The sequence below is a fragment of the Schistocerca americana genome, chromosome 1, assembly GCF_021461395.2.
Source record: "Schistocerca americana isolate TAMUIC-IGC-003095 chromosome 1, iqSchAmer2.1, whole genome shotgun sequence".
Taxonomy (NCBI): domain Eukaryota; kingdom Metazoa; phylum Arthropoda; class Insecta; order Orthoptera; family Acrididae; genus Schistocerca; species Schistocerca americana.
The window spans coordinates 621,236,415-621,308,503 of NC_060119.1; positions in this window are offsets into that span (position 1 = coordinate 621,236,415).

The following is a 72,089-nucleotide window of genomic DNA, read 5'->3' on the forward strand; positions in this document are numbered from 1 at the left end:
ATAAACGGGTATTCATTGGACAAACATATTATACTAGGACTGACATGTGATTATATTTTCACGCAATTTGGGTGCATACATCCTGTGAAATCGGTACCCAGAACAACCACCTCTCGCCATAATAACAGCCTTGAAATCCTTGGGCATTGAGTCAAACAGAGCTTGGATGTAATGTACAGCTACAGCTGCCTATGCAGCTTCAACACGGTACCACAGTTCATCAAGAGTGGTGACTGGCATACTGTGACGAGCCAGTTGCTCGGCCACCATTGACCAGACGTTCTCAATTGGTGAGAGATCTGGAGAACGTGCTGGTCAGGGCAGCAGTTTAACATTCTCTGAATCCAGAAAGGCCCGTACAAGACCTGGAACATACGGTCGTGCCCAAATGTAGGGTTTCGTAGAGATCGAATGAGGGTTAGAGCCACGGGTCGTAACACATCTGAAATGTAACGTCCACTGTTCAAAGTGCCGTCAGTGCGAACAAGAGGTGACCGAGACGTGTAACCAATGGCACCCCATACCATCACGGGTGATACGACAGTATGGCGATGATGAATACACGCTTCCAATGTGCGTACACCGCGATGTCGCCAAACTTGGATGCGACCACCACGATGCTGAAAATAGAACCTGGATTCATCCGAAGAAATGACGTTTTGCCATTCGTGCACCCAGGTTCGTCGTTGAGTATACCATAGAAGGCGCTCCTGTCTGTGATGCAGCGTCAAGGGTAACCACAGCCATGGTCTCCGAGCTGATAGTCCATGCTGCTGCAAACGTCGTCGAACTGTTGATGCAGATGGTTGTTGTCTTGCAAACGTCCCCATCTGTTGACTCAGGAATCGAGACGAGGCTCCACGATCCATTACAGCCATGCGGATAAGATGCCTGTCATCTGAACTGCAAGCGATACGAGGCCATTGGGACCCAGCATGGCGTTCCGAATTACCCTCCTGAACCCACCGATTCCATATTCTGCTAACAGTCATTGGATTTCGACCAACGCGGGTAGCAATAAATAATAAACCGCAATCGCGATTTGCTACAATCCGACCTTTATCAAAGTCGGAAACGTGGTAGTACGCATTTCTCCTCCTTACACGAGGCATCACAACAACGTTTCACCAGGCAACGCCGGTCTACTGTTGTTTGTGTATGAGAAATCGGTTGGAAACTTTCTTCATGTCAGCACGTTGTAGGTGTCGCCACCGGCGCCAACCTTGTGTGAATGCTCTTAAAAGCTAATCATTTGCATATCACAGCACCTTCTTCCTGTCGGTTAAATTTCGCGTCTGTAGGACATCATCTTCGTGGTGTAGCCATTTTAATGGCCAGTAGCGTAAGTAACGACCAGTTACTACGTAGGTTACCGTTAATTCTCGAAAGCCGTCAATGTGCACATTACCCAGTTAATCTGCAGGTTAGATAATTAGCTCCATTAACGTGCGGAATCAAAAGTTTTCTGTATTTTACTCAGGTGATGTGCGCTGTATTGGCTTCTGTATCGTTCAAGTCCAAAAGTTTGTTTCTCTAATTTCCTTTTCATATTCCTTTCCCCTCTCCCTCCATCTTTAGTTTGGTTTTCTCAGCGTCTTGTCGGTCGTTGCTTTTATTTCTGATAAAATGTGTCGGCTGTCAGTACGTCACTACGTCATGATTTTTTTAAAGCAGATAAATTTACCTCCCAGTATGCAGGCAAACAATGAACTGGTGAGTAAAATGAGGAAACGATTCTTCGCAAACCTCTTTAGCGAAGACTGCAAACATTATGATCTTTTAATCATAAATCTAATGTATGAGTCACTAATTAGGGATGTAAAATGAAAATAAGATTTCAAAAAGAAAGAATCATTGCGAGGTTAACGAATAATTCAGAACTATGATGTTTTTCTGTACAAGGCTGTAAAACACTCAATGAGCCGTGTGAAAATGTTTGTTGGTACTGATGAATTGCATACTGTATTCTACTCTTTTCTTAATTGTCCATGGTTGAAGAGACATAATGCCCAAGCAATGCAATGCACTTTATAAAAGCTTAACCCAGGACCAAATAAAAATCTTTCTGGTTCTATGTGAATTTTGTCAACAAAAATAAGACAGTGCGAAAAAAATGTACTGTCGTAAAATTGATTATTTCATCGCTTTTCATTAGCAGATGTCAGGTGAATTTTATCTATTACCAGTGTGAACCAGACGGAAAGTTTAATGCTCATCTCCCATGCTTACACATTAAAAAAATTGTTATTCTGAAGCTGGTGCAATTAGAACAGTCAGAAATTATACATTAACTTGATTGATATTTTTCACCTTTTTGGTGCTCCCTGTATATTATATTCTGATAACGGTCGTGAATTTTGTAATAAAATATTAGAATGCCTAATGCATTTGTGGTCAGAAATCATAATGATTAATGGCGAACCTAGACACAGCCGAAGTCAAGGAAAGCAGAACGAGCGACGTTTTTGTTTGGTAACACGGAAGAACCATATGCTCTACCACTTTTTATTTTCATCTTTATTGTATTTTATTTATCTTAAGAGATGTACAGGGTGCCCATAGAGTAAGTATCTATTTTGAGGATATATGGATTATTTCTGTTACAGGTACCGTGAAGAGACATCACAATATTAACAGTTGCCGAAAAAATCACAATTCTGGAACATCGTTTACGGGGCGAAACCTGTACTGAGGTCCAGAGGCTGTTTGAGAGAAAGTATCGGAAGGGTACCCCTACAAGACTTGCCATTCGGAAGCTCGTCAACAAATTCCGGCGGACAGGATCTGCAGCTGATGAGAGACGCGCTGGACGACCACCGGTCAGTCCACAATCTGTAGAGCGTGTGAGGGAAGCTATCGAAAGAAGTCCAACGGCATCTACTTGTCGGCTGAGTCGTGAACTATCCACGTCGAAGTCCACACTGTAAAAAGTGCTTCACTACACCCTTAAAAAGAAGTCATATCATATCCATATGCTTCACCAGCTATAGGATAAACACCATGTGTCACGAGCAGCCATGTGTCATTATCTGCTGGAGGCTGTAGTCGAGGAGGCCCTGATAAATCGTGTTATGTTCAGCGACGGGGCGACCTTCCATGTCTGCGGCGTCGTCAACAAACATAATTGCCTTATCTGGGCAGAGGAGCAACGCCATCAATGCACTGAGTGGCAAAGGGACTCTCCCAAGTCAATCTGTGGCTTGGCCTCATGAATGACAGGATCTGTGGGCCGTTTAGGTTTGCTGAAAAGATAATTACCGGAGCAACTTACATGGACATGCTGCAGTTGTTTCTGGAGCCACAGTTGCAACAGCATGGTATCTTGCCTCTGTCATGTATCAACAAGATAGGGCACCACCAGACTATGCTAATATTGTCCGGGATTACCTGAACGAGACGTTTCCTAACAGGTGGATAGGAAGAGCTGAGATCGCATGTGGGCTACTCGCTCCCCCGACCTCACTCCCCCAAATTTTTTTCGTGGGGTTTCATCAAGAGCCGACGTTATGCTAGCAGGTGCCAAATCTGAATGAACTGAAACGGGGAACACGAGAGGCATGCTTGCTTATAGCCCCTCAAATGTTACAGCGCGTGTTCCACGCAACCAAAAGGCGATGGGAACAGTGTGTTGCCAATGAAGGTGGACATGTTGAACAGTACTGGCTACTCTCTCTAAATATAATGTTTATTTTGTTGTAGCACATCTGTAAAATGATATTGGATACTTACTTACTGTATTTTATCAACTCTTCATAAATGCTATGTAAATAAGTTTTTTTATTCTGTCCCCTTGCACCTTATGTTCCCTCGAAAATTTTATGCTGTCAACAGAAGTAAAAAGATGGTACGAAATGAAGCTTACAGCTGTTATCACTGAGATGTACTATCTCTGATTAGTGCACAGACAATCTGACTTGCGACTGTATTTTCGTGCCAACGGCTTTAATTCACATGTAAACAATATGTTAGACCATGCATTTGTAGTGATTTAAATGAAGGATGTTTTCAATAGTAACACTACAAGTAATTTATATCACTTTAGGATGTACATAGCTTCACACTAGTCTGAGGTTACTGTGTTTCTTATTTTTGACGATGACATGTATGCACGTCGGAAGATTTCAAAGACAGGCATGTGCTGAAGAAATGTGTAGGTGGTGTATTTTTCTCACCATTTTTGTAATGTACTACTGTCTACATGAAGTTTCTTGCAGTGCTGTATATGCATTCTGTGCGTCATTTTTGTATTACTTTAGCTTTTGCAGTAACATATGAAAATGGCTCAAAGCTGAACTGCAATTGTGTAAGAAATAAGTTCAACAGTCAAAGGCGAGTGTGGCGTGTTTTAAGAAATTCTATATGACAGTGAACTCTGACAATGAGAAGTTCATCATGTGAAGAAAAAGGACCAGATAATGCTTCTTGATGAAGCCTAGAAGGGTATGGAAAAGCAAGCAAAGGAAATGTGAGCAGTTTCTAAAGCAAAGCATCCAATGTTAATGACTGTGTCACTGTGATAATTGAACTACCCGAAACAGACAGAGAAAAATCTGATATCCGTACGATTTTAGCTGTGTTTCTTAGAAAAAAAAGCGGTTGGCCTTAATAAACTTGGCACTAAATAGGTTATTTTAAAACAATAGTATGCAAAAGCTGAATTAAGTGCTTGCAAAAAAAAAAGTTTTTAGCGAACGAAAATTTTCCTATTGTAGAAACATCTTTACGTCAAACAGCTATGAAACAATCCCTTCGTACCGGGCAGGGTTTCAGAAAATGTCTAAATGTAAGACAAGTAGGTGTGATTGTCGCAAAAACCAATAAAGTGCCACCTATCGTTAGATTTCACTAATAGGTAAGGGTAATTGTATCATATATTTGCAAATTCATTTCCTTAATTGTAATAATATTGAAACATTTGACTGTTTGTATTTCAGGTTCTAATTTATAGATGATTGACTCCATAAACTGATTTTCTGACTGTTTCATTCTATTAATTTGGTTCTTAGATATCGAAAAGAATAAATAACATAATGTTAATAATACAAGTGTACAGAAACGTTGCTGTTGTTTCAGAAAAGATCTTTTTTTCACATTTACGATTGCCTACTAGAGAATGTGTAGAATGTTTAGGTAATTTGCAAATTATTTTGGTAATTAGAGATATGAAACAATTTTCTGCACTTCTACTGGTCACCATGGATTATCTGCACGTTACCTAGATAGCTTGCAGAATGTCTGATTTCGGCATTAGTAACATATACACGTACGCTGGAGATGTCAGATTAAACAGTAATGTACGATAAATTTAACAACTCCATATTCAGTAAATGTTAGCACTGGCTTGCCCCACTAACTCATAAAACAATGCATTCAGTAATTGTGTGGGATCGATGCAAAGGACGAGGAGTCCCCTTGTTTGTTAACAACTCCACACACGCAACCACGCATTCATTATTAGGAGCTTGCACAGTGGAAAGCATGCAAGGTAACAGTACAGCGGGTAATGACGGGTAATGATGCGCCTGCTGCGGAACAGCTGAAAGCCACCTCATCTTGCACGAGCGATTTGCATTGCTCCAACGGAGCAAACCGTCATGAATCTTCAGATGAAACAACGACTGTTGTTCTGTAAATGTTTACTCTTAGTCTGTCGCCCTACTTGTTTAATAACAGCCATGCGAAATGTGGAATATGAGAGATCGTTTGTGGTTAGTTTCTTGTAATTGGAATGATCTGCTCAGTAAACATAGAAGTTACTTACGTTTTGTATAATACATAATAATCCAACCTACTAGTATTACAATAACAAGAGGTTTGTCTCCCTCACGTGATAAACTGATCTTTTTCTACAGTGAGATTAAATTTAAACGTTTCATTGAGTCACTTTATGAACATTAAATGTTTTCATTGATGTTATTTTACGTTGATAATGGGAGGAACGTGACTACTTTCACTTACGAAGTCAAGAGGAAAACTTTATTGATAACTCAAGTAACATGACTACTTCCAGGTACAAAATCAAGCGGAAAATTCTATTGATAATTCGGAAAACATTACTTCCACAACTACTTTCTGATAACTACAGCTACTGATACACAGCTACTTCCTGATATAAAATTGAGAGGGTAATTCTAAGGAAAAATTTTAGTCCAGCCTTTCGTAAAAACGAATTCTCAGAAAAACAAACATTATACAGACGAAACCTGCGACCCTTTCAGGAACGGTAATATTAAATTTAACAGTCTCACTCTCAAAATGAAGAATGGCAGGTTCACGAAAGTAATTGTCCTTCTATTACTTTTTTGAAAGCTAAGAATAACACGTTATACTGACGAAATGTTCACGATACTGACCCCTTAGGTTACATAGTACTGGATACATCTGCACCCAGTAAACTTATCAAGAGTCAGTAGTTTCCACACTAATCGCGAAGGAGAGCTCAAAGAAAACATCGACAGATGAAAAACTTCTACAAGAATATGAATAGATTTTGGAAGAAAAAAGGAAACTCACCAGATAAATAAGTTCAGTGGGGCGTAGCGATATAAAACGTAATTATTTAAACATCAATAACTTTAATAGCTTCTAGAAGTTGGGCTAAACTCTTAATTCTACAGAATAGGTACACTAGCTGCGCATATTTCTACAAAACATAAATTTCACAGCATTCTGCGTAAAAATAGGGAAAAGTGGTGTAAAGTATCCATTCTAAAGGAAACTGAATTTTCACCAAACCAATGTCTCTGATAGAAGCTAGCGACTCAATACTTTGAACCTACTTACTCAACGAGTAGAACATAACACAAAACACTTTCAAGGGCAACATCTGAAATCAGTCGGATCTATATGCATTTTTCCGAAGCCATAAATAGGGAACACTTTCCCAAGTTGACGCAGTAAAGTCGTCATTGCGGACACGCGTACTTCAAGAGTGGACAGCAATCCTATTAGCAGAAGTAAAGCCACCAGCTTGGCGTCTTCCTTTAAGCGCCAACACTTTGCCGTTCTTGCAGTGAACTTTCAGTCTTGTTATACAGGTACATTATAATAGTGGTGCACAAAATGAAGTTATTTTGCATGCACTGTTTTAAGGCTATCAGAAGAAACTTGTGTACGTGACCTTGTCGAAAGTTTGTCCTCTATCCACCGAGGTATACTTGAAACAGTAATATCAGGGTGCTCCCTTTGCCTGCCGCCTCCGACTCACTGTTAAAATGATGCGATATAGTGTTCCTCTCTGTCAGCTGGAACGCTAACATCCATAGATCATTCTCTGAAAATCTATAAAATCGCTTTTCCTTTTCCAAAACATTATGACGCATTTCTAGTTCTTCAATGAAGACAATCCATAAGCTTCCCATAATCTTTCTACCACCTACTGAATCCCTGTTTTCTCCTATAACATTTTTTCATCGTATTATGTGGAACATGAAATATTTGCTGAAATAGAAGAAGGCATTTTGTTATTCGGTATTCAGTCGCTACAGCATTGCAGGATCACATATTAATGTAAGCGAGAGAAAAGCCATTGCCAATGTGAGATTCTTATACATCATTCTTATACACCTAAATGTTGACCGCAAGCATTCAACCCGTCCATGCCTTGAGTTCTACAGTTGCCGGATGTCAGTTTGTCGGATAGAGTGCCATGCCTGCTGCACTCGGTCACTCATTACAGGGACTGTTAATGAAGTTTGTGGATGACGGTGCCGTTGTCGTTCGATGGTGTCCCATATGTGTTCACTTGAAGACAGATCTGGTGATCGAGCAGACCAAGGCAACATGTCGACATTCAGCAGAGCATGTTGGGTTACAACAGAGGTATATGGGCGAGAGTTATCCACTTGGAAAACACCCCTGAAATGCTGATCATTGACGGCAGGACAATATGTCGAATCACCAGACTGACGTCCAAATTTGCAGTAAGGATGCTTGGGATAACGGCGATATTGTTCCTGCTGTCATCCATCGCACGCCATGCCATAACTGCAGAGCACGTAGGCAGAGTGGTTGCAGGCCCTCAACTTGCCTCCTTCTTACCAACACGCGGCCATCACTGACATCGATGCAGAACCAGATTTCATCAGAAAATACAATAGGCCTCAACCCTCCACTCCAGTGGGCTCTCGCGTGACACAACTGAAGCCGCAAATGGCGATGGTTTAGGGTCACTGGAGCGCACGCTACAGGGCGTCTGTCTCGAAGCTGTCCTTGAAGTAATCGATTTGAAACAGTTCATTGTGTCACTGTGGTACCAACTGCTGCTCTAATTGATATTGCGGATATAGTACGAGGCGCCAGAGCCAAACGCCGAACACGATGGCCTTCCCTCTCGGTAATGTCACATGGGCGTCAGGAGCCCGGTTACCTTGCGACCACACATTCTCGTGACCAACACTGCCAGTACTTATGTACAGTGGCTACGTTCCTGACAAGTCTTTCTACAATATCGCATAAGGAACGTCGGACTTCTCGTAGCCCTATCACAAGAGGTCGTTCAAATTCAGTCAGATTTTGATAATTGCGTCTTTGTTGCCTTAAAGTCATTCTTGACTGACATCAACTCATAACGTCCAATCTCAAAAGCAACTAACGCTCAGGACCGTTACAGCATATATTTAAGGCAAACCTGATTTGCATCCTCGACTGGAGCGAAATTTGAACACACATGATCTTTCAGATGTACAAACATGCTTACCAACTTTCCTTCATGCTGCACAACTCCTTCTTGGTGTAACGATTTTTTTCCGTAGGTATATTTCTATAGGCATCTTAATGGCCCATTTCAGTTTTCAACCGGCTTTTTTTTTACATATAACGGAACAGAGAAAGATTTATAATGCAGTCCATAGTATTATGTGTAATATATGGCTGAAATTAACTGTTGGGGTAAATTGGTCAAAACTCAACTGCTGGGAAAAGTGGTCTCCTTAGCCACTTTTCACTACGTATTGTTTAGACTCTTCTTGCGATCGGACGCTATCTCAGCAGTAGTGGGCCACAGATGGAACTATAAAGTCGAAAGACAAAAGGAGCTACATTTGTAGCACAAAATACGTTGTTTGGAAATTGATGTTATAGAAAAGTCATTATTATTCTACGATTGAGGTAACAAGACTTATGTAAACGTTTCCATGGCCATGCTTCCCCAACTTCCCCTAACAGTCTTAAATTTCTCTTCTGGAATTCTGTATGTACGTTTCGGCTCCATGTGGCTATTTTTCTAACTCTGAATGAATCTTTATTTCTTCCAGAACGGGAAAAAACATCGCCAGATTGCAGAATGGATCTGTGTATCCTCATGCTAGATGACAGTGGGGTAAAATGTATTAATAACTGTTAGTCAAACTTGTCCATACGAACTGCTTCTTCGCGCTAAAGTGCTGTCACAATAATTGCATTAATAATACCTGATTTATTGGGCACATCTATCTAAAGTTGAATATGAGATGAAAATTATACATAAACAGAACTTTCTGACTCTTGTCGTCAGTTCCAAGTTTTATTAAAGAACAGTGTACGACATTTTGCCTTAACATTGAAAAACTCAATCGAATGAATATATCCATGACGGAAAATTACAGTTTCAAGATCAAATTTAAATATGTGCTCACATCGGATACTGTTTTGTACAATAGTCTGTACAAGGTATACAGTTCGACACAGAGAACCATATGACAGCATATAGAAAGGATTTCGATAGAGACAGATAAAATTTAATGCATGAACGAGTTATGTAAAAGAGGATACCTTGGTGCATTTGTAGAAGAAGCTGATCTCTCATTCTTGTAGTGTGAGAACAAAACCGATATAGTCATAATTATTCATGATTATCGTTTGTTTCAGGCAAATAGCAGAAGGAAATCTCGAAGAATGTGACGACTTGTACCTCCTACTAGCACAGTGCGGTCTCCAATAAGTAGTATTGTATCGGCTAGGTGACGCCCTGAATCAAAATGGCAGATTTGTTCACCCAATACTCGCCATCAGCCTGGGCTGAAACTCGCGTAAAAAGCGACGTTCCAAAGAACATCGAGTACCGAAGATCCGATGATATCAGTGCGATGGGGACGAATCCCATGTTTACTCGTGTTCCACGGGCAATTCGTTACGCACGAATCTCGGGGTAACTCGTGTTTTTTTCATGCTTTGTGTTGATCTCATCTACAGATATATCGACATGGTGTAACATCCATTTTTTCTGATATGTAACAAGACTGTCCATTAAATCCACAATATATCCTCTTTGATGCAGGTATTCTACGGATACACTTATACGCTGATACCATCACACATTCGCAAGAAAAGTAGGATCTGTAAAAAATTGTTTAATACTTCTTTCGCCAGGTTACCTACTAATATCAACTAGACAAATTACGATTTTTAAAGGAAAAGAACTGATACGGTTTTATGAATAAAAAGTTAGAGGGAGTTCAATAATGTAACTGTCTAAATTGTGATAAAACACTTGAGTATAATGTAGATGCAAAAAAGAAACCAGCAAAATCCACAAGTATGTGTGAAACAATAAATACGTGCCTAAAGCAACAGTCAGTATTGTAGTTGAAGTTGTCGTAGCTGTTTTGGAAAAGTACTAGAGCTTCAACCGCTGATAGAAAGCACTGAAGCTGAAATCGTCATAGGAACAGAAAGCTGACTAAAGTCGGAGATAAATTCTGCCGCAAATTTTACGGAGGCGCAACCGTGTTCAGAAAGGATAGATTAAATAAAATAGGTGCTGGCGTGTTTGTGTCTTTTGGTGGTAGATTATATTGTAGCGAACTTGAATTAGATAGTTCCTGCGAATTGCTATGAGTAGAGGTTATACTCAACAGCCGTACCAAAATAAAAATTGGCTCCTTCTACCGACCCCCCGACTCAGATGATATAATAGCTGAGCGCTTAGAAGAAAACTTGAATCTCATTACAAATAAGTACCCCACTCATACAGTGGAGACTTCAATCTGCCCTCGATTTGTTGGGGAAAATATATGTCCAAAGCCGGTGGTAGACAGAAAGCATCTTCCAAAATTGTACTAAATGCTTTCTCTGAGAATTACTTTGAACAATTAGTTCATGAGACCACACGAATTGTAAATGGTTGCGAAAACACACTTGACCTCTTAGCCACAAATAATCCTGATCTAATAGAGAGCATCATGACGGATACAGGGATTAGTGAACACAAGGTCATTGCTGCGAGACTCAAAACCATATCAACCAAACCCACTAAAGACAAACGCAAAATATATCTATTTAAAACAGCAGATAAAAATTCTGTTGATACCTTCCTAAGAGAGAGTCTCCATTCCTACAAAGCTAATTATGTAAATGTAGACCAAATATGGCTCAGATTCTAGATTCATACACCATAATTTAATAAGAGACGCGACTGATCCACCATGGTACACAAAACACGTCAGAACACTGTTGCAGAAGCAACGAAAAAAGCATGCCAAATTCAGAAGAACGCAAAATCCCCAAAACTGGCTAAGTTTCACAGAAGCTCGAAATTTAGTGCGGACGTCAATGCGAGATGGTTTTAATAGTTTCCACAATGAAATATTCTCTCAAAATATGGTAGAAAACCCAAAGAGAATCTGGTCGTATGTAAAGTACACCAGTGGCAAAAAACAGCCAATACCGTCACTATTGGCGTGTGACGAGGACCTCCCGTCGGGTAGACCGCTCGCCTGGTGCAAGTCTTTCGCTTTGACGCCACTTCGGCGACCTGCGCGTCAATGGGGATGAAATGATGATGATTAGGACAACACAACACCCAGACCCTGAGCGGAGAAAATCTCCGACCCAGCTGGGAATCGAACCCGGGCCCTTAGGAGTGACAGTCCGTCGCGCTGACCACTCAGCTACCGGGAGCCGACAATATCGTCACTGCGCGATAGCGTTGGATATCTGACTGATGATGGTGACACTAAAGCTGAGTTACTAAATACAGTTTTCCGTAATTCCTTCACGAAAGAAGACGTAGTAAATATTCCAGAATTCGAAACCAGAACAGCTGTTAGCATGAGAGCCAAAAAAGTAGATATCTTAGAAGTTGCGAAACAACTCAGATCACTTAAGAAAGGCAAGTCTTCCGGTCTAGATGGTATACCAATCAGGTTCTTATCAGAGTATGCAGACACAATAGCGCCTTTCTTAGCAATCTTATACAACCGTTCACTTGACGAAAGGTCTGTTCCTAGAGACTGGAAAGTAGCTCAGGTCACACCAATATTCAAGGAAGGAAATAGAAGTAACCCATTGAATTACAGGCCCATATCACTGGCCTCAATTTGCATTAGGATTTTGGAGCATATACTGTAATAGAACATTATGAATCATCTTGAAGAAAATGACTTATTGATACATAACCAGCTTGGATTCAGAAAATATCGTTCTTGTGCAACACAGGTAGCTCTTTACTCCCATGAAGTAATGAGTGATGTCGACAAGGGATCTTAGATCGATTCCACATTCTTAGATTTCCAGAAGGCTTTTGGTACCATTCCTCACAAGCGACTATTAATCAAACTGCGTGCATATGGAGTATTGTCCAGTTGTGTGACTGGATTCTTGATTTCCTCTCAGAGAGGTCACAGTTCGTAGTGATAGACCGTAAATCATCGAGTAGTACAGAAGTGATATCTGGCGTTCCGCAAGGTAGTGTCATAGGCCATCTGCTGTTACTGATTTACATAAATAATCTAGGTGATAATCTGAGCAGCCCCCTTAGATTATTTGCATATGACACGGTAATTTACCGTCAAGCAAAATCATCAGACGATCAATTCTAATTAAATAACCATCTAGAGAGAATTTCTGTATGGTGCGAAAACTGGCAATTGGCATTAAACAAAGAAACGTGCGAGGTCATAAACTTGGGTACTAAAAGAAATACGATAAATTTTGGGTATACGATAAATGGTACAAATCTAAGAGCTGTCAATTCGATTAAATACCTAGGAACTACAATTACGAGCAACTTAAACTGGAAAGACCACATAGATAATATTTTGGGGACGGGGAAACAAGGACTGCGGTTTCTTGGCAGAATACTTAGAAGATGCGACAAACCCACTAAAGAGACAGCATACATTACACTTGTCCGTCCTCTGCTGGAATATTGCTGCACGGTATGTGATCCTTACCTGGTAGGATTGACGAAGGACATCGGAAAAGTCCAAAGAAGGGCAGCTCGTTTCGTGTTATCGTGCAATAGGGGTGAGAGTGTAACTGATATGGTACGCGATTTGGGGTGGCAGTCATTGAAACGAAGGCGGTTTTCTTTGCGGCGAGATCTATTTACGAAATCTCCAACTTTCTCTTCCGAATGCGTAAATACACTCCTGGAAATTGAAATAAGAACACCGTGAATTCATTGTCCCAGGAAGGGGAAACTTTATTGACACATTCCTGGGGTCAGATACATCACATGATCACACTGACAGAACCACAGGCACATAGGCAACAGAGCATGCACAATGTCGGCATTAGTACAGTGTATATCCACCTTTCGCAGCAATGCAGGCTGCTATTCTCCCATGGAGACGATCGTAGAGATGCTGGATGTAGTCCTGTGGAACGGCTTGCCATGCCATTTCCACCTGGTGCCTCAGTTGGACCAGCGTTCGTACTGGACGTGCAGACCGCGTGAGACGACGCTTCATCCAGTCCCAAACATGCTCAATGGGGGACAGATCCGGAGATCTTGCTGGCCAGGGTAGTTGACTTACACCTTCTAGAGCACGTTGGGTGGCACGGGATACATGCGGACGTGCATTGTCCTGTTGGAACAGCAAGTTCCCTTGCCGGTCTAGGAATGGTAGAACGATGGGTTCGATGACGGTTTGGATGTACCGTGCACTATTCAGTGTCCCCTCGACGATCACCAGTGGTGTACGGCCAGTGTAGGAGATCGCTCCCCACACCATGATGCCGGGTGTTGGCCCTGTGTGCCTCGGTCGTATGCAGTCCTGATTGTGGCGCTCACCTGCACGGCGCCAAACACGCATACGACCATCATTGGCACCAAGGCAGAATCGACTCTCATCGCTGAAGACGACACGTCTCCATTCGTCCCTCCATTCACGCCTGTCGCGATACCACTGGAGGCGGGCTGCACGATGTTGGGGCGTGAGCGGAAGACAGCCTAACGGTGTGCGGGACCGTAGCCCAGCTTCATGGAGACGGTTGCGAATGGTCCTCGCCGATACCCCAGGAGCAACAGTGTCCCTAATTTGCTGGGAAATGGCGGTGCGGTCCCCTACGGCACTGCGTAGGATCCTACGGTCTTGGCGTGCATCCGTGCGTCGCTGCGGTCCGGTCCCAGGTCGACGGGCACGTGCACCTTCCTCCGACCACTGGCGACAACATCGATGTACTGTGGAGACCTCACGCCCCACGTGTTGAGCAATTCGGCGGTGCGTCCACCCGGCCTCCCGCATGCCCAGTATACGCCCTCGCTCAAAGTCCGTCAACTGCACATACGGTTCACGTCCACGCTGTCGCGGCATGCTACCAGTGTTAAAGACTGCGATGGAGCTCCGTATGCCACGGCAAACTGGCTGACACTGACGGCGGCGGTGCACAAATGCTGCGCAGCTAGCGCCATTCGACGGCCAACACCGCGGTTCCTGGTGTGTCCGCTGTGCCGTGCGTGTGATCATTGCTTGTACAGCCCTCTCGCAGTGTCCGGAGCAAGTATGGTGGGTCTGACACACCGGTGTCAATGTATTCTTTTTTCCATTTCCAGGAGTGTATTTTGTTGACACCCAGCTACATAGTGAGAAGTGATCATCATAATAAAATAAGAGAAATCAGAGCTCGAACGGAAATATTTAGGTGTTCCTTTTTCCCATACGCCATTCGAGACTGGAATGGTAGAAAACTAGTATGAAAATGGTTCGATGAACCCTCTGCCAGGCACTTAAGTGTGAATTGCAGAGTAACCATCCAGATGTAGATGCAGATGAACGAAACACAGAATGGGGCGTAACTGAAATTTCTAGTTGTTCTTACTGTCATATATATGTGTGCCAAGGGTTAGGATTCACGAAAAAACCGAATGCAGGCAGCAGAATTAACACTTAAAACAATAAAAAAGTAGCAGCAGATTAGAAATTGGTAAAAAATTAAAATCTGCAGGAACGTAAGAAAACAGGACTGATATTAACAGAACGTAGGGGAAGATTGGATTTAAAAGTCACAATACGTAGGGGTCCAGAAAAATGTAGACACTCTTTAATAGGCAATCTTAATGGAACAAAATGACGTACCGTTACAATTCTTGCATGGGTGAGGTTATTTTATGTGGTGAAAGTGACTCCTATTAACAGCCAAACAACGTCGATGCCTCGCAACTGTTGACCGAGCTACGGGTGTCAGTTTTGCCGGTGTGATAGCCGCAAAGGACGCTTCCGTGTTTTCTCATTGCTCGTTCAGCGTAGATGGCTTCTGTTTATAAACTTCATTTTTCATGGTCCCCCATAAGTAGTGAAAAGGTGTAGGGTATGGAGAGCGCGATGGCTACTCAGCAGCTCCTCTTCGACCTATCCAAGTTTCAGGTAGATTTTCATCCAAGTAGGCTCTGACATCTCTGTGGCAGTGAGGCGGAGCTCCATCTTGTTATAGGTAGAATCTTTCACTTCCAGACACCTCTCAGATGACAGGTAAAATAGATGTTTGCAGCACATGTACATACACCTCACGAGTTGCCGTACCTTCAAAGGAGAATGGGTCAATGAAACCGCGCTATGACAGACCACACCACATTAACAACCGGCAGATTATCATGTTTGTCGACGTGAACGCGAGGGCTTTCAGGAGCCCAGTAAACGCACTTGTTGTGGGTTACAGTTCGGAACGCCCCTCGTCAGACCAGATAACCCTCACAGCAATCCGATCGTCCTCGCGGAGCATGCCTTCAAACCACTCGCAGAACTCCATCCTACAGACCTGGATCATCATCGTTCATAGCGTACAGGGTTCTTCGAATGTACATTTCCACTTTCTATCCTTCAGAATTCGTTGTACGCTTGATCGGCTTACCACGCTTTCACATGCAAGCAGCATCAAAAGGGCTTTGAGGTGGCCTAGTAAAATGCTGCAACACAGCAGCGCTGGAACCTGTATTTCTTGTTGTTTTTGGTCGGCCAGAACTTTCCGTAACACACCCTGAACAGTACCGTCGGGTTCAGATTTATCCAGAATACTGTAAACTGTTGTATGTCCTAGTGCCTGAGTTCCGTACACAATACGCCATTGCTCGTTGCACCTTCATAAATTTTTCATAGTTTCAGAACCTCTTCAATACGGCCTTGCGTTGCTCAAATGACAGTCTTACTACGTTCAATGTGTCTACATTTCTTGGACCTATTTGTATATAAGTCTGATTGGAGAAGAAGTCACGGAAGACTCAGGAAAAGATGACTTTCTTTAGTATAAAAATATTTTAAATTTCAATACGTTTACAAAGCTCTAAAATCCACATTAACGAATTGTATATAAAGCTTAGGAACATTTTTATGGCCAATATGAATTATTTTAGTATTGTAAATTAAACTCGTTTGTACGTATGGAAGGCATTCTTTAACGCTACAGGCGTTTAGCCAGTTCAGTCTATATTTAAATTTTAATATAAAGGGAGACAGCATGCAATTATATTTTTAGTATGTGACTATAAGGTGACAGTGCCTCTTCGACAAACCACTGTGTGACTAAAACATGTGATATTATGCGACTTTTGTATTGTAACTAATTTTAAAGAAATTTTAAGCTTTGTTATCACAGAATTGGAACCAAATTGCAACTTACCTCATTGTTTAATAAATATGAAGATCGTGACATTTCCTCACACCGGTAATATGAAAATAAAAAGGAGCGTTCGGATTATTCCAAGTGTCTGAAAAGTAAAATAGCATCAAACTGAAGAAGATAAATATTTACAAGACATTTTAAAATTCTTATTTTCCTATTGTTCCTGAAAACTAAATGAAAGGCGCAAAAAGTGTGGGCTGCATTTTAAGGACCTCTTTCCGGCCCCGGTTGCCGAACGGTTCTAGGTGCTTCACTCCGGAACCGCGCGACTGCTACGGTCGCAGGTTCGCATCCTGCCTCGGGCATGGATGTGTGTGATGTCCGTAGATTAGTTAGGTTTAAGTAGTTCTAAGATGTGGGGGTCTGATGACCTCAGATGTTAAGTCCCTTAGTGCTCAGAATCATTTAAACCGTTTTAAGGACCTCTTCTGAATGGTTCAAAAAATGGTTCAAATGGCTCTGAGCACTATGGGACTTAACTTCTAAGGTCATCAGTCCCCTAGAACTTAGAAGTACTTTAACCTAACTAACCTAAGGACATCACACACACACATGCCCGAGGCAGGAATCGAACCTGCGACCGTAGCGGTCGCGCGGTTCCAGACTGAAGCGCTTAGGACCGCTCGGCCTCTCTGGCCGGCACCTCTTCTGAATCTGAAGCTGTTGTATACCTACTGTCTGCAGCCCACGATGCTGAGAATTACTCCAATTTTTAGGAGCGAATGAGGTCGTTTAAAACGTTAAGCAGCTGCATTAGAAGTGACGTCGTTGAAATTGTTTTCTTTTTCTCATCTCATTTACTTATACTGGCCACCTAATTTGATTTATATCGATTTTTGTGTGTACGGTGTTATTCTTGTTTCTCGAACAATATGTGACAGCAACTGACTTTATTACATTTTGTCAAATGCCGAGAATATCTCATGCCAGAATTTGAGTCCTTTAGTTAACTGTACCTCGATAAAACACAGAGATGTGGTAGCAGATAAGTTCGTGCATTTGATTCATGGTCATTCTGGCTTATGTTGCATGAATGAAAGGAATTTCAGTGAGGCCATAATCGATTACATTTTAAGCGCCAGAGGTGGAGAACAAGTTTAGACTGGGGCAGGGAGGTAACCGACCGTATCATTCTCAAAGGAACTGATGAATAACCGCTCCAGTTGCTAAAAAGTTCTTTATTTTACTTAGACCAGTGTGATCGTTTATATAGAAGTCAATGCCAAATTCCTATAGATAATACGAATCGAACATACTGCACATGCGTGACCGTCACGCTGGAGTATTCATGTCAGCTGTGAGAGAGACTTAGACATATGCGTTTGTCGGTCCCAGTGGATGTGTCATGAATAATTCATTTTTGAAATGGATGCTGAAAGCGAATCATACAGGATTACGCGTAGTGATCAGCGGTCCTACATCACAGTCGAATCCTTACGTGAAAAGAACCCAATGGAAAGTTACAACGCTATGAGAGACGATTGTGAGATGAATGTAGTCTATCGTAAGATAGTATCATGGTGGTCTGCTCGTTTCCGTGAAGGTCGAGTAAGCACTTAAGGCAACCCAACGAGCGAAAGGTCATCAGCTGCAACTGACTACTCAGGTTATTGTTAATGAAGTTTTGAGGGAATTTCGATGAAAATCATGTGAGGAAACTGTATTCGACGCCAGAATGCCTGTGACTTCAGTTTACAGAATCATAAGTGAAAAGTTAAAGACCAGAAACTTCGCTGCCAGTTAGGTTCCGCATGATCTGAGTGAAGAACGTAAAGCAGGTCGCAAAAGTATAGCAGAAGAATCACGTCAATGCTATTGAACAGGAGAACAGTTCTTTTAGGCTGACCCCTCTGTGTCAGGGCAATGTTCTGTAATGTTAGACTTGCTCGGCTGTTGGAAGCATGTGCTCAATACATCGGTGCACCACGACCTTGGTGGGCTGACCTATGAATAACATGCCTCAACTGTCATGGACACTGTAGACGCCCGACTTACATAAAACTAGATCTTCCTTTTTAGAGCATAAGAGGGCCATAATTTCAGCTGGTGGTCCAAAAATTCGTTTCTCCTCATGTTTCCGCAGCATACGATCAGTCCTGGTGGAAATGCTACTACGTATGTAAGGCAAAAATACCTCAAACCGTACAAATAGAGATGGACGTTTTTACTGAAATTCTGATTCGAATCCTTCTCTCCATGATTAAACATCAGAGGGACAGAGTTAATGATACCTCACCCACTGGTAATTAATATTCACTACTGATAACTGATAACTGATACTGATACTGATAACTGCTACAGTGGGCGCTAGTTTTATTAACACACCGTGTAACAGAAACACTCTCCAAACATAGAGAAATTAGTTACTTTTGAAAAGAATCACTGTACACTTTAGGGATTTACTGATTTATGCAACCCATATTACATACAAATCAGAAAGTTCAGTTGGGAGACCAGAGTTTTAACCGCTAGACCACATCACCGGTTATAGGGGGATGTTCATTGTACACTCCGTCTCTCTATCTCTCTCTCTCTCTCTCTCAGTTGCTGTTGTGTGTGTATGTGTTTGCCTCTCAGGATGTAAACAGTATGTTAGGAGACTCTCCTCGCACAACGTTCTTGGTTGACAATAGTAATTCCCGGAGATCACAAAACGCTTGGCAAGAATTGCACCTCTTGCATGTACCTTGCGGTTGGAGTGTCTGTAAGGCGGAGCCTCTAGAGGAGTTGGTAGTGGGAGCACCTGGGGAACCTGATCTGAAGCGAGACTAACTATTCACAAGGGGTATGGCAGGAGTGCCTCAACAGCTCTTGAGGGTAAGTAGGGCTGTGAACTCTGAGGAGGCTGCCGTTCATAAGGCGTGGGTCTACCACTACATTACCACCTGCGATACGAGCAACTGAGCTGTTAAAGTGAAACTTATCCATCCTTTTGGTACTTTCGCGTTACTATATCCACTATGAGCTGCGAGTATTACGCTTACATTGTGGGGAACACTGGATGGCAGCAGCAACTGCATAGTCCTAGCAAGAAAGTTATGAGACATTGGCTAGAGATCACGTAGATCGAACGAATGGCATAGAACTGAGTTCTCCTAACGGGGACTGTAACTGAGTAAAAGTGCGCTAACATTTAATCAGCCAAATACACTACATCTCTGGACTAGCAGTGAGGTTCTTCGAAACTACTTCCGGGGAAATATTCCAGTGAAGTATAACGTATCGTGTCAAATGTTGTGCATTTTATTCCACTGTTCTTGGGCCATGTGTATACCAACACTTCTGTCATTCTGGAAGACACAATACGACATACTGCTCCCCCAATTATCGAGGGATATCCCTCAGGAATTCATATTTTCAAACAGGTTATCGCATCTCCCCCCCATGAACCATGGACCTTGCCGTTGGTGGGGAGGCTTGCGTGCCTCAGCGATACAGATGGCCGTACCGTAGGTGCAACCACAACGGAGGGGTATCTGTTGAGAGGCCAGACAAACATATGGTTCCTGAAGAGGGGCAGCAGCCTTTTCAGTTGTTGCAGGGGCAACAGTCTGGATGATTGACTGATCTGGCCTTGTAACATTAACCAAAACGGCCTTGCTGTGCTGGTACTGCGAACGGCTGAAAGCAAGGGGAAACTACAGCCGTAATTTTTCCCGAGGACATGCGGCTTTACTGTATGATTAAATGATGATGGCGTCCTCTTGGGTAAAATATTCCGGAGGTAAAATAGTCCCTCATTCGGATCTCCGGGAGGGGACTACTCAAGAGGACGTCGTTATCAGGAGAAAGAAAACTGGCGTTCTACGGATCGGAGCGTGGAATGTCAGATCCCTTAATCGGGCAGGTAGGTTAGAAAATTTAAAAAGGGAAATGGATAGGTTAAAGTTAGATATAGTGGGAATTAGTGAAGTTCGGTGGCAGGAGGAACAAGACTTTTGGTCAGGTGATTACAGGGTTATAAATACAAAATCAAATAGAGGTAATGCAGGAGTAGGTTTAATAATGAATAAAAAAATAGGAGTGCGGGTTAGCTACTACAAACAGCATAGTGAACGCATTATTGTGGTCAAGATAGACACGAAGCCCATGCCTACTACAGTAGTACAAGTTTATATGCCAACTAGCTCTGCAGATGATGAAGAAATTGATGAAATGTATGACGAGAAAAAAGAAATTATTCAGGTAGTGAAGGGAGAAGAAAATTTAATAGTCATGGGTGACTGGAATTCGTCAGTAGGAAAAGGGAGAGAAGGTAACATAGTAGGTGAATATGGATTGGGGGGAAGAAATGAAAGAGGAAGCCGGCATCTAGAATTTTGCACAGAGCATAACTTAATCATAGCTAACACTTGGTTCAAGAATCATAAAAGAAGGTTGTATACCTGGAAGAATCCTGGAGATACTAAAAGGTATCAGATAGATTATATAATAGTAAGACAGAGATTTAGGAACCAGGTTCTAAATTGTAAGACATTTCCAGGGGCTGATATGGATTCTGACCACAATCTCTTGGTTACGAACTGCAGATTGAAACTGAAGAAACGGCAAAAATGTGGGAATTTAAGGAGATGGGACCTGGGTAAACTGAAAGAACCAGAGGTTGTAGAGAGTTTCAGGGAGAGCATAAGGGAACAATTGACAGGAATGGGGGAAAGAAATACAGTAGAAGAAGAATGGGTAGCTCTGAGGGATGAAGTAGTGAAAGCAGCTGACGATCAAGTAGGTGAAAAGACGAGGGCTAATAGAAATCCTTAGGTAACAGAAGAAATATTGAATTTAATTGATGAAAGGAGAAAATATAAAAATGCAGTAAATGAAGCAGGCAAAAACGAATGCAAACGTCTCCAAAATGAGATCGACAGGAAGTGCAAAATGGCTAAGCAGGGATGGCTAGAGGACAAATGTAAGGATGTAGAGGCTTGTCTCACTAGGGGTAAGATAGATACTGCCTACAGGAAAATTAAAGAGACCTTTGGAGAGAAGGGAACCACTTGTATGAATATCAAGAGCTCAGATGGCAACCCAGTTCTAAGCAAAGAAGGGAAGGCAGAAAGGTGGAAGGAGTATATAGAGGGTTTATACAAGGGCGATGTACTTGAGGACAATATTATGGAAATGGAAGAGGATGTAGATGAAGATGAAATGGGAGATACGAACTGCGTGAAGAGTTTGACAGAGCACTGAAAGACCTGAGCCGAAACAAGGCCCCGGGAGTAGACAACATTCCATTAGAACTACTGACGGCCTTGGGAGAGCCAGTCCTGACAAAACTCTTCCATCTGGTGAGCAAGATGTATGAGACAAGTGAAATACCCTCAGACTTCAAGAAGAATATAATAATTTCAATCCCAAAGAAAGCAGGTGTTGACAGATGTGAAAATTACCGAACTATCAGTTTAATAAGCACAGCTGCAAAATACTAACGCGAATTCTTTACAGACGAATGGAAAAACTGGTAGAAGCGGACCTCGGGGAAGATCGTTTTGGATTCCGTAGAAATGTTGGAACATGTGAGGCAATACTAACCTTACGACTTATCTTAGATGAAAGATTAAGAAAAGACAAACCTACGTTTCTGGCATTTGTAGACTTAGAGAAAGCTTTTGACAATGTTGACTGGAATACCCTCTTTCACATTCTAAAGGTGGCAGGGGTAAAATACAGGGAGCGAAAGGCTATTTACAATTTGTACAGAAACCAGATGGCAGTTATAAGAGTCGAGGGGCATGAAAGGGAAGCAGTGGTCGGGAAAGGAGTGAGACAGGGTTGTAGCCTCTCCCCGATGTTATTCAATCTGTATATTGGGCAAGCAGTAAAGGAAACAAAAGAAAAATTCGGAGTAGGGATTAAAATTCATGGAGAAGAAGTAAAAACTTTGAGGTTCGCCGATGACATTGTAATTCTGTCAGAGACAGCAAAGGACTTGGAAGAGCAGTTGAACGGAATGGACAGTGTCTTGAAAGGAGGATATCAGATGAACATCAACAAAGGCAAACCGAGGATAATGGAATGTAGTCAAATTAAATCGGGTGATGCTGAGGGAATTAGATTAGGAAATGAGACACTTAAAGTAGTAAAGGAGTTTTGCTATTTGGGGAGCAAAATAACTTATGATGGTCGAAGTAGAGAGGGTATAAAATGTAGACTGGCAATGGCAAGGAAATCGTTTCTGAAGAAGAGAAATTTGTTAACATCAAGTATAGATTTAAGTGTCAGGAAGTCGTTTCTGAAAGTATTTGTATGGAGTGTAGCCATGTATGGAAGTGAAACATGGACGATAACTAGTATGGACAAGAAGAGAATAGAAGCTTTCGAAATGTGGTGCTACAGAAGAATGCTGAAGATAAGGTGGGTAGATCATGTAACTAATGAGGAGGTATATTTGGAAGGAGAGACAGCATTGGTCGTATATTTTTGTTTATTATCGCAAAATTGACACTTAAAGTAGTAAAGGAGTTTTGCTATTTGGGGAGCAAAATAACTGATGATGGTCGAAGTGCACAGGACAGTATCGAGTCGCCAATCAATAATGAGGAGGTATTGAATAGGATTGGAGAGAAGAGAAGTTTGTGGCACAACTTGACTAGAAGAAGGGATCGGTTGGTAGGACATGTTTTGAGGCATCAAGGGATCACAGGGCAGCGAGGAGGGTAAAAATCGTAGAGGAAGAACAAGAGATGAATACACTAAGCAGATTCAGAAGGATGTAGTTTGCAGAAGCTACTGGGAGATGAAGAAGCTTGCACAGGATAGAGTAGCATGTAGAGCTGCATCAAACCAGTCTCAGGACTGAAGACTACAACAACAACCACATCGCACCTCTTTCTTAAACTTCCCTTGGAGGAGTAAGAGATTTTTGCCTAACGCATAATACTTTCGAGTAGAATACTGAGATTGGAGCCTGTTGAATGTAGTACACATATTTTGTTTAGTTCTTTTAGTTTTATTGCGGTAAGATAAATTCAATTCCATGCTAGAATGTGGTTCATCCTTATCAAATTGAAGGAGGACTGCTGAGATACCGATTACAGTGACGCAAGACACGTCGCTGTTGTCGTCTGAAGCTACAGAGAAAGCAATGCTACCATTTCATTTAACTCTCACAGCCCATTTTCTGTTAGACTGCCGTTCATTTTTCTATTGACAATTTGCACAGTCCTATAATGCATTCTTCTCTACATTAATATTTTAAGTAGTCTCTCTGTATTTATCATACCATATGTACTGCATTCACCCACTCATGCATTCGTTTCTTCTATAGCTTTGTCCACTACATATTTCTACTATGTCTTGGCCGTCTCCACACTCGTCTTCGGTTGGAATAACATTTAATGGAGTACAGGTGCCTTTAGTGGTGATCCTGCTTCGAGCTGATCCCAGATGCCAGTGAAGACGTGTCTGTTGACAACCTGCACAGCGATGCAATGTCAACCTGACTGTCGCCTGCCACATGGTCCGGCAACCTGGAGCTACCTTCTGGGGCACTATTTTCTTTTTAGCAGAGCCCGTTTGGTTGTCATCAGTGGCACCCTTACAGCACAGCGGTTCGTTGACAATATTTTAGGCCCCGTTTTGTTGCATTTCATGGCAAGCCATCTTGAGCTTACATTTCAGCAAAATAATGTCCGCTTACACACAGCGAGAGTTTTCTCTGCTTGCCTTAGTGCTTGCCAAACCCTACCTTGGCCAAGAAGATTGCTGTGTCTCTCCCAATTCGAGTACTTTGTAACGTATGTGCAACCAATATGTGACGTTCCTACAGCAAATATGCCTATGTTCGTCAGTGAAAATAGACTCGATAAGCAACCTGAGATGTCAGTTGTTGTCTTGCAAACGTCCCCATCTGTTGACTCAGGGACCGAGACGTGGCTGCACGATCCGTTACAGCCATGCGGATAAGATGTCTGTCATCTCGACTGCAAGTGATACGAGGCCGTTGGGACCCAACACGACGTTCCGTATGACCTTTCTGAACCCACCTATTCCATATTCTGCTAACAGTCATTGGATCTCGACCAACGTGAGCAGCAATGTCGCGGTACGATAAATCGCAATCGCGATAGGCTACAATCCGACCTTTATCAAAGTCGGAAACGTGATGGTACGCATTTCTCCTCCTTAGAGAGGCATCACAACAACGTTTCACCCTGGCAACGCCGGTGAACTGCTGTTTTTGTATGAGAAATCGGCTGGAAACGCTCCTCATGTCACCCCGTTGTAGGTGTTGCCACCGGTGCCAACCTTGTGTGAATGCTCTGAAAATTTGAATATCACAGCATCTTCTTCCTCCCGATTAAATTTTACGTCCGTAGCACGTCATCTTCGTGGCGCAGCAATTTTAATGGCCAGTAGTGTAGTATCAAAATGCAGACAATGTTAAACAAGGGTATACTTTTCCATCTGTGGCCGGAGGTGAAAGCATATTGATCACAGACTCTGCAAGCAAGTAACCAGAACGAATCTTGAAGTTAATGCAACTCAGTAAAAATAACTTGACTGTTCCTACAGTTTGTCTCATGTCGGTGTTAGATATCACCATGTCCGCTGGTGGAGGCTGTTGTGGCTGAGAAATCAGTCATTGGTCGCATCTGCGACTAATTTCAACCCAGCCGAAAAATTTTCTAAACGCCACGCTCATCCGCTTTGAGAGATACCTGGCAGCTCGATGATGGGGTGTGGAGAAGAAGTCTGGCGTTGAAGCGACTTTGTACTCTCTTCTTCGTAGAAGAATACCTCGTTTTTCCGTTTTTTAGTTCCTCTCGTCGTTTAGATTGGCTAAACTAAAGATGTACCGAGTGATGATCAGTAAAAAGTCGCCTTAAAAATAGTGCAGTTCTTTGCGGGTTGTTAACTAGCAATAGACTCCATAACACTTGAAGCTGAAAAGTTCTTTCGTGCTCTCTTTCTATCTCCGCTTGTGGTCAATGGGGTGGGCCCTCAGCAGCACAGTTATCTCTCTCTCACTTCTAAACTATTTATGTTAGCCTCTTCTGGCTCTTCTTACATTGCCTTAAAAATTTGGATTTTGTGGCGCCTATATTTGGTGGCGTCTTAATCCATCAGAGGTATCGTATCTCGTGTGTTTTCCCACCGCTTTCTGATTTATCTCTTGGGGGTGACGCATTTTAAAGATGTGCTGCTTACTATGTTCAGCTCATAACAGCGATCTTCTGAGCATCGTTTGAAACGGCATTTCTGCTGTTTTCACATTCAAGTTGTCCTACACTACGGGAGATCATATCTGTATTGCGACTTATGGTGAGTAGTGCCCCCACGGGAGTTTCTTCAGTGCATGATTGGCTGACCAAGTGGCAGTGACCTTCACCACTGCTGGTTGGCCATTCTAAGAATTCTCCCTAGGGGTGACCCCCCCCCCCCCCCCTATCTACATAGGCGATCAGCTGTGCAGCTGTGCACTTGCAGCCTACTCATTGCGCCTTCGCAGTGGCCTCTTATTTAAATGAAGGGTGTATCTCTGTATAAAAAAGTAAACTCACTCGTTTGAGTCCTGGCAATCACTGTCATACTACACAACAAGGGTTGGTATAATTTTTAGGAAAAATTAATTTTTTTAAAAGATAACAATGCTCACAATAATTTAAAGACCTTGAAAAGGATCAATTAACAAACTTTAACAATTTGTACTATTAAGAACAGTGCTTGAAACCAGGAATATACGTAAGTCCCCAAATACAAATAAGAACTCACACCAACTATGTGTGACTGTAAGCTGGTTCAACAAACGGAGTTTCACCAGTAAAACGAACCACAAATGACTGGCACTAAAGGTACTAACAATTACCAGCCATGGATAACACCTTAAAAAAATACACATTGCCCACTCATTATACAGAAAGGGTAATAAGTCACGCCTCTGATAATTTCTGTTGGAATGTCCTTAACGATCTGTAAACCTTAATAAAATGCCCTAACCAATAAAATACATAATCACCCCTCGCCAAAATACAAGAAAAGCTTGGAAGGAATACAATTTAAAGGTGATTTCCAGTTGGCACAAACAAACAGAAACATTGACCGTGGTCCTTAAATAAATATACAATCCCCCAAAATAAAAGATAAGCTGGGAAGACACGTAATTTAAATGTGACTCCCAATTGGTACACACCAGCAGAAACATTAACAATGACCCTTAAATAAATGTGCAGTCCCCATAAACACAAGGAAAGGTGCCATATTACAGCAGACGGCTATCACAGCGAACAGGCAATAACCGGGCAAATTTTACAATGAATGGATTTAGCTAAGGACTGTGGATGAAAAAGGAAAAGGTCAGCTGTTCAAGTATAGTGACAAGGATCTTCGGACATACAGAACATGCTTCAAAGCTTATGTGCTTGCTCAATTCACAATATTGAAAAGATCAAGAGTTCCGGAATTAGCTGACGACACTCCAGTCTTGGCACATGTCAAATGATCAAATTTACTTAACTTGAGCCAACATGAGGAGGCTGGTAGAGACGCCAGATTGCGGGCCAACCTAGACATCGTGCGACGCCGGAAGTGCCGCCGCAGCAGAAAGAGAACACGTCTCTGCTCCGGACCCAGGAAACAGAAATGTGTCTACCGGTGCCAACACACATCAGAAGGGAACAGTAACCTGACTAAATAAGGCCGCAAATGAGAATGTCTAACATGTAGGCAATCTTAACTTATTCCGTAAGTGATTACACATACTGGTTACATGCTTAACACTCCTTAAAATTAATTGAAAATTAACAAGGGGAAATATCAGTGCATATTCATCCATAAAAAGTGCCTTGCTTTCGACGAAGGTTATGTTACACTTGCATGGAATATGGTCTAGAACAACAAATTATTGTCAGTCACACTGACCAATGACCACCCACACAATCACTCAGAGGGGCACTAATATGACAGGTCTAATTCCATATTAACGCAGACGTGGCCTTACGACAACAAGTACCAATTAATAACAACACTTAACTCCACTCAGCTGCGAAGGAACCGTGACGGCCAGGATTGTTGAACACGTACCTTTGCAACAGCTGCCGTTGTGAAGAATTACCGATGACAGTGAGCAATGTGGAAACCTGATGCACAGCGTAGAAGTGACAAATTTCCTAAATGACTTAATTAAGGTGAAACAAAATATGTATGTAATATAATTCTGTTTTCTGTAGTTGAATCTTGGTCCACGAATTTAATTTATAAATGATAAACCTGTAATGAATTTGTAACAGTATCTGCAATTTGTTTCTCTGGATTACGGCATGAACGAAAAATACTTATGCCGGAAAATCAGTTTTTCCTATTACTTTCGACAAATTTCACTTCCTAAGATAAGCTCGTAAGGTTGTTACAGTAAGGACACTCCAGTAAATGCACTAGTGGAACTGGTTTTCTGTTCCCTATCCTCGTACATTGTACTTTGTGAAAAATGTGTTTTGTTCAGTACGCTCTGTACTGTATCACTAAATATGTGGTGCATTTGCATCATAGAATTCAGTGAATGTTTTAAAAATAAATAGCTTCAAAATTGCATTCAGTTTCACCAACAAGAAAGTGTCAAACTATTACATTTTACTGTGGTTCAAACATTTTTCAAGTATGTTCCACTTACATAAAGGTGTATGAACAGCATGAGTAATTCCGTGGGGTATCCATGAGTGCTGGTTTCCATACCTCATGTACGGTATTAAGAGCTATAGGTGACTTCGGGAGTTTGTAAGGCCCTGGGCAAGCTTTTCCTCAATATACATTTCTCTCACTGTACTTTAACAATGCACCTGTGGAGGACAGATAGTGTGAAATGTTTGCAACTGCTGCTGAGGACATCTGACGCACTTATTACAAGCGCCACTTACCTGTTGATCTGTCAGCCATTTCCATTTATCAGTAGACTTAATCGAATTATTTACATTTCAAATACTAGCACAATATTTTAAACTGAAGACAATGGCGGTTCGCAACCATAACTTTGCAAGTATTTCACAAAGTCGATGCATCATCACTATTAGAAGAATTGTATGAAAAATGTTACGAAATTCTTCTTTAAATGTTGTGGGATTTGTACTAACCTCAGCCGAGAAGAAACAGAGACGTACGAAACACCACATTAGTTTGCACACCCATGTTCTACTGAACGAGTAATAGCGTGTAGTATTATCTGTGTCAGTTTTGGCTGTTAATGATGAGACACGTGGAAAAGTTCTTCTACAGAGGGCGTAAAAATAAAAAAGTGAGAGTTCTTGCTCAACAGAAAAGTGAGCAGAAACGCTTTGCATCATCACGTTGAGAAGAACTGTATAAAAATGGTAGGAAATTGTTCTTCAAATATTATGCTACTTGTATTCACCTTAGCCGAGAAGAAACACAAACGTGCGAAACACCACAGAGGCTCGTTTCTTCAGTAGATTTCTGCATTTTGACAGCAACTTCCCGCCGTGTTAGTGAAAATATTCATTTTCTTGAGGTCTTATAAGACTGGTTTATTGCGGCTCGCTTTTAAAGCTCTCCTTGTCCGCATCATTTTTGAAGCATAGACCCAGTTAAACCTGCCTACAGTAGACGGGCTAAGATTTCCCTGCTGCAGTTTTACCTTTGACACTTCCCTGCATTGTTAAATTAACTATTCCTTCATGGCTCACGATGTGTGCTCTTAAATTATCCCTTCTTTTACTCAAGATGCGCTATAAATTCTTCCCAATTCAGTTCTTCTTCTATTACTTATACGATCTAACCATATAATATTCAGAATTCTTCTGTGGCACTGTATTTCCTAAACACAGATTCTACTCTTTTCCGTATTGTTTATTGACCATATTCAACTTCCGTATAACTCAGAGCAGATACTTTTAAGACAAAAAGGAGTTGAAGAGACTGGATGCGATTGGGGAATGGTTTAAATCAGTAGGGAGAGTTGAAAATTTGTGCTTGAACCGGGATTCGAATCCGGGTACCTTCTTCCTAGGTAAACCCTCTGACCAGTAAGTCATCCGGACAAAGCCACGGACTAACACAGTATGCCTCCTATCAGACACAAATTATCAATTTATCCACACACTACTAATATAGTATCCCTAGCCCATTATCCTCAGGACTCGCGGCATGTCGCCGATTCCAGTAAGAGTTCGAATCGGGTATGCATCCGCACTGAAGAGATCACTGCACAACTGGCTCCAACTCTTACCGGAATCGGTGAATGCCGCGAGTAATTAGAATAGTTGGCTGGGGGTACTACATAAGTAGTATGTGTATGAGTTGAGAATTTAAGTCTGATGGGAGGCGTGCTGCTATAGTCCGTGCAGTTGCGATGACCACTGTGTCCGAATGGCTCAGTGGTCAAAGGATTTGCCTAGTAAGCAGGAGACTCACGGTTCACATTCCAAATCGACAAAAATTTTCAACTTTCCCCATTGATTTAAAGCAATGTTCATTCATAGCCAATGTCGGTAATACCTTTCTCTCATAGTTCATAGTGGTTAATGGATCAAAATGTCTCGTCTCTGTGACATGTCCGAAAGAACAGACACCATATATGTAGAAATAGTTTCCAAAAAAGAATTCCTAACACTTTTATGTTGGATTTTAACATATTTCTATTTTTCAGCAATGCATTTTCTTGTTATTGCAAGGCTGTATTTTATGTCCTCCTGTCCAAGGCCGTCAATAAGTCATTTCGTTGTCCCAATAGCAAAACTCGTCTATTGCTTTCAGCGCCCCGTTTCCTAATGCAATCACCACAGCATCACTTTCCACTGCCACATTACATTATTATTATTTTACTTTTGTTGGTGTTCAGCTTACACTCTCGCGAAAACGTTTCTGTTCAACTGGTCTTTCAAGCCCTTTGCTGTCTCAGGCGCAATGAAAGCGATAGGTACAGTGTACAGTTGTTATTTCATCTTTCTGAATTTTTATTCACCTTGTATATACCTTCCTGGTTGTCTTCACTACTTGTTCAACACACGGACGGAATAACACGGGGGTTTCGCTGCGGTACCCTTACCAGATATCGACACAACAGCTCACTTGCGACTGCTGCCACACCGATAGCTTTTGATAGTGATCCGGACATTAGCACATCGCGATAATGGCTCTGGTAGATTCTGCGCGTTTGCAACAAGTGACGAGAGACGGTTATCAGATCCTGAAGGCTTGGCTGGGAAAGACTATGTTATTACCTGTTACAGACAGTAGAGTGGTAGATAAACTTACGCATATCAGCCATTGTACATCATCGCCAATTATTCCTTTTATAGATTGTTGTATTCTGACTTATGTCTAGCGGAAGAAGTCGTGAACTATACTATGTAACTGAAAGAGGCGCCCAATGGTGAAACAAAACAGAAGTGTTTATGGCCCATAATCGTGTTGTAACACGATGATATTTACATAATAGAACGACTTAGTTCCTTGAATAACTGTTCACCTTAGTTCGCTATGGTAAAATGTCATTGACACATGGGTTAAACGAAAGTCACCTATCATTCTGATACATATGATGGTAGTCGAAGGGTACGTTGCGCTACTGCTCTACCTCATCCCTATCTCAAATACTGCCAATATATCGAGTAGCCGTATTGCTGCAGTCTGATTTCTGTACGGAACTTAGATAACATTTTCCTACCTGTATATGATGTTGTATAGCTTCAGAATTTCAAAGAGAGTATTATAGTCAAAAGTTTCGAAAGCTTTCTCTAAATCTATAAATGTTATAAGTTTAGCTCTGTTATTTTTCAGTCACTCTTGTAATGAAAGTCGTGGGAACAGAACAGCTTCGAGTGTTCTTACATTCTGATCTCTCTTGAGGTCGTCTTCCCCCAGGTTTTCGTCGATTTTGTAAATTATTTGTGGTTGTATTTAGTAAATTATTAAACTGTTGGTTCTATAACATTCACACTTGTTAGCACCTGCTGTGAGGCTAGTACATTTGTCTCATATAGCTTGCTTAGCAAGTGGAATTATATTCTCGTCATATATTCTCCAAAGGATCTCAGTATCTCTGACGGGATGCCAGGACCAGTTGACTGATTTCGATGCATATTATTTAGTGCTTAGCTGAATTCTTTAGCAGTAATGTAATTTCCATCTCATCTTAGTACAATATTTTCTATAGGTATCCCTTTTATTCCTCCCATATTTCATTTCCTTTGCTCAATACTGAGTTACCATCTGATCTCTTGATATCGATACAATTGCCTGTATTTCTCCAAAGTTTCTTTAATTTTTCTTTTCACTCAGTATATATTTCTCATAAGAATGTATGCTTGTATAATGTTGGATTTCTCCTCTAACCATTAATGCTTTGCCATTTTGTAGTTGTTGTCAGGCTCATTTCCCCTGACCGATATCCCTATTACCGGCTCTTTTTGCTGGAATTTTTTTTTCCTTATATAAATTCAACACCTAGTATGTTACTCAGTGATATCTACTGAGTCTTTTCTTTGTATCTATTGGGTTGTAGGGAAGCAGCCTACTCACACCTTATAAAATTCACATCAGTCTTTCCATTGTGTGCCAGCCAGTCTGCTGTAACTAGCTCTGACGTCATAAATGTTGCGCAATACTTTAAAAATCAAGTAAATAACCTGAAACGTTTCTAGCATGTCAGGAGTAATACTAAATCAATATGTGTTGAATATCAGTTCAATAACTTTAACCATTTTCGAAATTTGGACATTTTTCTGTAAAAATCATTGGCGCAACAGAAAAGAGCTAGAAACTAAAAAATTTATATTTAGATTCCTTTTGCATAATAATTTAGTAGAAACAGTATTATGGATCTCACAAATTAAAATTTTGTTTGAAATTCATGATTTTCTGGTTTTTGCCTTAGAAATTAAGGAAGCAAGATATATTAATTAGCGAATAAATAAAGCTAAGATGTTTAAATTTAAGTACAAGGGAGATCCGCTATAATCATAAAAATGTGAGAAGTTTCAACAGAATAACTATAAAACTATAGCTATAGCGTATCTCCAAAGAGCAAGTTCAGAGCTCGTCTACTGCGTGTAGTGTAATTAAATTAATTCTCTCGCCCAAAATATTTGACTTAGCCACATCAGACTTTCATTATGACTACTTACTTGTGTACTGATTGCACAATTAAATTGAAAGCTTCATCGATCATCAGCAAAGGAAGCAATGATTTATTCGATAACTTAAAGTGGTGCATTACTAGCCCAGCGGCTAGTCGGGAGAGCAGATTTGATCAGGCGTTCCCTTAGCCGTCCGCACCGCGGCTTTATATGTAAGAACGCTGCGGGAGGCCGCAGTTCTCTCCAGATGCTAATTAGCGCACCACCTGTGCCGGGAGTCACGTCGCATCGGTATCGTTGATATAAACAGCCTCGGATGCAGTAATAAGTTACTCGGGATATGCGTAACCATGAAATCGTTTTCGAGTGAAGTGTTAATTTTGGGATGACGTTAATGATCTATCTTTAGTTTGCAGGACAGACATTCTACCATTATTAGCGTGGCGTTTGATGAACATTATCATCAAATTATGGCGAGCATTCACTTAAACTTTTAATTTGAACAGTTATAGTTGCATCAGCGCATTAGACTCTGAGCTGCTCTGTTAGTTGGATTGTGTGAATTCTTTTTGGTCTCTGACTTTCAGAATATAGTTAACATTTTAGAGAGAATCGTTTTTGATTATGAATCCCAGACAATCTCCTAATTCCTCAGAGCTATAAGCTGTAACTCTAAATGTATTTCTCAGATGAAGTGTGCACTAGGAATTCTAATTACAGGCTTCACGTTTTGCTAATCACTTTCTGGTTGCCAATACCGTAGTTAGAGAGCCAGTGTTGAGAATGGCAAACAACAGCATTAACTAAGTAATAGGAACTTTAACAATATTCCACCTGCCGCCCCACAGTCCTTTCCTGCTTTTAATAACTAACCAGTTGCATCCCAGTCTATTTTCGATCTTACTGCAGTTATTTGTTTTAATCTGTAGGTAATAACTAATAAATTACAATCACAGTACACGTCTGCACCTCGTAATGTTTTCACCTTAAAATCTATTTTTCGGAACTTTTGTGTGCCATTGTATAATATAAGTATATTCAGATCTTCGCCAAACATAAAAACATCTGTCATAACTCTTCAAGTGTTGGAAACGATTAAATTATTCTCTGTGCAAAATTCTGCCAGGTGCTTCTTCCCTTTATTCCTATTCCTCAGTCCATGGCCTCCATCTATTTATTTTCTCTCCTTTTCCTCACTGTAGAATTCTAGTCTTTAGCACAATTAAATTTTCGTCTCACTTAAGGATATTAATACTTTATGCCATCATGTGTTCTTCCAGTTTCTTTTGTCTTTGTATTCTTTGGAGTAGGAACTTGAATACAGTTGCAGGAGTTGGCTACGATAACTGGTTTATAGTGTTGTACATACTAGGGTAGTTGCGTTGTTATTTTCTTACTCATTATTAGATCTACTTCTGCACTACCACTATTTGACTTCCTTTTGATCATTCCGACACTCACGTTACTCGATATCGTGTTCTACTTTCCACTTTATTTCACTAATTTTGACCATATATAACAGCAACCTAAGCATTTCTTTTTCCTTGTCTAACCTGTTAGATGACCTTTAATGTGGCTTTCGAAGAGGTAAAAGACACAGCAGCATTCCTGACCGTTCTGATCAAGGCTTAGGAAAAATGTAGATATGTTCGTAGGATTTGTCAACCCTAAAAAAAACGCTCGAGAATAAAAAATGGTGCAGTATGTTCGAAATTCTGAGAAAAATACGATTAAGCTACAGGATATACAACATCTGGGAGAACGATTACAGTAAAATTATGACTGGACGACCAGGAACGAAATTTTTACCATTAAAATGGAGTAAGACACTTCTGACTATGTATAACACAAAAAACCTTTCATAATGTGCTGCTGTTGAATATATGGTTTCTCCTTTCGTTCTCAGTATGCGTGGCAAAAATTTTTATGGGAACGGAGTTCATGTCGTTTTCACGGTGCAGTACAGATCGGATATTTCGCAATCGGCTCGTGAAGCTGCTCCAGTACACCTTATCGCCTTGACCATGCTTGTGGGCCTGTTCCATTTTAATGAGTCTGTCGTCACTTTTCGCGAAAAATCACGAACGCCGTAGCAAACGCGGAATCGGTTAAATCTGGCATTCATTAAGTTTGACGGGCGGTGTTAGTGCATGACTGAAGTGTTGATTGATTGACGGCAAGAAGAAATTGGACAGAAAACCGATTTGTTAGTTAACTGCTGCCGTATTCACGGCATGGCGCCGATTGGAGGCAATTGTGCCGGCAGCAGCGATCGCAGTGTGTCGAACTGAGTTAGCAACGAGTCAAAACCTTTCTTTTTTTCTTGCTACTTGCATGTTTGCTGTAATAAAAAATTTCAAATATGGCCGGTGTTCTAGACTAAAAATAAACTGTATTGTCACATTAACGGTTCAGTTTTAAAATCTTAAATGTCACAAAATAGTAGGTAGTGAAAGTGTACGATACATTAAATAGTGTGAGAAAAACCTGGTCATATATTGATGTCCAGTGTACAGTTGGCTCCATGTTCACTATTACATGATTCAGTGACAAAAATAACAGCTGGTAGTAATCCAGAGTAGCCCCCGCCAATATCTTTTAACTAGGAGGAATTGGAACATTATTAAAAGGCATTAAGAAAAAGTATAGATAATAATTTCAGGGTCTCACATCTGACCGAAAGCAGGCTAGAAAGTGATGGGTATATTAAATGACGAACAGATATCTTTCAAGGCGCAATCAAATGAAAACTTGACAGATCGAAAAATTAAGTAAACTTTTTATCATTTCAAAAGTAATAGCCATAATTGGTAATACACTTAATCCACTGTATGACAAGACGGTGAATGCCTTCATAGAATAATGTTTGCGGTTGCCTCCAGAAGCATGATTGTATCTAGGCTTATCCCTGTTCTTCCGAAGGCAATCGACGGCCACATATGTAACTTGGGCTTCAAAAGTACGGAAGACGCATTGGGAGAGATCTAGACTGTATGGAGGATGTGTAACTGCACACCAGCGAAACTTCTGCAGCGTAGTCGAAATAGTCTTGGCAACATTTGGGTGGGCGTTATTCAGCAAAAGAATGATGTCACCCATCAGCATTTATGGGTCTTTGGAATCGATATCCACAAAAGTGTCCACGTGCTGCTGTGCGTTTACTTCAGTGTATTCTGTCAGTGAGCAGCGGGCACTAGCAGTCAAAGGAAAAGGTCATCGTTACTTTTCGGAAGCTGGTGTGCCAGGTTTTTTTTTCGATTACGCAACTGAAGTTTCTCTGGAAAGCCGGTACACATCCTCCTTGCAGTCACTGTCCTATATTTTTGGAGCCCTGAAGAAAGACATTCGTGGTCGTCGATTGCTTTGGACTAAGAGGAGCAGGTCTGTGTTCAGATACGGTTCCGTAGACAAACATAAACATTTTCCGTGAGAGCACTGACCGTCTCGTCTCACAGTGGGATAAATGTATTAACAGCTAAGGCCACTACTTTTGAAAAAAACGAGAAGTTTGCTTTCTTATTTTCATGTGTCTCCAGCGTCTTATGCTCGTATATTTTCGATGAGAGTTGGCAATAGGTTAATTGTTTGCACTCGTAATAACACTTCGTTGCAGTTTACGTAGGTATTGCTATATCTGGTTCCCTTATTAATGTAACATATTCATGAACTTGGTTTCCACTTACTCCAAAACGTATCATAATAGCCGGGAATCTGCAAGGATTTACGAGAGTGGGAACGGCGTCATCAGTTCAGAATCCTTTCTTATTTTTTTCGAGTGTTCTCATGAGAGAGCGCCCTTTGATCGACGGTATAAATAGAAAGAGTACTCACGTTAAATGCTTGCACCGTACCTAAAAGCAATAATCAGCTAGCTTGTGAACTTATCCTCCACTATGTAAGCAAGTGACCTACTAACTTCTTCTGTGTCGAAGATTTATCATATATATTATTTCCTAAGTCACACATACTGATCGTAAAGGGGTGATTGCAGTATTGATAAAAAAAATTTTAACTGGCTTCTGACATTGCATATGGACTTCGTGTGTAGCAGTTTTCTGTTCGAGCTTTTGTTTTTAATGAAGTTCTTTACTCAGATATATTCACTTGGTCATGAGCAGTGTGGCATACTTCCTGTTCATTGAGTTTGAGATTTTTTTTACGTTTTGCTACGTTTGTAATTTTATCTTTTAATTATTTTAAAGGGAATTCTCTGTATTAAGATGTGTGTTACGTTCTAGATAGTTGTGAAGCCGGACGGATGATTCAAGGAAATACTGTTTGTGATACCTGGTCACTAAGTATTCCCTGGGAGGAGTAAGCTTAATCATTTATTTGTTCTACCTGTTTAATTCAAGGAGGCACCTGGGCGTGCAGTTTTAGAGTAAAGTATGCATAAATTGTTTAGAGAGACGTTAATAATTATATTTTTCTACTGAACTGGCAGCCATTTAAGATCACTTTACTTTAGGAAGTTTTTTTTTGGTGCGGAGGGGGGGGATTAGGGGGTAAGAGGGTGAGGGGAGGGGGAGTAATATTCGCTACCTTACTTTGTGATGGATTTTTTTGGGCTTATGATTGTGATCTCTTAAGGTGGTGGGGATTGTTGTTCAAGTAGTTTATATTTCTGTAGCCCACATCTCACCTATGTAGTGTTTGTTAGCAGCGACTCTCAGCCGTGTGAAGCGCAAGCCCGACATTTCTGCGGTTGCCGGTCGGGAGGGCCTGTAGCTGTTGTGACCCTTCATGTGCTTTCTAGCTGTGTTTGAGACCTGTGCGCTATTGCTATAGTGGAACTGTTCGCCTTGGAGACTTGTCTTCTTTAAGTTATGTTTCGTCCTCCCCTCCGTAATGCTTCGATGTACTTACTTTAACTTCCAAATATTCTGCCTAAAGGACCATACGTAAGCTATGTTATAATTAAATTTTGAGATAGTTCCTTTGCCTGTTCAAATGTTTGCAAATACACTTGGTGTGCCGAGAAAAATTTTAATTTAATTGCCGCGGCGATTACCGTCTCCTTAGATTTCCACTTTTAATTATAATTAATTATTTTTTGCTTGAGCTTAATCTGTCATTGTATCCATTCTATGTATGTAAGAAAATTTATCAAATCTGCCAAGCTTGTGTGTTTGTTCTAAATTACCAGTTCTAAACTTAGTAACTGTAACTGTTTAAGAAGAATGTGGAAGAATTACCTTTTACTCTCTTATTGTTTGAGAAAGGTTTCAATATGATTTATTCCTACTTGTTGTTGGAACTAATCCATTGGGATAGCAAGAATTGAAAGTTTAGACATGTAATTCTGTGGTTAAACTTTAAAAAGCCTTATTTTCATTTAACAACCTCTTATGTTCAGAAATATTTAGTGTTTATTGTATTTTATTTTGTGCTATCATGTGCAATGTAAATAAATTTGATCATTTAAAGACAATGATGCAAGAACCCACTATTCCATGTGATTCTTTTCGTATACCAACCTGTACCTCAGGCAACAATGGTAGGCCATGTGGATTGGAATGAATATTTTACCTGAGATTGAGAAAGTATGAAAGCGTATCGTAAGTGAGAAATTGAGGAATATGGATAACGGAGAGAAGAGGGATGGTGGGGGGGGGGGGGGGGGGGGCAGATCATGCAATTCAAAGCAAATCACATGGTTTCACGAGAGGCTAGGGCTGCACGCACTGAGGCAGTAACAAAAGCTAAGATGCAGAAATGCAAAGCATATGTAAATATCCTGAAGGAAAACTAATAGGAATGGTTCAGAAATTGGAATAGAGAACACAACATTTGTGCTGCAAAGTGGCTGGTAATTTGATACATATAAGGTTTTTCTATAAGATTCTAGTGAACATAATAGCTGTACAAAATTTCTGCGATCTGCCATACAAGCAAAAAAAAAATTATAAACCTCCATTAATTACAACACAGATCTGAAACTGAAAATTTCTTGAAATGATGAAAAAAGCATGAAAAGAGAAAAAAATGTTTGTATTCGTTCTCCATTAAAGAATATGTGCATTTTCTATACCATGCAACAGGTAATTTTTGCCATTTTGCTTATATACATAAAAAACAAAGAAATTTTTGAAGCTTTTTTACTTGAATGCATCTCAATTGCTGATGAAAAGCAAGTTCATCATTAATTCAGATTGTAGTATCAGGTTATGGAGACCATTGGACTAAGAGATAATTTTGGTGTATTTGGATCTTCTCCTTGTAATTTGTGTACAGTAATTACGTTTTGTTGATTCAGATTAGGTAGCACTCGTTTCAGTACTTTTCATATTTATCTCATAATAATTTAGTATAACTCTGGTATATTCCGCCTTTCCTCTCACTGTTTTTTTTTCTTTTTTTTTATTTGAGTGTTTTCAGTTAGAGATGAGATTCCCCACAAGGCACAGAATAAGTCTCAACATATTAAGAATATGTAAATAAATTCATGGCTTTTGTATTATGCATCTTTACACGCTGTACTAAATGATTGATTTATATAGATTATTGACACTGTAGGCGAACATTTATTTATTGTGTGTGTGTGTGTGTGTGTGTGTGTGTGTGTGTGTGTGTGTGTGTGCTGGCAAATTTTAATAGTGCTGTGGTACAACTGCAATACAAAACGGAACATAACAAATTAGAGAAAATCATGATTTTTTAAGAAAAATCATTGTGGAATTTCATACTTTATAAAATATCAAATTGGAATAAGTATGATGTACATTAAAATAAAGCTCAATCAGTAAGATAATTTCACGCTAAAGTCAAGGTTCTGCTTTCAAGTCCTGGCCTTGCAAATTTAATCTCAAAAAGAAAAATTATTCTGGAGAAGAGAAACGAACATCGTTTTTGTATAGTATTTTGTATCCCCTTTGATACTTGAAGAGTGTTGTTAAAATACCTGAAAATCTCTTCCGCCACACTGCCTAGAGTTAGTGATTTATTTCGCCGGCGGCTGAAGCTGTTGACGGGTGGCGGTGATGTGAAGCAGATTTATCCGCGCTACCGCTGAACACACCACAATGGCGCCATCAATCACGGGATGGGAAGGCCTTGTGTAGTGTTCAACAGCTCTCCACGTCACGTCAGGGACCTCTGCTTCGGTTACGAAACGAAAGACGTACTTTTTTACTGCTGGAACTTTGTTAGTTTTCTGATAAGACGTAGATTATTTCATTCCGTATTGTCTAAATTAATTTACCCGAGTAGATAATCAAGATCTGGTTTCATTACACAACAGTGAAAGACGATAATATATTTAGAAAAAAAGGTAGTTATTTTTTGTCGTAGCATCAGCTTAAGTAAATGATCGTTGGGGAGCGTTTGCCAATATATCGATTCGAACTGTTAAGCTCCTTTCTGGTAAGTACCAAATTACTCTTTGAAACTTTTAATTAGACTAGTACTATTTTGCAGTCCTTTTTTTTTTGTTGATCTGGAAATAGGGATATGGCAGAAGGTGTCACATATGGTGTGTTGGCAATGCTAGCCCTCCTTTATGCATTCTTTTAATAACATTAACAAGGATGTCGTAGTGGTCGCCGGAACCTGTTTTACTTAATGCAGCGTATTACAAAGCAGAAACCATTTTGCATCCCAGCAAGCATTGACCATAAACTGTCAGGCAGATAAAATCAATGTCTTCTTCACGGCCACTATTTTTCACTCAGTTTGAATCAGTTTAACAAGTATATCCCAAATGTAAATGACTGACAGCTTTTCTCATTTCGTTGTGTCAGCAGTCAATAAATATGCCACCTATCGTGTAGAAACGTTTGTACAAGATTTAACCAGAGCAATTCAATTACTTGCAGCGTTTTTATGCTGAGAATCCAATTTGATTTTTCACTGTCACGACATTTATCTGTCCTGTACAACAGCGCAGATTTTTTCGTTTAACTCATCGGTTCATCGATATGAATATACAAATTTCCAAATGAACGTATTCATCGTATCACATGACAAGGTTTACCCGAGACCTTCCGAAAACCTAACGAATTACCGCAAGCACAGATAGACTTTACAATATCAGTAAAAGTGGAAAACAATTTACGCATTGTTTACAAGCTATGCACTGATTTGTTTAGTAGCTAAATAATATCATATAGTTATTAATTAGATAAACATCAAGGTGATTTGTGATCTCCACACTACCGTTAGTAAAAACCCGAACTCTATTTATTCTCCACCTAGTTTCAAATTTCTTTCATTCTTCTAACTACACTTAATTATTAGTGCAATGTACTCTGAAGACATGTATATGAGAAGACAGTCATCTGCGGAACGGTGTCGTACGAAACACCTGAGTACATATACATTTGTGACACAGATGACAACAACAACTACGTCGTTCTTCTGGATTTAAACTTGCTATCATTGCAGATTTGACTAATTTATTACTTTATTTACAATTTATGCACACTCATAATACAATTATGTTGTTAAACGGGTATACAACTATAATGAAATAAATATGTTTCAAGTCCTTCGCTCATTAAGCACGGATATATTCTGAGTCACAATATAACCAATTGGAAAGGCGTCTGGATGTCTTGATTGTCTGACACTGGACTTAGGCACAGCTGAGACTTAGTGGACAGACTTTTACAGGCGGTATTAGCTTCGTTGAGCAATGCCGTATCTCAAGGAAGACTCCACCGGCTAGATCCGCACTCGGGACGAGCTGACATCGCAGTGTAGGGGGGAAAGAACATTCAGTCGTCTACGAGGAAGACTTTTGAACAGGGCCTGAGGCTCTTCAGTTACAAAAATAAAAGGGAAAATTTGTTATCTTACTCCGCGAAACTCACCTAGCCTTGGACGGAGTCATCTGCTTTAGCACGAAAATGAAGTACATTTGTGTAACAATCACAGAACGGAAATTTCGATGCTGTCTGCTGCCAATAGATTTGATTACTTTGTCCAGCAATGCAGCTCTACTGGGCCTCGACGATCTGTGGTGTCAAGCGGTGGAGCTGAGAATAGTCTGGTTCGTAACGTGCTACTTATTTGAATCATACCTTCTGTAAAAAAGTTTATCTGCTTCACTCAGGAATGCAAGATTCCTGGGATGTATTCATCCCGTAGATAAAGGGCGAGCGTCGTAGTGCTTTCATATAAATTAGGCGCGATATATTTCTTTTCCACATGTGTAGCGAGTAAATGTGTTGAACGATCAAGTTTCATATACGTGATGTCTATGGTTACACCAACGTGCAACTGTGAAAGCATTATCACTGTTAGTATTGTTTTTATTACCTCTTTAAGAGTATCAGGGAATCTTGTAAAGGTAGTACCCAGTGTAAATCATTCTAAAAACAGAATCATATGTTTTAGTACGGAGCGTAGCCACTTACGTGTGAAACAGCCAAAAGACAGTCGTATGATACAATACAGGGTGAGTCACATAACATTACCGCTGGATATATTTCGTAAACCACATCAAATACTGACGAATCGATTCCACAGACCGAACGTGAGGAGAGGGGCTAGTGTAATTGGTAATACAAACCATAAAGAAATGCACGGAAGTATGTTTTTTAACACAAATCTAGGTTTTTTTTTAAATGGAACCCCGTTAGTTTTGCTAGCACATCTGGACATATAAAAAAATACGCAATCATGCCGTTTGTTGCATTGTAAAATGTTAATTACATCCGGAGATATTGTCGACGCTACAGTTGACGCTTGAGTACCACTCCTCCGCTGTTCGATCGTGTATATCGGAGAGCACCGAATTCTGTAGGGATCCAAAGGGAACGGTGATGGACCTTAGGTACAGAAGAGACTGAAACAGCACATTACGTCCACATCCTAACACCTTTTTATTGGTCTTTTTCACTGACGCACATGTACATTATTGTGAGGGGTGAGGTACACGTACACACGTGGTTTCCGTTTTCAATTACGGAGTGGCATAGAGTGTGTCCCGTCATGTCAGGCAAATAGATGTTCAATGTGGTGGCCATCATTTGCTGCACACAATTGCAATCTCTGGCGTAATGAATGTCGTACACGTCGCAGTACATCTGGTGTAATGTCGCCGCAGGCTGCCACAATACGTTGTTTCATTTCCTCTGGGGTTGTAGGCACATCACGGTACACATTCTCCTTTAACGTACCCCACAGAAGGAAGTCCAGGAGAACGGGCTGGCCAATTTATGCGTCCTCCACGTCCTATGAAACGCCCGTCGAACATCCTGTCAAGGGTCAGCCTAGTGTTAATTGCGGAATGTGCAGGTGCACCATCATGCTGATACCACATACGTCGACGCGTTTCCAGTGGGACATTTTCGAGCAACGTTGGCAGATCATTCTGTAGAAACGTGATGTATGTTGCAGCTGTTTGGGCCCCTGCAATGAAGTGTGGACCAATGAGGTGGTCGCCAATGATTCCGCACCATACATTTACAGTCCACGGTCGCTGTCGCTCTACCTGTCTAAGCAAGCGAGGATTGTCCACGGACCAGTAATGCATGTTCCGTAGATTCACTGCCCCGTGTTTTGTGAATTGCTGATGTAGCGACACATGAAACGGGTGAAAGCGGTGACGATGCAGTATGCGCATTACACTACTTTGACTCAGTCCACCGGCTCCCGCAATGTCCCATGTACTCATGTGTGGGTTCATGGCAACAGCAGCTAACACACCAACTGCACCCGCTTCTCCTGTGATGGGCCTGTTAAGGACCCGTTAGCGTGCTACGGCCATACCTGTTGCATACAGTTGGCGGTAGCTGTTTTGCAATGTGCTGCACGTTGGATGCTCTCTGTCCGGGTACCGTTCTGCATACACCCTGCAGGCTTCAGCTGCATTTCGTCGACACTCGCCATGGATGAGTATCATCTCCGCCTTTTTAGATTTCGAGTACACCATGGTCTCAGTTCCTACAACACTACACTAACACAGACGTCTGGTAACACGGTGTACTACAGTTGGTCTGCGTGCGGAGACGAATGCAGAATAACAATAGCAGCAAGCGCTACATGCGGACACTGCGACAGCTAGACCAAACCACAACAGTGCCCTACAGCCACACTCGTAAACACGGTCGTCATCGTAAACATGTCCCTGCAGATGCTGCTCGACGACCGTGCCCCGTGTTTGTTACAACACGCAACTGAACGTCGGAGGTTTCAAGCGTCAACTTTAGGTTACAATATCTCCGGATGTAATTAATATTTTACAATGCAACAAACGGCACTGATTACGTATTTGTTTATATGTTCAGATGTGCTAACAAAACTAACGTGGTTCCATTTAAAAAAATGTAGGTTTGAGTTAAAAAACATACTTCCGTGCATTTTTGTATGGTTTGTGTTAAACAATCACACTAGCCCCTCTCCTCACGTTCGGTCTGTGGAATCGGTTCGTGAGTATTTGATGTGGTTTACGAAATATACCAGCGGTAATGTTAGGTGACTCACCCTGTATATAACACATGATTGCTTCAGAGCCTTCAGTTCTTTAGAGTGGGACATGATTAAAACGGAAGACAGGTGTGTGAATTACCACATGACGGACAAGTGTCTTTACTAAACTACTGAAACAATAAACGTTATTAGTTCTACAGATATTGCCAAATTAAGATGACATATTTTCAATGTTTAATGGACATGCGCGAAGTAAATCATATTCGCCATAGGGTACGTAATACATTTTATGAAGAACAGCTCCGACCTTTCAAGAATGTCGTTAGTTAGATAGGGATCAGCGTTCATTAAGCTATTACATGCAGGATGGTCACGAAAGGCACTTACTTTAATGACAAACAGAAGACACTTATTTCGGTTAAAGCAAACACAGAGAAACTGTGAAGCTTATAAAATAAATAAAATAAAATAAATAAAATAAAATATTAATTATTTTTATCTGTATGATTGGCTCTCCTATGAGTCGTCAGGTTTTGATTATTCGGTATCAGACGCTTGACAATGGCTTTTTCGTAAAGGCAATGTTACTCGTACTTGACCGTGAAATAAAACTGAAATAATCGGACTTCGTAATTAAATCGATTCCAAAGACTGCTGCGGTAGGTGCGGACTCATAAACTAAATCTCAATATTACAATAATTTGCCAGCCATGCCAAAACGTCGTACAGAGGTGATTGTCTACTAAACAAAAAATTACACAGTTAGTTAAATCAGATATATTCAATAAATAAGCCTACAGTTCATAATCCTACTTACTTTTATAAATATAAATTCTTTACAGAATCGAGTGCCTAGTATGGTTGCAACTCGCAGTAATTTTCTATATCATGAAATATGGCGGTGTGCCAGACAATAAACTAAAAAACGTGCTTCTCGCACCACTACAACCAGAGCTCTCCCTTCTTAATCAAACATACGAGTAACGTAAATGTACTTTTGTTTTATCAGCGACACAGCGCTGCAGTTGTGTGCCATAGGCTTTATTTATTTGTCACTGATTATTTATTTAATTAATATCTCGCGTTTCCGAGGAAACTCACGCTCGGCATGCAAATGTGCCTTTATATTGCCCCCTGAATTGCGAGGCGAAAGGACACACCTGCAGGCGAGCAATTCACCTAAAGGCACAAGAAAATCTAAGTTATCTACAACTATTTACATGACTTACATTATACTGTATATTATATACAAAATTTGAATGACGCGCGTGCGCCGAAAAAGTTCTTATGTTGGCAAAACAGAGTGCGCGCATGCGCAGAAGCGTCTGTGTAACTACGGCACTGCCGTTATTTCGTAAATTTAGATCACGCGGCACAGTATTGCAGTTCATATTGTTCGTGTGCGCGCGCATTTCTTAGTCGTTGCACAAAGAAAATATTCCACCAAGATTACATATGAAGACTACATTCTATGACAGGTAACTTAGTTTTAAAATTACAATATTTGTTATAATACAATACAACTTTAGATTGTTGAATGTTCTTAGTTACATAGCATTGCAATGAAATGCTTCAACGAAAAATGTTCTGTTGTTTCAGGTGCGTTGACCTATACACATGGTGTCGTTATCACAGTTCATATTCATCTGCTGCACAATAATTTTTTACAGGTTAGTATCGTCGTGGTAAAGTTTCTTGATCACAGTAACATCGTTGTATAACAACGTGATTAATACATAAGCGTGTCCATTTCCTATTTCCATTATAGTCGTTGTGATGCAGTTCGTTGTGAGTAAAAGCATTGCTTATTACAGATCAGACGTGACCCGTCGAGTAATTGGTCCACGTGCAGTTCGTTTTTTTTTTTTACATTCCGTGGAAGCTTGGTTGCAGAACCTCGGACGGCACATAACTGGCATCGATCCTTGGACAGTCCAGGTAAGAGTGTCCGTCACATTTCGAGAACATTTCATTCCCTGAAGTTCCAACCAAAACTCTTCCACCCGTCGTGTTGTTTTCTGGACAGGCACTTTGTGTCCATTTAATCCAGTTAACATCTTGAAGTTGGGTACTGTAGTAATGTCACTAGACGATGCACGAATTATTCACTTCACATTTTCAGTTTTTTGCTGAATATAGCTCACCTAAATGTTCGTTAATGTCCGTGAACAGAGGTTCACTATGCAATGTCTTTTTGGCACTCGTTTTGTTCAAATTTTTACATGATACATCAGTTAAAAAAATAAGTAATAATACATACACACGTCACATATTTTCTTAGCATAAACATAATACAGTTGCACATAAACATGTTTACATCATCATTACATAGCTATAGGTTATTACATTGTGTCACATTTGATTACATGAATTGCAGATATTTACATCCTCTTTAGCGGTTTTGCTGGGATATTATCGATGTTTTTTGTGATGTCATCTGAAATTAAGATAGGTTAGACACAACATTCATTACATCAGTAGGCAAGACCAGGCGTTTTCACTACTCAATAAATATTCAAAATAATAAGAGACGGAAAACTGTTCGATTCCTCGCGTTTTGTGCGTGTGTGTAGAGTGTCTGTGTGGCCTTGACTACTGATAGATGCTTTTCGTGTTGAGAGATGTGCGTCTAATCTATTTTTCGAAATAAAAGATCGCTTCACAGATGACGTCTGTCAGTTCGTCAGGTGTCATATCAAGTCAGTGGTACCTACAATAACAAATGTTCCGTGAAAAATTAATATGTCACTCACTGCTACGTAATCATAAATTTTACTTTAATATTCAGTCTTCTCGGTGGAGCCGCGGCGTTGAAAGAAAAGTTCTTCTGTCTTCAACTGCGTCACTGGAACCGCTGAAATGAAAATTTCTATACTACTTACAATCTATGTTGTAATTTGTTTTAGTTCTTGCCACACAGCAGGTCGTTGAGATAACGGTACGTTATATGTCTTATGGTAGAAGATCTTGTGAGGCTTAACTTCAATCTTGTACACATACGTGTTGATAACACCTAATCGTTTGGTAAAAACTTGTAAATATTTGGATAACACTTCCTGTAGTTTTATACGTTCATGTACACTGAGAGCTGTAGCTTCACTTATCTTATGATCAAGCAATGATTTCAAGTCCATTAGCTCTGTGTCAGATGAGTGTGTTTGCATGTCTTGAATGTCTTTGTCAAGTACTAACTGAACCTTGTACCCTGTACAGTGTTTGTCATGCTTTAGAGTTCTCCTGTCCAAATCAATAATAATTACCCTGCTTTTATCATTTAAAATACATTTACCTTTGGGGAAGTCTATAATGCAGTCCTTCTCGCTCATAATATCTATTCCTAATATGCAATTAGTCACAAGGTTTTGTACAACCAGGAATGGCCATTGTACGGTTCCATTACCTATTTTAACGTTTACAAAAACTTGCTTCGTAACCCTACATGACTTATTACCTAGTGCAGTAGTTATTTTACAGTTTTGGGCAGGAAACTCAGGCACAGGTTCCAATTCACACATCTTTTTATAAAAATTAAAAGATAAAACGCTCACAGCTGCACCTGTATCTAGGATAATAGTAGTTGGAATCCCACCTACTACACCAGTAGTGGATGCTAAAACAATTTCATTTGTGTTTAAACGACATTGTGTACTGTCTTGTAAAAGTTCATCTGATATATTGTTATTGTGGTTGTATCTTATAAATAAAACAGGTAGTTTTTGTTTAGAATTACTCGGCATATCATTATTCTGTTGTTCAAGTGTGGTGTCAAATAACTGATTAACATTGAAGCCGCCCCCCAAGGATTCTTCAGCCACGACCTGGGGCAAAGTAGTGACTGTTTCTAGTTTGTTGGATTAGCATTTGTACTAGGTACTGACACAGATTGAGGTTGTGCATCAGGTGTCATTTCTATTATATTCACATTCGGATATTGCCTATTATGATCTCCAAACTTTTGCGGTTGTTGTTGCTGTTGCGCATTATAACTGACCTGTCGGTCGTAAGGTATGCTCCAATTTTGACCTGGTGGCTGCTGTGGTAAAGCAGAGTTTCAATGAAAGTACTGATCGTTACGAGTCCAACCTTGATGCTGTCTTGGCTCGTAGTTATTATTATTTCTATTTCTGTTTGTGTTTTTGTTATTACCTTTGTATCCGTTGTTACCGTTGTAGTTATTATCGCGGTGCCTTTTGTATGGATTGCCGCATGAAATGTTATTACTGTTGTAACTATTGTTCGTATTGGAATACGCGTGTTGATTTTGATTTCCGTACTGAGACGGCATGTGAGTTTGCTGTTTTTGTCGTACCGCGTATCCAACTGTGGGCGCGCCAGAATTGTGTTGGCAAGCCTGCATGTTTTGCATACCACTAGTGTAAACATTGTGGCTGCTGTTTTGCCGCGCGAAGCGCTGATCTTCAAGTAACATGTCAACCGAATCTAAAGCTGTTAAAAATAATCTGAATCGTCATCCGGGATATGTAGAAGTTTTTCCTTAATGTTGAAAGGCAATTTGGCCTTCAACGCTCGGAGTATATCACGTGTTGCGACTGGTTCGTCTAAAAAATGTCCCATGTTCAAGTATTTTTCAAAATATCTACGTAAGTTACCATTTTTACTGTTAAAAGTTTCAGGTTCTAAAATTTGTCTTCTGAGTCGCTCCTGGACGGATTGCGACCAGAATTTGTTCAGAAAAGCACGCTCAAACTCACTGTACGTGGTACATACGTCAGCTTGACTGTATGCCCAGACAGCTGCATCGCCTTGGATGTAACCGACAATATATGAAATCTTTTTCCGGTCACTCCAAGTGCGTGGAAATGCGTTACTAAAAGATTTGAGAAAAATCACCGGATGAATGGTTCGTTTTTCTGGGATAAAAATCTGAAATTGCCTGTGTTTCATTAAGCTTTCTTCTTCCTTTGCATTATGATATGGATTTGTACCACTGTAATTACTGCAATGCTCAGCTGGCGAGTAATTACGATAATGTTGCTGTGGTTTACCATGATAATACCTTGTGTTTGTGTTCGCACGTTGAAGTATGTGTTGTTGTCGTGGTGTGTTTTGTTCTTGTGTGTATGTTGTGTGCGGTATGTGTGCGTCATACTCGAATGTATATTGATTTCTGAACTGTACATTTTGACTGATATTTTCGTTACATTCAGACTGTGGTTGATCGGTGAATTGTCTCATGGGTGCAGTGACGGATTGTACTGCGTCACTGATCAGCTGTTTGTTATTAGTAATGTATTGCGCTACGGAGTCGTGCACAATTGTTGGTAAATTTTCACGTAAGCATCTATCAAAATGTTTGTCTTTGTTCTCTACCCAATCATGAAATTCTTTATTAATATTTTGAAAATGAGCTGTGGCATCAGATTGTAAGATGTCAGTCAGGTGTTGTTCAACATCGTCAAATTTATTCTGCACGTCAGTAATTCGTTTTTCAAGGTTGTCGTGTACTGAAGGATATGTTTGAATTTGTTCAGTAAGAGCTTCACACGTGACATTAATGTTTTTTAATTGTGTCTGTAAAAGTGCTACGTCATTTGTAGTCTTTTCTTGTCTCGTATTAAGCTTGGAAAATTTCGTACTGAGTTCAGTCATCTGTTTGGTCAGTGTGGCGTCTATAAGTTCCACACGCTTACATAAAGTGTCATTAGATGCCTTGATTGCTATGAGATCAGATTTAATTTCGTCATTTTGTGTCTTTAACTGTTCATTTTGCGTCTGTAAGGTTGCCATGTTTTCGGCGTTTTGCTTCATTAGCATTTGTAACATGTCGGCAATGTTTACCGTTTGCAAGGTCTCTGCCGCCGCCGCGTCATTAGACGTGACGTCATGCATTAACATGGGCTCTGATTGAGACTTTGAAATTTTTGTGGTGGAAGGCCTATTGTCAAAATTTTCGTCAACACTCGCGTCAATGTTTGATGAATCGTCACTACCGGTTGCTGTCGTAAAGTCATTTTCTAACATTTGTCTCTCGTCCGAGTCGGATTGCGTCTGAATAGTACGTCTTTGCTGTTCCATTTTTGCGTATTGTTTTCTAGTTATTACCATGCCACACGTGATATATGTTTCAAGAAAATATTTGACACTGATTTTAAAATAAAATACAGTTGAGTATGAATCGGTCGTAGCAACAATGGCTGTCTGTTAATTTAAAAATATAAACTGAATTTGAGATTATTGGCAATGGCTGCTGGCCATGTTACATGATATCGTACAGAAGTCGGCCATATTGTACACTCGTGTATTGGTATTGTTGCATACGTTATTGTTTAAGGAAAAATACTGAGAATGGAATTTATCACTGAAACTGTTATGCGGAAAAGAAACACTACAGAATTTTACTGAAAAGATAATACACTGAATTATACGTCTGGTCAAGCCTGCTAATGCAAAGATGCTGCGTCTTACCTTATTTTGCTGAAAGCTTCTTTGCGTCTTCCCGCAAAATTTTATAATTGGCAAATATCTTCTGATTTTTTTATTTCTCATACAGTCAAGTCCAGGACCAGAAGGTTGATTTTTCACATGAAACAAAGAGAACAATGTAACAAATGACAAAATAACAACGTCCGACACGCAGTCGCCAATATAAAATAAATAAAATAAAATAAATAAAATAAAATATTAATTATTTTTATCTGTATGATTGGCTCTCCTATGAGTCGTCAGGTTTTGATTATTCGGTATCAGACGCTTGACAATGGCTTTTTCGTAAAGGCAATGTTACTCGTACTTGACCGTGAAATAAAACTGAAATAATCGGACTTCGTAATTAAATCGATTCCAAAGACTGCTGCGGTAGGTGCGGACTCATAAACTAAATCTCAATATTACAATAATTTGCCAGCCATGCCAAAACGTCGTACAGAGGTAATTGTCTACTAAACAAAAAATTACACAGTTAGTTAAATCAGATATATTCAATGAATAAGCCTACAGTTCATAATCCTACTTACTTTTATAAATATAAATTCTTTACAGAATCGAGTGCCTAGTATGGTTGCAACTCGCAGTAATTTTCTATATCATGAAATATGGCGGTGTGCCAGACAATAAACTAAAAAACGTGCTTCTCGCACCACTACAACCAGAGCTCTCCCTTCTTAATCAAACATACGAGTAACGTAAATGTACTTTTGTTTTATCAGCGACACAGCGCTGCAGTTGTGTGCCATAGGCTTTATTTATTTGTCACTGATTATTTATTTAATTAATATCTCGCGTTTCCGAGGAAACTCACGCTCGGCATGCAAATGTGCCTTTATAAGCTGAAACATGCTATTAATTGCTGTATAAGTAAATACTGATATCCACAAAGTGCAGATGCGCAGGATAGCTTGCATACTGGTATCTTTAGGTTACAAACTATTCGACTTTTCATTTAAGATTTCACTTTCACCCATTTGTTGAATGTCAAACACATACATAAAACCTTTAACAATGTAGCTCTAGAAAAGAACAAATTAACAAATGAAATATCTTTTAGGCACAACTGATAACTGCAGTCACAAAATTTTTAATACAGTCGGAAATCTTTAGTCATGAAAAAAATGTTCAAATGGCTCTGAGCATTGTGACATCTGAGGTCATCAGTCCCCTAGACTTAGAACTACATAAACGTTTCCGCCGGAGTTGTTCGTGAAGGTAGCGTACCAGGTCAAAGTCAAACTCCCTAACCAGCATGTAAAATATGCCAGGCGAATACACCTTGCACTGGCACGCCTTGCGATACACAGCACACAGTTCAACCTCCACAACAGAGTAAGAACACTGTAAGCTTACGTGTCATGATAAAGCAAACGTATAAATCGAAATCCTCCTCTACCTTACCTCACAAGGAATGGCACATAAATAGTATGACGATTCAGTTTTAACGAATGTAAAAAAATAGTAGTCCACAGTTTAATACTGAATCAAGCAAGATGCGCAATAAATGGCTTAACGGTAATGAGACAGACAATCAGTTAATAGTGCAGAATCGTACGGACGTAAGCCGAATTTTCTACGATGGATTTTAACTTGAGTGAAACCACAGCCGACGGTGTATCCTATACAAATGTTCTACACGCTGCCTATACAGGGGCACGTGAACTTGACTACGTAAACAGTCGAAACCACAGCCGGCGACAACGTTGCCTTTGCACCAAACCGGTAAATCCCGAAGATACTCACCAACTACAGATCAGCAAGACGGCCGCTATCATCATGGCCCTCGGCTTGATGCAGTGACCACTCCCCAAACCGCGTCCTTCCTTGTCCACAATCGGGTCGCTATGTTCTGCGATGTGCGTCCCCTCCTCGGCCGGTGCCTCTGGAGCGCGCCGCACTGACCCGGGAAAGATGACGTCCGGCTGCTTAGCAGTATCTTCCACCATGCACTACATGCTAGATGAAGATGTGAAGGAATGCTGTAGTTAATTATTGAAGTTTGGTGAGAGTTATCGTTAAGTACGTAAAGAAAATGTGAATAATGGTACCGGGAAGGACTGTCATAAGCTCCGGTCCCTAAGTTTACACAGTTTTAGAGAGTTGCGGAATAATACGTACAGTGTAAACAACTGTATACCGAGAAGGCAACTAGCGAGTGTAATCGAAGGCTGGTCGTAGCAAAAGAAACGCTACACACTGTCGAACAATATGAAAACTCGCTCTCTGTGTTTATTAAAAAGATGTAAAATACTGATCTCAAAATTTTCGTTTCAGAAGAAGAAAGTAAAACACCAGGATGATAAGGACCGTCGTAATACGTAAGATGAGCAGTACGCCAAAGTCAATCTTGCATTAACATGAAACAAGACAAAAGCTTGGTAAGATTTTATCCTACAGCTAGATATCATATATGATGCAATTCCTAATAACAAAGGAATATGGCGGGTGAAACTCACTGCAGAGTGGCGTATACACGTCGTGATATATCTACTGCAATGGAGGAAGGTTATGACTAATATGTTTTTGAGAGTTTATGGAACATGAGGATAGGAGTGGGGTGAAGATTAGCTGCCATAGGAGGACACTCCTGGCGAAGAGAAGTCCTCTAAAGTCAAATATAGCATGAAGAAATTTCTGAGAATGCGCGTTTAAAGTATAGTATTGCATGGTAGTGAAACATGAACTGTTTACAATGTAGATAATCAGTTGCAATGATAAGGTAAAGAATGTGGACCTCCACAGAACTGGCGAGGAAAGGAACGTATGGCAAAAATCTATTAGAAAAAGTGACAGGATGATAGGACGTCTGTTAAGACATCAGGGAATAATTTCATTGATAACAGAGGGAAATGTAGAGGGTAAAAAGACAAACACAGAGTCTGGAATACATCCAACAAATAACTGAGGACGTAAGCAGCAAGTATCACTCTGATATGAAAAGGTTGGCACAAGACAGGAATTGGAGTGCTGCGTGAAATGAGTCGGAAGACTGACAAAAAGAAAACGGAAAGAAAGAAGGAGGTGGGACTAGGCTTACATTCTCAGTTGTAGGCACGATCCATCACTAACAGTTACAAGACAACAATAAGCAAAGCCAATTGGACTAATACACTGCCCATTCACATTAATGTGGCCACAATAACCAACTTACAAGAAAAGCTGAACGAGAGTCAGTAAGATTGTGGAAGCTACTGACAGGAATGTGGGCCTTAGCGATGCCAGTGACATGGCCAGCTGGTGTTTCTCAGTTCAGGAACCATGACAATAGATAAAGGTAGCATGAGCGCAGCTAGTTAGTGAGGGTGGCATACATTCAGGGTACACACCCCATCCCCTAATGACATCATTGGTTTCAATCCTGCCAGAGCATGTGTCCCCTCCCACTGCCCCTCCCCTTCCCTCCCCTCCCATCCAACCTCTGCTCTCCCCTCCACTCCCCTTTCCAACCCCTCTGCTCCTATCCCCTCGTCTCCTTTCCAGTCCTCACTCCTTTCCAACCCCTCTACTCCACACCCCTCCTGTCCCACACCCTGGAAATGGCGGGAAAATCGAAAAATGGCGAGAAAATTGAAATTTATTGGCAGGAATATCAAATTCTGGGTGTTCCCCCAATCCCCTCCCCTCGCCACCACTACTCCTAATCTGGAAATTGGATGTGAAAGGACTCAGTCTATGCTGGGCTGCTGGATAGGAGTGACAAAACTCGTTATTTTGTATACAGTACAGTGTATTGTTTATTTAAACCATTTGAGCACTAGACAGTAGCTGCATCCAGTTTCGTCAGTAACTGCTAGACGTGGAATGGATACTTCCGCTCTAGTCTAGCACTGTAGAGATTTTACAGCCGCTCTAGGCAATAGCCATATATGGGAAATAATGATACGACAGCAAGCTATCAATGAAGTACAGAGGAGTAGAGAGTAGCCTCCTGCCGATCTACAAGTGAGTAGCTACTGCTAGAAGGAACTTAAGAATGCGTAACAATAATATCAGAACAGAAACCCACTGTCCCACTGCACCTGTAACATCCTGCCCCTGTAGTAACACAATTTGGGAATGAAACAGACTTATAGCTATTTATGAATCACAAACGGCATCCTAGCCAACATGTACATGGAAAATATATCATACAATATTTTTACGAATGTAGTGTTCATTATCTTATCTGAACACGGCGTCTCAAGACGAAAAAGAACACTGACCAGTCGCCCCCTACACACCCACTACAAAACTATTTTGTGAAGAATATTTAGCTCTTTGCAGAGCTGCAGCATTAACGAAAATAACGTACAAGTGGTTGAAATCGAGACTCCGCGACTAATAATATGTCTTCAGTCTCTATCTGTATTTGTAGAGCTGTCAGCAGCGGACAGTTGTGGCTCGGAAGCATGACTTGCTAACTGGTCATCTATAAATGATGCTGCTGGGGAGACGCACTGTACAGTTAGAAAACTGAAACTCTTCTGGCCCAAAATGGCCGGAAGTCAACACACTGTCCACTAACGAATAAGTTATTACTGGGGTAATAAAAATGAATACCCAAAAGCAATAGTTTGTAATTGGATTTAGGGCATTGTGGGTACATATCAGAGTTGGGAGGTCTAAACTGAAATAACGAAGCACATCTGGTAAGCGATAAGAGCATACACTTATGCAAAAAAGAAAGAAAAAAAAGAATCTGAGCAGCATCAGGAATGAACTCAGTACACATGTCAAATTCCTGTTTCACATCCCTACACGATGGACTGGAAGTCAAAGGAACATGTAGAAGTGTTTCCAGACTTTAGGTTTCCTTCAAATGCATCACTACTTTGGTCTGCAGACAGGCTGTCTGATGGGTCGGAGCAGTACATGGAACTGTTTCCAGACTTTAAGTTCCCAATATAGCCATTATCTGCACCACTCCTTGAGTCTCATATAGATACGAAGCAACTGTTACTATACTTTTCGTGATCGTCCTACCCAAAATGCATCATCGGGAAGAGGGGAAGTATTAGGATTTTTTAGTAGGTGGCCGTATAAGACCGGCAAATATTCTTGTAGAAAATCAGGCAATACGCTGGTACGTCAGCAATACGACCAAATACATACCGAAAACTGTCGAAAAATATGAAAATGAAATTAAATCGATATAATTCGGGGAAAATCTGGTATAATAAGAAAAATTGATAGGAAGTAGGTAAAAATCAAGGGAAATACTGATTTAGGTGAAATCGCAGTACCCTAGTAAAATTACGGAAATTGATTGAGAGTAGATAAAATTAGAGAAAAAATGCCATGAAATGCCTAGAGCGAAATCAGTAAGACTGCGTCTTCTCCAGAAGGAGAGTGGACTGATGCTACATGTGCACACCTTAATAGTGGAAAGAGAAGTTCTAGAGACTTAGTGTCAAGGAGCAACGGCACAATTACCCCACACATGAGCAATACAACCTAACATCGGACCATGACATCTGTGTGCAACAGTGTGGCTACCAGGGCGGTGGTAAACTGTGATAAGACGGTTACATCTGCTCTGGCTACTGAACGTGGTGTTTATGTTCTCATAAGATTTCATTCTTTCTTGACGTCAATTTTAGGCTGCCGACTATCAGTTTACATGACTGTTGTGAACATATCATAATTTCCGAAAAGTAATCGAGGCTGAACATCGTAAACAGCATGCATCATACACCACCGGGAACCTATGTAGTGTTTGTGTTACAAAGAATCGAAGTTTTCTTTGGTTTGCAACGTAGTTGTTTTATCTCCTTTCAGTTCATCACCATGGCTTATCATAGAGGAACTTGCAGAAAGAACTTGTCATACGCTAGAAATATATTTCTTCCATTGAAATATTAACAGCGTTGCATTCCACACAACAAATAGCTCAGAAGCCACACAGCTCCGTCTGTAGCGTGTTTAAATTCCATGACAATTTCTCTCTTTCCGATATATTCTTGGTATGACCACAAAACATATGAACAATACTTCAGAATTGCTAGTGCAAGTGATATATGGAAAATGTTTCAAACTCCTCTTCTAAGTTATCGACAGACGTTGGTGAGGTACCAGAAATCCTGTGCGTATACATTTGCTTGAAAGTTATCCTGTTTATGGCGTTAGTGCACCGTGGTGTGTAATTTCACATGACAAACATTTGCATTTGCTGCTATGTGTTTGTCTGTTTCCTCATAAGATGCATTTTCCATTGTTGGCCATCATTTTATAAGACCGATACGAGCATCGCACAATTTCTGAACCATAATCGGATGTGACCACTGGGCGCTATTCACCTCCGGAAAGTATATTGTGCATGTATAAAAAAGAATCTATGTTTTTCCCTTGTTTTAGGAGGAAGTAGTTTTATCGTATTAAAGTTCGTCAACGTAGTGAGTAGGATAAAAAATATACCGGGTGGATGTGTGTCAGATGTTTGGCAGGTATGATGTGCAATAGAATATTAAGAGCATTGTACTCAGCAATATTTTGCAAAACACATGGCTTAAACATCAGAGCATGCTTAAGTGCAGAACCATGTGTGTCTGTTTATGTTCTATAATCATTTCTCTCTTGCCAATACCTGCTTGGTACTGACCCCAGATATTAGAAAAATACTTCATTATTGGCAGCACAGTTTATTTACGCAAAACGGTTAGAACTCCATCTGCCTAGAGCCCTATCGTGGATAAACCACACGTTTCTTCTTAACCGCCATTACAATACAACTAAACTCCCATACCTACTATGCAGCTATAAAAGATGCTAAGCTCCTTAACGTGCACGCATCTGGGGACATCTTGTGCACTGGGATGTGTGCTGTGAGTAAGACTGGTGTCGAACAGTCTTCTCTAAACAACAGCAGCAGACTCAACTCCCTCTGTTACTTCACAAGACGCAGAATGTAGTGTACCCTCCAATTTCTGGGCAGCTGCAAATTCTATCGACGACAATGATGCAGGGATGTTTGGTTGGTCAAGAAAAATGTGGAGAGATCTTTCAATATCCAACTTTATCTTATGAATGCAGGAATACTCTGTGACTCCCACACACATATGGAAAGAGGGACAATCGTAATCGCAAATTCCGCGTTATGACTGAAGTTCTAGAAATATCTAGATAAACTAACTGCGTCGGTATAGGACGCAGTGTGGTAAACTTCCATTCTCATGTCAGTGTCCGAGGATTAACAATGAATGGACGTACTGCACATCATCTCTCTACACTCGCAAGTTAGTATACGTTACTAGTAAAGCAGTGGGGTGTTCTTTTAGCGACGATACAGGATTTGGGAAGCATGAATTCATGTCATTTAACTGGCGTTGAAATGACTGAAAAGCTGGTAAAACTGCTAGAACTGGTAGCACTATCGACTGTGCTGCTTGTTACAGTACATTGCCCTATATCGACTATATCCATCACATCTCTCAACTGTTACACTGACGATTACCACATAATGATTGACTGGCACCACTTGTTGGAGATGGAGAGGGTCTTGGTGGGAGCAACACCTTCCGGAGTCGGCCAGCATCGAAAAAGTGACCGCATACATGACTGAAATATGAGGAATCAATGTTCTTGGTCTCTTCGAAACACCAAGACATCTGGTATCCCGTCAACGTGAAGATGAGAATAAATGTATATATGTAGATGTCATCAACTTGGGTAGCTGTTTGGAAACGCTTCACAATGCTGCAAACCCTTCCAGTTCCTATTGTTGCGATGTGTTCCACATATTTATGAATAAGAAACTCCGTTTCTGTCTTGTATTTCAACCATCCTATGTGTTGTAAGTGCAGCATAGGTTACACCATGTAATGAGCAGCTTTCTGTGACAGTCAATGGATCGAAACGAATTATTGTCATTTTAGCACGTGACACAGACCTCGAAGTCATGTAAGAAAAATCACAGCTATAGTATTTACACACTGCTTCGACGCGTTACAGCAAAAATAATGTATCACACTGCTTATGAAACAAAATCGCAATAACGCTCTCCTTACCACTGACAGTTGATGTGGTTTTCGTCCAGTATAGGACACAAAACTTTACATAGGTCCGTGGAAGCGAATTCGGAAACTGGTCACCTGCTCCAGTGGACCGATACACGTATATTTTAATGGAAGCTCCACGTATGGTCGATGTCAACACGCAGACGGTGCTTTTTATTGGGTTCTCTGCCAGGTAACGTTAGCAACGTTTTTAAAGTTCGTAGTTTTACTCTGTTATTTGTTACAAGAATAAGGAGGAGGAGGAGAGAGACTCTGTCCTGTCAGTGAAGACTCGGTCGCCATTACACTGTCGTATTTCTCGTGTGGTAATCATAGGAACGCAATCAAGGAGATGAGGACACATTCAGAGTGATATTTATAGACCGTCATTCGATATCGATGAATTGCACGTCTAACACATCTGAATATCCGTGTGTAGTCCACACATACTCTGCACTATTGTGAATTTCCTCCTGTACACTAGTATGCTATTTTTCTCGTTGTGATAGCTCTCTACCTGTCAGCCATCTAACATCTAACCTGTCAGTCTTTTAACTAATAGAACAGTGCTGTTGGAACATGTTGGGATTTCGAGAGAAGAATTTGCAGTGGCCTATAACTTGATGGGGGATATGTCTTACGCGTCGAAATCAGATGGATTCAAATGCTGTGTGTCGAATATTCGTGTGAATACGAGTGGTAAGCAATACTCTGACGAAAGGAGAGATGAGAGGTGAGACGTGAGCTCTATACCGTTTCTTCTACGTATCGTAGGCGAACATATTACAACCTCTCATATACGTCTCGTCATACGTCACGCGATGAGACAATTATGAGCTAATACGAAGCTTTCTGCAGAGAGACAATCAGCAGCAGACGTTCCGCCTTTTGTTTTCTCGATAAATAAGGGACAACAATTTTCAGTCACATATCTGTATCTACACTCCTGGAAATGAAAAAAAGAACATATTGACACCGGTGTGTCAGACCCACCATACTTGCTCCGGACACTGCGAGAGGGCTGTTCAAGCAATGATCACACGCACGGCACAGCGGACACACCAGGAACCGCGGTGTTGGCCGTCGAATGGCGCTAGCTGCGCAGCATTTGTGCACCGCCGCCGTCAGTGTCAGCCAGTTTGCCGTGGCATACGGAGCCCCATCGCAGTCTTTAACACTGGTAGCATGCCGCGACAGCATGGACGTGAATCGTATCTGCAGTTGACGGACTTTGAGCGAGGGCGTATAGTGGGCATGCGGGAGGCCGGGTGGACGTACCGCCGAATTGCTCAACACGTGGGGCGTGAGGTCTCCACAGTACATCGATGTGGTCGCCAGTGGTCGGCGGAAGGTGCACGTTCCCGTCGACCTGCGACCGGAGCGCAGCGACGCACGGATGCACGCCAAGACCGTAGGATCCTACGCAGTGCCGTAGGGGACCGCACCGCCACTTCCCAGCAAATTAGGGACACTGTTGCTCCTGGGGTATCGGCGAGGACCATTCGCAACCGTCTCCATGAAGCTGGGCTACGGTCCCGCACACCGTTAGGCCGTCTTCCGCTCACGCCCCAACATCGTGCAGCCCGCCTCCAGTGGTATCGCGACAGGCGTGAATGGAGGGACGAATGGAGACGTGTCGTCTTCAGCGATGAGAGTCGCTTCTGCCTTGGTGCCAATGATGGTCGTATGCGTGTTTGGCGCCGTGCAGGTGAGCGCCACAATCAGGACTGCATACGACCGAGGCACACAGGGCCAACACCCGGCATCATGGTGTGGGGAGCGATCTCCTACACTGGCCGTACACCACTGGTGATCGTCGAGGGGACACTGAATAGTGCACGGTACATCCAAACCGTCATCGAACCCATCGTTCTACCATTCCTAGACCGGCAAGGGAACTTGCTGTTCCAACAGGACAATGCACGTCCGCATGTATCCCGTGCCACTCAACGTGCTCTAGAAGGTGTAAGTCAACTACCCTGGCCAGCAAGATCTCCGGATCTGTCCCCCATTGAGCATGTTTGGGACTGGATGAAGCGTCGTCTCACCCGGTCTGCACGTCCAGCACGAACACTGGTCCAACTGAGGCGCCAGGTGGAAATGGCATGGCAAGCCGTTCCACAGGACTACATTCAGCATCTCTACGATCGTCTCCATGGGAGAATAGCAGCCTGCATTGCTGCGAAAGGTGGATATACACTGTACTAGTGCCGACATTGTGCATGCTCTGTTGCCCGTGTCTATGTGCCTGTGGTTCTGTCAGTGTGATCATGTGATGTATCTGACCCCAGGAATGTGTCAATAAAGTTTCCCCTTCCTGGGACAACGAATTCACGGTGTTCTTGTTTCTGTTTCCAGGAGTGTATAAATAGGTAGGTTCAAATGATTCAAATGGCTCTGAGCACTATGCGACTTACCTTCTCAGGTCATCAGTCGCCTAGAACATAGAACTAATTAAACCTAACTAACCTAAGGACATCACACATATCCATGCCCGAGGCCGGATTCGAACCTGCGACTGTAGCGGCGGCTCGGTTCCAGACTGTAGCGCCTAAAACCGCACGGCCACTGCGGCCGGTGTAGGTAGACTAAATTTGCTTTTACATCTATATGCTTACTTCACAAGCCATCATACGGTGTGTGGCGGAGAGCACCCTGTACCGTGTACCATGTACCCTGTGCCCTGTATCCTGTACCCTTTCCTATTCACTCGCAAACAGAGCGAGGGAAATAGACTACCTATGTGGTCCACTACGAGTACAAATTTCACGTGTCTTATCTTCGTGGTCCTTACGCAAAGTGTACGTTGGCGGCAGCAGAATCCTTCTGCAGCTTCAAATGCCGGTTCTCAATAGTGTTCCTTGTGAAGAATATCGTCCTCCCACCAGGCATTCCCCTTTGAATTCTCGAAACATCTGTCCACTAACTTAGTGGAAGCCAATATCAACGCTTCGGTAGGGCTATATTCTGAGGGAAACCTAGGTCTTCAGACTCATACATGTTTGGGATGTGACAGACAGGTATTTTGTTATCGGTCACTGCGTAAGCCTTTGCAGGATGTTTCAAATACACATCTAAAAAATTTCTGGTTTGCAGGAGGGGTGAGGGTAAGCATATTATTCAACGCCCTGGTATTTACCTCAGCGACATTTAAGAACCTAGTCTTTTTCAGGGGGATAGGACAACTTTTTCGAGTCTGGAATCATTAACAGCTGTTCGCCACGGCGAGCTGTGGGTTTTGACTGGGATTGGTACAGCCCTGACGCACGTGCCGAGATTTGCCATCCGGTGTCCCCTGTTCACATGCAATCCGTAGTGGAGCTGGAAAAGAGAGTGAAACATGCTACACTTCCACCAGCATGACAAGACAACCGAGAGCCAACACACAATTAGCACTGGATGTCTTCAACTATGTAATAACGGTTACCGTCCATTTTGTATCAGTGGAAGTGACTACCTAGCCTGTGGGAAGCCCACAGAGACGTCACAGAAGCGTCTGTAACGGTTATCTGGCGAGTTGGCGAGTGCAATCCTACTACAGGAAAAAAGAATTACTCACCTTGCAAAGGGACTCTTATGAGCATTTAATTAATTGGCCATCAGTTTGATATCAACGGCGTAATGCCAGGAGGGTGGAAGTGAGATTGAGAGTACCACAGATTGCGGCGAGATGTTTTAATGGAATTTAGATCTCCCAACTACACAGTGAGAGATGATCATCGTAATAAAATCAGCTATATTACCGAATTTATAAAGTAATACACTCCTGGAAATGGAAAAAAGAACACATTGACACCGGTGTGTCAGACCCACCATACTTGCTCCGGACACTGCGAGAGGGCTGTTCAAGCAATGATCACACGCACGGCACAGCGGACACACCAGGAACCGCGGTGTTGGCCGTCGAATGGCGCTAGCTGCGCAGCATTTGTGCACCGCCGCCGTCAGTGTCAGCCAGTTTGCCGTGGCATACGGAGCTCCATCGCAGTCTTTAACACTGGTAGCATACCGCGACAGCGTGGACGTGAACCGTATGTGCAGTTGACGGACTTTGAGCGAGGGCGTATAGTGGGCATGCGGGAGGCCGGGTGGACGTACCGCCGAATTGCTCAATACGTGGGGCGTGAGGTCTCCACAGTACATCGATGTTGTCGCCAGTGGTCGGCGGAAGGTGCACGTGCCCGTCGACCTGGGACCGGACCGCAGCGACGCACGGATGCACGCCAAGACCGTAGGATCCTACGCAGTGCCGTAGGGGACCGCACTGCAACTTCTCAGCAAATTAGGGACACTGTTGCTCCTGGGGTATCGGCGAGGACCATTCGCAACCGTCTCCATGAAGATGGGCTACGGTCCCGCACACCGTTAGGCCGTCTTCCGCTCACGCCCCAACATCGTGCAGCCCGCCTATAGTGGTGTCGCAACAGGCGTGAATGGAGGGACGAATGGAGACGTGTCGTCTTCAGCGATGAGAGTCGCTTCTGCCTTGGTGCCAATGATGGTCGTATGCGTGTTTGGCGCCGTGCAGGTGAGCGCCACAATCAGGACTGCATACGACCGAGGCACACAGGGCCAACACCCGGCATCATGGTGTGGGGAGCGATCTCCTACACTGGCCGTACACCACTGGTGATCGTCGAGGGGACACTGAATAGTGCACGGTACATCCAAACCGTCATCGAACCCATCGTTCTACCATTCCTAGACCGGCAAGGGAACTTGCTGTTCCAACAGGACAATGCACGTCCGCATGTATCCCGTGCCACCCAACGTGCTCTAGAAGGTGTAAGTCAACTACCCTGGCCAGCAAGTTCTCCGGATCTGTCCCCCATTGAGCATGTTTGGGACTGGATGAAGCGTCGTCTCACGCGATCTGCACGTCCAGCACGGACGCTGGTCCAACTGAGGCGCCAGGTGGAAATGGCATGGCAAGCCGTTCCACAGGACTACATCCAGCATCTCTACGATCGTCTCCATGGGAGAATAGCAGCCTGCATTGCTGCGAAAGGTGGATATACACTGTACTAGTGCCAACATTGTGCATTCTCTGTTGCCTGTGTCTATGTGCCTGTGGTTCTGTCAGTGTGATCATGTGATGTATCTGACCCCAGGAATGTGTCAATAAAGTTTCCCCTTCCTGGGACAATGAATTCACGGTGTTCTTATTTCAATTTCCAGGAGTGTATATAGTGTAAACCTCATATTTACAACTTATCTATGCAGCTGCCTTGAGAGACTTTGTATGTGACCAGATGTTTGTTTACTTTAAGAGAGTTCGAAAGTGCGGAGGCATCCTGTGACACAGGTAGAGTATAGCTCTCCATCATGATCCAAAGATGAGTTCAATATTCTAGTTCTGTGTGCATGATGTGGCAGATAAGAAATGATATTTTCCTACATAATGAGAAAATACTTAGAGGAAGTATAGTCTATCCCACAGTGTTGTACAGGACTTTCACAACAACTAACGACACTTTAGCGATGTGGAAACGCATGTAAGGTCCGATTTCCTCTATCTTCGAAAACAACTCGGATAAAATTGAGAAGTCCACATCTGAAATGAGAAATACGACATGTATTGACAAAAGAACATACCAATTTCGGATTTTTTCTAAACTGAGGAGTCCCAGAATGTATGCAACCAGGTCTAACGAATTATCGGCTACTTTATCCCACCATTCTTGATGTGTAAAGCGCTATCGACGTGATCACACCCTTTCCCTATTGGGTTTAAGTCCAGGGAGTTTGGTGGCCAGTGGAGTACGGTTAACTCATTTTGGTGGTCTTATTAGTCTCAAATGACTCTGAGCACTACGGGACTTAATATCTGAGGTCATCAGTCCCCTATAACTTAGAACTACTTAAACCTAACTAACCTAAGTGCATCACACACATCCATGCTCGAGGCAGGATTCGAACCTGCGACCGCAGCGGTCGCGCGGTTCCAGACTGAAGCACCTACAACCGGTAGGTCACAACGGCCGGCTCTTATTAGCGCCGAGAGCTGTATAACACGTTGTAGCGTCCTGTCGGTAGATGGCATCGCGCCGAGGAGAAACGAACTGTATACCGAGCTGGATATAGTCCTCAAGAATAGATTCATTCTTGTATTGATCCAATGTATCTTCCAGAATGACGAGGTCGCTCAAGAAAAGCCAATAAAACACTCCCCAGGCCGTAACATTGTCTCCTCCAGCTTGGAAACTTCCCACGACTTTTGCGAGATGTTTCAAGTGTCAACGGCCATCCGTCCGATGAAGCATAAAACGTTATTCATCTGGATAGGACTCCTGCCGCTACTCAGTGGACGCCCAGATGCTTTTTTTGGCGTGCAAATTCCAACCCTTGTCGCCGACCAGCAGCAAATAGCGTGGATGCATGAACCTGGCGCCAGCTGCGGAGGCCTATACGCAGCAAAGTTCGCCGAACGGTCGTTGAAGAAACACGGACTGTAGCCTCTTGGTTCATCATGGTGGTTTCGGTTGCTCAAAAGTTGCACGTTTATTCGCCCATACACGCCTCCGTATTCGTCGTTCACTCCTGTCATTTATGGCTCCTTGTACATCACACTTGCTTCGGCGCCAGTTCTGCCATGCACAGTATAGTTCAACCACGACCACATGGGAACAACTTACAAACGTAGCCGTTTCAGAAATGCTTCCATCCTTGGTCCGAAGGCCAATAATCATGCAGTTTTCTTCGTCAGAACATAGCCCCGTTTCCACGTTACGAGAACGGCTGCATTGTTGTCCGCCGTCCCTCCCCGACACGCTTTATAAACCCTCCACTGCTTGTCTGATTGCCACCTGCCGTCTGTGAGCAGTTACTGCACGTTGACGTTGAACATTGGATTTGGTTGCATTAATGTGACTGGCTGGTGTGAAATAATTGAAATGGTCTGTGTAAAATAGGATTAAATATTAACTGCACACTAACAAGTCACAATGTGCAAGAGGTCACGTATATCAGGTAACGTTTAGTTAAAATCACAAAGCGTAACATAACTGAATTACAGAATCATCTATGCTTAACAAATTTTCACGGAAAATCAGACCATAATTCATGGAACTATAAATACCTTGAAACAATAATATTAGCAACGACTAATTGAACCGAGGAACGCTAAAGTTGAAAACAAATAAAAACGTTTACAGGTCATTTCAGTTTCTATCAATGCAACCAACAATACGTACAAAACAAAGAAAATAACAAAACAACGGAATTTACGCAACATAGTGATCTTGCGAATCTTTATTTCTGCTGCGCTGCTACTGTAATGTCGTTGTAGCCTCTAATACTAAAATGTTTATTCTTTAATAAGTTTATTTATTGAAACTATAGCCTGAGGAATCGTATGATACTGTACTTCTGTCCAAACAACCGCTTTGACTCGATTACACGTCATTCAAAAATGTGTCATACAGTTATTGTGAGAACAAAATAGTCACAAGAACAAAAGTAGAAATTCGGGCGAGATGCGTTGGCTTGGTTGGAGTTACGGAATAAATCTGGTGCTTCGAGTATTACCAGTTCAAGCATAGTCTCATTATCAAAAGAGAAAGAGTTTAATCTAGGTACCTGGGTCCTAAATAGACTATATTTAACGTCTACATATATTCAGTGGACGAAACATTCATTATATTCGTAGAAGAGCAAACAAATCGGTTTGCATTGGATAGTGCACAACGATGAGGTCATTTTACTCTCCACGAATCGGACGCGCGTGGTAGCCGTGCGGTCTGAGGCGTCTTGTCACGGTCCGCGCGGCTCCTCTCGTAAGAGGTTCGAGTCCTCCCTCGGGCATGGAAGTGTGTGTTTTCCATAGCGTAAGTTAGTTTAAGTTACATTAAGTAGTGTGTAACCTTAGGGACCGATGACCTCAGCAGTTTGGTCCCATAAGATCTTACCACAAATTTACAATTATCTCCACGAATGACGTATGTTACGAGGACAGTGAAATGGGATGTGGAGACGTGACAGGTGGTTCAAATGGCTCTAAGCACTATGGGACTTAACATCTGAGGTCATCAGTCCGCTAGACTTACAACAACTTAAACCTAACTAACCTAAAGACATCACACACATCCATGCCCGAGGCAGGATTCGAACCTGCGACCATCGCAGCCTCGTGGTTCCGGGCTGAAGCGCCTAGAACCGAGGAGACGCGACAGAATTACAGAAAGGAAGTATCGTTCGTATTAAGTTGCCCGATTTTTTATGTATTAATGTGGACTATAACGGGTCTACGAGGAATAGTGCAGCACAATTAGACGTATAGCGGCGCACGATAGCGGTCGTTCTAGGACCGTAGCTGACAGGGACTGGAGACGAGTGTCATCGAATAATAACGGCAGTAGATTTCAACATACGACAGAAATTGTTGCTGTCAGAGACAGAAAATCCATCTCAACGACGATCCGAATGAAAACTGCAATTTCATAGAAATTTTATGTTGGATATGTTACTAATGGCCACTTCTCACAAAGGCACATACTGCTTCAAGTGGACCATCGGCCAAACACTCAACAACTGGACATTAGCTGGGATGTGCTGTGTAGCATGATGAGTCACGATTTCGCCTCTTCTCAAATGATACAAATGGCTCTGAGCACTATGGGACTCAACTGCTGTGGTCATCAGTCCCCTAGAACTTAGAACTACTTAAACCTAACTAACCTAAGGACATCACACACATCCATGCCCGAGGCAGGATTCGAACCTGCGACCGTAGCAGCAGCGCGGCTCTGGACTGGAGCGCTTAGAACCGCACGGCCATCGCGGCCGTCTCAAATGATACAAGGCGCCAATTGTACAGACGCCCCAACGAGGCCTTTGACTGGCAGTCGATGCGCCAGAGATACAACTTAGCGTCGTCTGTCTGCACGGAATTATGATAAGCGGAGTTGTCACGACGTCACAAGCTTAATGTCGACATACTGCATGTTATTAGCTCCAAACATTAGCTTCTGGTGGAGGTATTTTGATAAAAATGGAAGAAAATGCCAGCTCGGTTCCTTTACAAATGCACTCGTAGTTCTGATTGCAGTCTAAAGTGTAGAAGAGGAATCAAATTTCATTCGTAAGTCGACCCGTTCAAGCAATATTTTCTGTTATAAAACTTGAATTTTACTTGCTGGGTTTTATTTCTGTAATCCGCCTTTCGCTCTCCTGTAAATACAACTCGAAGAGCGCTTTGGTACAACTCTGTGAGAAGGAAATATTACTTCCCGACGGGGTCAGGGATTTTCTCTGCCCCGTGATGACTGGGTGTTGTGTGTTGTCCTTAGGTTAGTTAGGTTTAGGTAGTTCTAAGTTCTAGGGGACTGATGACCATAGATGTTAAGTCCCATAGTGCTCAGAGCCATTTGAACCATTTGAACATCTGTTTCATCATTCCCTATTGAGGAAAATTCTGGATTGCAAAGGCTCCCTTTTCACGTAGGTACTTCGCTTAATGGTTATTGGAAACGTGTACCAGAAGCCAAATGCGTCGCATTACTCGATCAAATACATCTTTAAGACCAGGAAAACGTCAGAAAATACCTTTCTGACACTTCATTATTTTCAATAGCACTGTTACAGTTGTTATTTGAAACGGCCGTTGCGTGAACACGACAGATGTTTAGAATGAGAAGCAACTCTAAATAGGCAGCTTCAAAGCAGTGTACATTTTAGGTCTGTAGCGCCACATCCCCTTATTATACCTCAATGGCTGTCTATGAACAAGCAAGCTCTGTATGGTGAGCGATCTTTAACGTAAGACAAGTTCTATAATTGCTCGACGTGTTCTATAACTGCACTCTTGTTAATTCGATAAAAACAGTTGTAAATACTTTACTGAGGTTCGAATTGTGGACCACATCAGTTTCATTCATTATATGAGGCGAGGGGATAGTAGTGTATTTCGTCAGAAGTAAATATGAAGGGAGCGCATAATTTCGTCGAGTTTCTTCTTACTGTAGCGGCACCACCGCTTAGGATAGGGAAAATTAGTTTTGTGCGATTTTCGGAGCACGAATTACAGCCAGGTGCGGTCCGGATTGCAGTAAGTTACACATACCAGCAGATGCAAAGGCAAATAGAGGCTACCGGGGTGTAGAGCTGCCGGAGAGAGCAAACACAGCTGTCAGAAGGGGGCCACTGGCCAACCTACCATGTTGTGCGTACGTGCGTTAACAAAACAGAGGCGCACAGCCAAGTATAAATAAGTGCCGTCCTCTAATGAGATTCATTGAAGTGTGACAGCTCTCCTGGACGGCGGGGCGTGTCGCACCACCAGCTACACACAGAGCAGATGGGGCGCCAGCACCCTAGTCCACGGTGGGTCGTTGGTTCGACCCTCTGAGGCCGACACGGGGTCCGTAGTCAGTCAGCAGCGGGCCACTCTTCGGCTCGCTACCGCGGACAGTCATCTCGGCTCCCGACACACGCCGGAGACTTCCCAAGGGGAGGGCCGCACATACAGACGCCGGATGACCGGCGCTTGTTGGTCGCCGCGACCTCAGCCAAGCCGGCGAGGAGAAGGACGCAGCTGGCCGCCTGCGGCTCACACCGAGCGGCGCTGAGTAGACAGAGACACAGACCGCCGAGTCAACAGCGGCGTCCTGACGACGCCGCAGTCCGCTGGCGTACAAGGCTGGCAAAACACAGCGTTGTGTTGCACATCCAGCTAGGGTACTTCCTCAGCATTGCGGCGCCTGTGAATTTTAATACAGCAAATCCTGGCACTCATCCACTACATTTGGTGTCTTCACGCCACATTTGGCGTCTGATACCACAACATTACGATTTCCTTACCCACGTTAATGAGCATGTGCCGCTTGCAGATAGATGAAATTATTGGAAAGTGGTCTAGCGACTAGATTTCCAGTTTCAGATCGAGTCCTGTTTGGGAATAATCTTTCATTTTTCAAAATACAATAATACATCTGCTGGTCATTAGCCAATAATAGTACCGTAACTTGCACAAGGTGCGGGTTTCCTCATGTCTGAAATTCTGTTAGCTCTGTGCATATAGATAAACTTAACTTTGATACCAAGTACTGAGCGATTTTAAGCTCGAGAGAAACCATGGGGTTCGCCCAGACTGTCAATTGAGACAATGATTTATACTTAACCATCAATATTGCAGCAGCACAGGTTTAGGTGGTTAGTAATCAGGTATTCCTTTTCATAAAGGCTGAAAGTTTTCGATAGACATTACGATTAATAATATCATTACGGGACAATATCGTAATTTTTTGTTTTATCCTTTAAATAATACGAAAATCATCACAGATTGTAACGTTCTACCAATGTGGGCACAATAACGACCCCGTTCTGTTTTGGGAGTTCGATTTCCGCTCACACATTGATGTCAGCACAAATGTAATTATGTGAACCACTCAATACCACAAGTCACTCGTACGCCCCATTTGCCAATCATCATAAAGGAAAAACTCTTCCGCGATTCCATTCTGGATTTCGGCTGCTGTATCTTAGAAGGGTGGACAGAGCTAAACACAACCTCCTGCTGCAGACCTATGATGCCTCTCGCTGCACCTGGCCGATCCCATGTTGACTATCTGCGGTCCAGCTGCCCTGCTGGATTCCACATCACGGAAATAGTCCTCTTCTCCACGACCTGCATTCTTTTGCCAGTTCATCCCAACTCGCTACGTTCAGCTCATCCTCTCCTGTCTCCATCGCCGCTACTCCTCCCTGCGTAAACGACAGTGGCCTAGCCCTGGGCCAACCACGCTGGAACGTAAGCAAGGCCAGCCAGCGAGACATCACAGTCCCGGAACCAAGTCAGCTCTGGCCTGCCGTAAGCCAGGTCGGACCGATATTTGCACCAAACTGCTGCGGCAGCTTTGTTTGGGTACTTTAGTCTCGCCCCCACTTTGGTAGCTCTATTTGGAGCTGGGGGTACAACGCTGCAGTCAACAGTCCAGCAATCTGATTTCGCTGTTGGACCGAATCATCTACGACTGGCTTGAGCTGAATACGGCCTTACTGTAAAAACTCGAGTTTTCTCTTCATTGCCGAATGAAGGCAGTTATCAAGGCCAGAGGCGGTGTTACATGACATTATCCACAACCATCCTACAACTGATTAATATTTGGTCCATTGTGCTTGTAGCAACTTACAAAATTGCAGCTCTTTTTTTTAAAGACTCATGTTTCTTAAGTAGTGCCGCTGACCAACTTATGTTCTTTTACATACACCGCAATCCAAAACAAGATACTGTCAATGAAAACCATAGTAATTGTTTTACATAGTACTGTATGTTGTCAGGATTAACACTTCATAATGGTATTTGTGTTCGATAAGAAGAAATAAAAATTTTATACCAGCCCAAGGCACACCAACTTGAGAGGTTTATGTAACAATTATCTTTGGCACCATTGAAGCACTAAATGTGAATTAACTTTACACTAGTGTATCTGCAGCTGTAGATATGCCCCTTAAAACTGCTCGTTTCTAAAAAAGGCATAGTAACTATTTAAATTGCTAACTGCCTTGCCGCAGTGGTAACACCGGTTCCCGTCAGACCACCGACGTTAAGCGCTGGCGGGTGGGGCTAGCACTTGGATAGGTGACCATCCGGTCTGCCGAGCGCTATTGGCAAGCGGGGTGCACTCAGCCCTTGTGGGGCAAACTGAGCATCTACTTCATTGAGAAGTAGCGGCTGCGGTCTCGTAAACTGACATACGACCAGGAGAGTGGTGTGCTAACAACATGCGTATCCAGTGTCCTGTGGGTCAGGAAGACACGGCGGCCGGTCGTTACCGTTGGGCCTTCGAAGGCCTGAAATATTTTAATTGGTACTTTTAAAAGCTTTTGTACATTGAAGCGTCGAAGAAACTGATATAGGAATCGATGTTCAATTACAGAGATATGTGAACAGATGGAATACGGCGGTGCGGTGGGCAACGCCTGTATAAGAGAAAAAGTGTGTGGCGCAGCTTTTATATCGGTTACTGCTGCTACAATGGCAGGTTATCAAGATTTAAATGAGTTTGACTGGGGTGTTACAGTCGGTGCACGAGCGATGGGTCACAGTATCTCCGGGGTAGCGATGAAGTGGGGATTTTCCCCTACGCCCAGTTCATGAGTTTTCCGTGAAGTTCAGGAATCCCGTAAACCATCAAATACCCGACATCGCTCCAGCTGGAAAAAGATCCTGGAAAACGGGACCAACGACGACTGAAGAGAGCCGTTGAACGTAACAGAAGTGCAACCCTTCAGCAAGTTCCTGCACATTTCAACGCTGGGCCGTCAACAAGAGTCAGCGTGCAAACCATTCAACGAAACATCATCAGTATGGGCTTTCGGAGCCAAAGGCCCACTCGTGCGCTATTGATGACTGCACGACGCAAGGCTTTACTGTTCGTCTGGGCCAGTCAACAACCACATTGGACTTTTGATGTCTGGAAACATGTTGCCAGGTCGGAAGAGACTTGCATCGAGCGGA